The 52,360-nt window shown below is 33.5% G+C and overlaps 1 pseudogene across 1 annotated transcript; it reads left to right on the forward strand.

Annotated features, from left to right (window-relative positions):
- The first annotated feature begins 10,436 nt into the window (after nt 1-10,436).
- On the forward strand, nt 10,437-36,092 carry LOC143231883 (uncharacterized; annotated as a pseudogene). Its single transcript, XR_013017269.1, has 9 exons — nt 10,437-10,550; nt 11,024-11,077; nt 12,591-12,653; nt 18,139-18,280; nt 23,736-23,878; nt 24,201-24,466; nt 25,099-25,168; nt 31,631-31,738; nt 32,780-36,092. The product of XR_013017269.1 is annotated as an uncharacterized LOC143231883 (transcript).
- Nucleotides 36,093-52,360: the final 16,268 nt, after the last annotated feature.

Genomic DNA, 52,360 nt, shown 5'->3' on the forward strand with positions numbered 1-52,360 from the left:
AAAACTGACAAATAAAAAATATTCGAGAGAAAATATTAACTGAGGTCTAACAACGTAAAGCAATTTTATTTAGGTTTCAAATCTTAATTTATTAGTAGTAAAATATGCTACATTTATTCTGCCAAGAGGCTTTTCTTGAAACTTCCTGGCTACATATTTTACAAACATCTGTGTTTAAGTGCCGGCCATGTTAAAACTGGTAGGATTAAAGATTTCGCATAACGTCTCGAACCATAACAAGAATTAAATAACAGAAATTTGAGAAACTGGAAGAATGTGTGTTTTTCTCGTGCTAAAATTTGCTTTGTAAAATGTGCTAAAACAGAGCTAATACGTTTGTTTGTTTGTTTGTTTTGGAATATCGCACAAAGCTACTCGAGGGCTATCTGTGCTAGCCGTCCCTAATTTAGCAGTGTAAGACTGGAGGGAAGGCAGCTAGTCATCACCACCCAACCGCCAACTCTTGGGCTACTATTTTACCAACGAATAGTGGGATTGACCGACACATTATAACGACCCCATGGCTGAAAAGAGCGAGCATGTTTGGCGCGACCGGGATGTGAACCCGCGACCCTCAGATTAGAGATAATACGACTATTAAATAAAAAAATAGAGTTGTTATAATATAAATATTAGGGAATATACAACATTGTCATAATTCTCATCCAATGCTTGGGGTCTAAATACAATTAGATAAGTTGTTTCTGTGGAATAAGACATACGATTACCGAGCTATTTTATCAAAGGTTAAAACGTCTCCCTTCTTTACTTATAAATCTCCTGACGTAAAGATGCTAAGTATAGCTTTACTATTTCATCTGATTATTTCAATATAAACCTTTACTATAATGCTATTATGATACAATTTCTTTTATTACATGAAAAAGTACTTACATACACAAAACATGAATATTTTCAGGAAAAGGGTCTGAACTCTTAGTAAAACATTTGTATTTGTTACACTATGAGATTACTTACGCAGAGTTACCGAAAGCAAGAACCAAAATTAACTAGTAACAATATTGAGTTACTACTTGCTCAAAAGCAAGTTCATACGTAATGCTGTGTTATAGTCTACAGAGTGTATAATTATTCTATGATTCATTGCAACCCACGTTTTACCGACGTCACGACAATGCAAATTGTAACGTTCAGCATCACTTACGTGTCATTTTAGTGTTTACTGACTGACTGACAGACAAAACACTGCTGTATAATGGTGTGAGTCGTTAAAACAGGTGACCAATCCAAGCTGCCTTCAGCCTCCTTACAAACGCTAAAATCAGGGGTTCGATTCCCCTCGGTGGACTCAACAGATAACCCGATATCGCTTTGCTAAAAGGAAAACACATACACTTTGGCCTCCTATCGGGGAAAATATCAAAGACTAGCTTGTAATATATATATTATATGACATATTATTTCTCTTAGTTATGTATGTACTTCTCTGATAATGAGGTAAAGTTTTATCATCAACCATCTGTCGGTTTGAAACAGAAAGAGAAGCAGGTAGAAAAATATAAAGTGACTATCCTTCACTCTTCTCTCAAGATACACGAAAACCGCTTATCTTATTCTATGTTCTTTATAGTAATCTAATTCTAAGTCGTTTCGTGATCAGAAAAAATAAGGGTAGCCTAGTGTTAGAGCATTCTGTTTCAATTTCAGGACAGTTACACACAGGATAGCGTAGTAAATCCAGTTATAAAAATAATTAGATGATTAGATAAAACATCCAGACAACAAGAATTATCACTCAAGACAGGATAATTAGATTTTATGTCTTGGGAGACACTACACCAGAAAATGCTAAGACTTGTTCTGGTTTATAGCTGTAAAAGTAAGAACAAATCACATAACTTTGTGTGTTAAAATATACATAGTAAAACAGAATTAATCAAATGAATATATTGAGGATAAAACACACCTGAAGAAATATATTTTATTGATAACGTTAGCAAAGTGTCATACGTGAAGAAATACACTTTAATAATGACGTTAAGAGCGTGACATGACTGACGAAATACATTTCAATAACAACATTATGACGTGACTGACGAAATACATTTCAATAACAACATTAATAGCGTGACGTGATTGACGAAATGCATTTTAATAATAACGTTAACAGCGTGACGTGACTGACGAAATGCATTTTAATAATAACGTTAACAGCGTGACGTGACTGACGATAATACATTTTAATAATAACGTTAACAGCGTGACGTGACTGACGAAATGCATTTTAATAATAACGTTAACAGCGTGGCGTGACTGACGAAATACATTTTGATAATAACGTTAGCAGTGTGACGTGATTGACGAAATACATTTTGATAATAACGTTAACAGCGTGACGTGACTGACGAAATACATTTTAATAATAACGTTAACAGCGTACTTATTTATTATTTTGCAATCGTTATCATTTGTTTGTTTCAAAAATTTGCTCAGAGATACATAAAGGTCAAATGCCCACAGTGATCTAACTGATATACAAAGTAATTAACTATATCTACGGTCTCTTCTTGGCAGCTCGGCATGGCCAGGTGGTTGAGGCACTCGACTCCGAATCTGATGGTCGCGGGTCCGAATCCCCGTCACATTAAACATGCTCGCCCCTTCAGTAGTGGGGAATTAATAATGCGGGCAATCACGCTATTCGTTGGTTAAAAAAGTAGCCCAAGAGTTGTCTGTGAGTGGTGATGACTAACTGCCTTCTCTCTAGTCTTACACTTCTAAATTAGGGACGGCTGGCGCAGATAGCCCTCGTAGCTTTGCGCGAATTTCAACACAAACTCCTCTTGCCAAAATATTGTTTGATCCAATAAAGAGATTTGACCATCACGTGTCCTCAGTACGAAGCACGTAGTTTTGGAAATGGGTCACTAACCACAATTCCTCAAATTAACAGTCTGACTGTGCTAACATGTAGTCACGACAACCTTTCTTTTTTCAGTGGAAACCATTCTGTAAAGAATAAGGTATACATAAATTATATATTTTAAACTGGTTCATTTTCGTAATTAAACGTCTATTTTCTGTGACTTCTTTTTACATATTAAAAAACTAAATATTAACGTTCCGTTTACGTTATAAAAGAAACTGAGTATACAGTATGAACGTATGACATTTAAATGATAAATATATGTACAAAATATAAAGTTTATTTCAGCAGGTATTAGGATGTTTGGTTTTAACCTTTAGTGAAATCGTTGTGTTCTGGTCGATGAACACGAGCTGCCAAACTGAAAATAAGAAACGCATGCTAATAGTTTAGCACGATTTGTGACATTTTATATTGATTTATTAGGCTATAAAAAAGGTGTTGTTACTAGGAAACCAAAGTAAACGGATTTCACGAATTCAAATGAACGTTCTCAGAAACATTGCTATGTTCTCATCTTCTCTTGTTGTATGAATAGAGATTTTATTTTCTCACTGATACGTGTTTCAAGTGTTTCTGTCATTTTTGCTTTTACAAATGCAATTAAACTTATACTTGCTTTGATCCACCCATTTCATTCGGAAAAATTCAATTATATTTAATTCTTATATATAATATGGTGAGATCCCATCCTTAGTCATATATACATACGAATGGTTTGGTTTGTTCTGAATTTCGCGCAAAGCCACACAAGGGCTACCTGCGCTAGCCGTTCCTAATTCACTGTTGAAAAACTAGAAGAAAGTCAACTAGAAAACACCACCCACCGCCAACTCTTGGGCTACTCTATTACCAACGAATAATGAGATGGATCGTCACATTATAACGCCCCATGACATGTTCAGGGATAGGGCACTCAAGCACGCGCATCGCGAGTCGAGTGACGAAAACGTTTTACGAAATTATTTCTTATGAGAAAAGGATACAATTTTTTCTCAGAATAAACAGGTGAAACATTTATCATATCGTATCCGTTATGGTTCTAATACAACCCAGACGTTTTTAGAACATGTTGCAGACACATGTGTGATAAATGACAGCTGAAGAGAGAAGTGAAACTAGCTTGGTAGAAACTTATAGAAAATATTGTTCTATATAATGACACCAGACATATTTACTGTCTGGTCTCTCCTACTATTTATCTAACAGTTTTATTTCATGAAAGTGATTCGTTAAAACACAGTAGAAACTGGTTCATATTGTGTTATAAGAAGCAAGATCGAGTCTACAGTATTTCCTCTTTATGAGTTGGGCGTGACGTTGCGGATGTCATGCAGAGTCGCAAATTTGAAGATTAAAGGATCGAGATGCGATATGTCATTAATTAACAACTCCGCTATTCAGTGTCGAAGTTGTCAGTAGGCGGCAAGTGTTCTAACTAATCCTTCTTCTCATCACCAGTTTTAAATGAGGAATGGCCATGTTTGAGATTTAGGGTCACTGATTTGGTCTTTTATTTCGTGCTAAATAATGCCATTCAAGTTAAAAATATCAAATGTGCCTTTTTTTCTTTCTTTCAAGCCTGGCGCTAGACTTATACGTTGCGGGTTCGAATCCCTGTCACCGAATATGTTATAATGTAATTTTCAATCTCTATATTCATCAGTGAAAGAGTATCTCAAAAGTTGGCGGTGAGTAGTAATGATTAGCTGCCTTTTTCTAGTCTGTCACTGCTAAGTTGGGGACAACTAGCGCATACAGCCCTCGTAAAATTTTGCACGAAATTCAAGACAAAGCAAACAATTTCTCTCTCTCTTCGTCTTAACAAAATTCACACATTGTTAAACTCTCTAAAGTTTTAAAACGGGTCTCTAGCTTTGGTCAAGTATGTTTCGTAGCTAACATTACAGAACAAAGGTGAGCTCTTTCCTTTAAATATCTTTCTGCTAAATGCTGAAGTGTAAATGATTCACATATAAATAATAATCGCCTCCTAGTGGCACAGCAGTATGCATGCAAATTCGCACTGCTAGAAACAGGGTTTTGATACCCGTGATGGGCAGAGCACAGATAGCCCATTGTATAGCTTTGGACTTAATTTCAAACCATTAAATAAAACACTGATACGAAGCCTTTCATTGTTTCTTTTACCTCTACCTTTCGTGATTTCTATACTATTTAAAATATATGTATTTTAAGGGTACTGTTTCTCTTTTGACCGAGCGGTTGCCACAGCAATCGTATTTGTTGAAAGTTTTAAGATAGGAAAAACAAAATGGTCCTTCGTTTTCTATTATTGACTCTCAGGTATAATGTACCCTAATAATGAACTTACTTAGAGTTAGCAGTAGAACTACACTAAACAATAGAGAGTATAAGTTTCATTACATTATTTATCAGGGATTTCAAAACTGTTCCATCAAATTTAATATTTCTGAAAGGTAACACCTAAACACTAATCGACTAACTAGTTTAAAAAATAGGCTGCTAAGACTTTTTATCATCATAATAAACTTCCAGTTAAAGTGTTTGACCATCATTATCAGAATAGCACATTGCAGCTCCGTATTTGACTTCTAAAAGCTTCCAATCTGACGTCACACACACACGTGTGACGTATCATGCGTTGGCAGTTTGGTCAATTTCTTTTATACCGAGAGTATTTTTCGCAAATAAATTCAGATTAAAAGTGTTTTCATTAATTTATTGTCAGCATTTAAAACAACATTATCTCAGATTGTTAAGAAATTAATTGAAAAATGTTCTGGAAACCTACGTGCTTTTTAAAGCGAGTTGCTGATTGGTGAGTTGTATCTGGTAGAGCAAAAAAAAAAAAAGACCATTTGGAGTTTATTTATTGAGGTTTATTACTAGTTTAGATATATTACTTGGTCATTGAAAAATGACAAGGTTGTCATTATCTAACTTCTGACAGTTTTGGTTTGTTATGTCACATAATGCTTGGTTAGCGTTATCATGTTTGTATGCTCTCAAGGGCAATGCTACAAAGTCCGGTACACACGATTAATGAAACCCCAAATTTTTGCAATAAGACCCCTTAGACTAACCTTCATTAACAACTTTTGAGACTAAGACGGACATGATGTTTGATTTGCTTGTTGTTAAGCGCATAGCAACACAATGGGCTATCTGTGATCTGCCCACAAAGGATATCGAAACCCTATCTCACCCAGTAAGTCTGTAGACTTACCTCTGAGTCAGAGGAGGACAAGCACAAATTAAAACGATCGGGATTCAAAACTCATTGTGCTAACTAAACTACTCACTTTAACTTCCCGCCAGTAGCACAGCGGTATGTCTACGGACTTATACTGTTAGAAACCAGGTTTAGATACCCGTGGTGGGCAGAGAACAGATAGCTCCTTTTTGTAGTTCTGCGTCCAACAACAACTCAGTTTAAAAACGCTACGTTTTTGTTTTTGTAAATGAATCAAAGTAATTAACTATTCCATATTTGTGAATATGTCGTTAGGTTTTCTACGAATCAAGAACACGTGACCCAATAACGGAAAATTTACTAACAAATAACAACCAAAAGTAAAACTCTACTACGACATTTGCATAACCTGTTGTAGTTAGAAGGACGCAAGAGTTACTTGGTTGGGAATCAAGAAAAGTTAAAAAAGGAAAGAGTAAAGAAACTTTTTGAAGGGCACCGGCTTGGTCAGGTGGTTAAGACACTCGACTCGTAAACTGAGAGTCGCGAGTTCGAATCCTCGTCACACAAAACATGGTCGCCCTTTCAGCTGTGGGGGTGTTATAATGTGACGGTTAATACCACTATTCGTTGGTAAAAGAGTAGCCCAAAAGTTGGCGGTGGGTAGTGATGACTGGCTGCCTTCCCTTTAGTCTTACACTGCCGAATTAGAGACGGCTAGCGCAGATAGCCCTCGTGTAGATTTGCGCGAAATTCAAAACAAACCAAACCAAAACTTTTCGAAGCTAAAGTCATTTGTTCCAAATGCTATCAACAGTGGTATTAGTCCAGTAGTTAGCCACCAGTAACATAATATCTAACCACAGCAGTCTTCTCACGGTTAGTCACCAGTAACATAATATCTAACCACAGTAGTCTTCTCACGGTTAGCCACCAGTAACATAATATCTAACCACAGTAGTCTTCTCACGGTTAGCCACCAGTAACATAATATCTAACCACAGCAGTCTTCTCACGGTTAGCCACCAGTAACATAATATCTAACCACAGAAGTCTTCTCACGGTTAGCCACCAGTAACATAATATCTAACCACAGCAGTCTTCTCACGGTTAGCCACCAGTAACATAATATCTAACCACAGAAGTCTTCTCACGGTTAGCCACCAGTAACATAATATCTAACCACAGAAGTCTTCTCACGGGTAGCCACCAGTAACATAATATCTAACCACAGCAGTCTTCTCACGGTTAGCCACCAGTAACATAATATCTAACCACAGTAGTCTTCTCACGGTTAGCCACCAGTAACATAATATCTAACCACAGCAGTCTTCTCACGGTTAGCCACCAGTAACATAATATCTAACCACAGCAGTCTTCTCACGGTTAGCCACCAGTAACATAAAATCTAACCACAGAAGTCTTCTCACGGTTAGTCACCAGTAACATAATATCTAACCACAGTAGTCTTCTCACGGTTAGCCACCAGTTACATAATATCTAACCACAGAAGTCTTCTCACGGTTAGCCACCAGTAACATAATATCTAACCACAGAAGTCTTCTCACGGGTAGCCACCAGTAACATAATATCTAACCACAGCAGTCTTCTCACGGTTAGCCACCAGTAACATAATATCTAACCACAGCAGTCTTCTCACGGTTAGCCACCAGTAACATAATATCTAACCACAGCAGTCTTCTCACGGTTAGCCACCAGTAACATAATATCTAACCACAGCAGTCTTCTCACGGTTAGCCACCAGTAACATAAAATCTAACCACAGAAGTCTTCTCACGGTTAGTCACCAGTAACATAATATCTAACCACAGCAGTCTTCTCACGGTTAGCCACCAGTTACATAATATCTAACCACAGAAGTCTTCTCACGGTTAGCCACCAGTAACATAATATCTAACCACAGCAGTCTTCTCACGGGGGATCTTTTAGTAGAAGAGAATAAAGGTTTTGCCACTCCATCTCTAGATGGTACTCAACAAAAGAGAATTTTTAGCCTAATAGTGAAAATGATGTATAGGAGATTTTTGTCCAACGTTGTATTTACTTGTTTGTAAGACATAAAGTGAAAACTACATTGTATTAATACATATATATGGCTCATTGTTATTCAACATATTTGTTCTTATGTTCCTAAGTGTGCATTCTATAACAAAGTTAGAACATGTGCAACACTTACGGTGCACCTTACCTTTCTTTTGGTTCATATATATTGCTGATTAAAGAAATAATAATAATGCAACAACATCTACTATCTGTTCCAAAATGATGATGAAAACTGTCGCATTTGGAAACAACTACATGATGTTCGCTGTTGAACATAGAGAATTTTATGGATGCAATGAGTTTCCTTTACGAGGTGGGTGTTTGGAAATTCAGTTACAATCCTTAGTGGAAAAGGAGTCCAATCTTGTAAGCTTGTCACAAAAGTGTTTAGGTGACAGAAGCAACAAATGGTCACATGAACAGTGAGAAGATAAAGAACTTCGTGTTTACCAGATTTATTTTGTCACATTTATTTGGACTCATCGCAATTGCTCTCGATATGTCCTCATACAAAATGCAAAACCTAATTCTGCTGTTTAACAACTAATTGATGATAAATCGTAACTTAAATAAAACATTGTTGCTCTTTCCAGAAAAATACAGATCTTAACAAAATATTTAAACTGGTAGTGTCACTTTAGACCATCTATAGTTGTTTTAAGAGGATCTGCGGTTATCGAAACTAGGTGTATACCAACTGCCAGATGGTATTATTTACATAAGAACGTCTGTTTAAGGATGAATTGCATGACGTATGGTTTTGGGTGTTTTTTTTTTTTCGTATGTATCTTAGTTCCTTTACGTTTCGAGTAAGTTATATATTCTCACTTTGGATTTTACCTGACAATAAAAATGAGACACCTATTGTGATCTGTTATTATTCGAAACACGCATGCGGACTTATACTTTTAGTATAAGTATTAGGACGCTGTGCTCTAAATGATCCTATAAGACTCAACGGTATCTATGACAAATGATAACAGCACCAGTTTCTGTATCTGGAGATGTTTATAACGCCGTGTTCCGTATCTGATAATGTATCACATGAATTGAAAGTAGTGGACACTTAGTGTACACAATATATGAAACGTGGTATCGTTGTTGTGGTCAGTGACCGAAAGTTAAATGTGAATGCTTTGCATATACAATATGCAAAATATGACGCCTCTAATGTTGAATTTTGAATGAGTCTAAAAACGGTCTTCTGGTTACTATTGTAATTTTCCAGAACCTCTCAGATAAAGAGAACACAGAATATGTATATAAAGGAATTCGAATACTAGAAACAGTTCCAGTGTTATAGAAATGTAAATAATTACCTTTTTTTTAAAAAAATCTTTTTTTTACATTTTATCTCATGTTGATCTAAAATATGTATTTTACTTTTACCAATTAAAAGCTGTGCTCACTCCTATGTTCTTAATTAATTAATTCTTTCTCAACCACAAATGTGAAACTGAAATTTTCATAACACTAAATATATTTAACCGAAGCAAAAACACACACACCAAAAACTTAACAATTAAAAACAGGATAAATTTTGGTTTTATCTCTTAGGAGACCAAAGTTTTGTGGATTTCAAGTCATCAAGCACTTGTATTTTACCACAGAACTGTCTTTTGTCAGTCTGTTGTATGCAAACTTATTGAGGTTTAAGATTTTGTCCAACGTTGTGTTTACTTGTTTATAAAAAGTTTGCTTGTTTGTTTGTTTTTTGGAATTTCGCACAAAGCTACTCGAGAGCTATCTGTGCTAGCCGTCCCTAATTTAGCAGTGTAAGACCAGAGGGAAGGCAGCTAGTCATCACCACCCACCGCCAACTCTTGGGCTACTCTTTTACCAACGAATAGTGGGATTGATCTTCACATTATAACGCCCCCACGGCTGAAAGGGCGAGCATGTTTGGCGCGACCGGGATGCGAACCCGCGACCCTCAGATTACGAGTCGCACGCCTTAACACGCTTGGCCATGCCGGGCCCTTTATAAAAAGAAAACTGGAAATTATGTTTTATTAATATATATATATATGTATATGCTTGATCCTTGTTTAAGATATTTGTATGTATAAGTTGAACAAAGAAGAGAGGCAGACATCGTCATGTCCTTGTTAATGTGTTGTAGGAGTGATCTTGTAATAGATCAAACATGTGGTTACGGTCACATTAGTTTCAACGAAAACCTCGCAATGGCTACGACCAGTACCATTTTGAGACACTGCTCAGTTGACATGCTGTTAAATAAGTAAAGCCTACACCATTGTACTGCGTGTCCAAATTATTTTGTTTAGTTTAATTATATCAAAGTGTAAGAACCGAAACAGAAACCTATTTTTTCTCTTACAGGTGCGCACGCTGTTCGTTAGTGGTCTTCCCATGGACGCGAAACCACGAGAGTTGTATCTATTATTTAGAGCGTATAAGGTAAGACTTTGTATAATATGTAATAAGTATTTTTGGTCGTTGTTAAGAGCTAAGCCACGCAATGGGTTATTTGCGATGTCCTTATCCCGTGTATCGAACCAATATTTGTAGCGTTATAAGTCTCAAGCTTGTCCCTGAGTCGTGACATTGGCATAAAGTACTGACCACGATTTTTAATAGTAATAAATACAATTTGTTGGCTATTACAAGAAAAAAAATGCTTTAACATCTTGTTTAAACGTCTTAATCGTTTGCGTAAAACATTATTTTGCAAAATTAATTTAAACTTCCTTTTTTCTCTATTGGAGCTCAAATTATAGTGACTTATAGCAACGTAATCATTTTAAATAGATTAAATTTAAACATCTCTGGGTTCTAATTATTCAGCGTATAAGTAAATATATTTTTACGTTCTAAAGTAAATATATTTGATGAATGATGTGTGTTATTGTTATTGTATGTTTCTTCTTAAGGGCTACGAAGGTTCTCTCCTGAAGGTGACTAGTAAAAATGGAAAAACATCCTCGGTGAGTATATGTGGTTTTATATAGTTTACTACATAATAAGTGTTCTACATAATAAAAATAGAACAGATAACGCCTTCCAATCTTACTTCACTGCAAACCACGGATCTCTTACAATGGTAACCGTAACACAGTATTTGTTTGCAGTCAAACATAAAACTACACAATGGGCTCTCTGCGCTTTGCTTACCATGGCGTCGAAACCCAGTTTTTAGCGTTGCAAGTCTGCATACATTCCGCTGTGCCATTAGGGGGCAGCTAAGTATTTAGATAATACATACATAAAAACATGTTTTTAATCTAAACAATTTGCGTGATTAAGAGTTGAACCAGTACAGTAGATACAGATCGGACTGACATGTAACTAAGTACTTCTGAAGATATTACGTTTACTACAATAAATAACAAAGGTCTGTGACGGTTTAAATGTCTTAACATTTTTACACATTCTACCCTAATTCCTGTTCACTAAATCACGTACAGATTTCTCACAAAACGTCATACGTACCTTTACATAAGTGAATCATTTTCACTGAAATCGGGTTACATTTTGTTATGCTTAAAATGTTGCCAGCCAATGGATGTAGATTTCTCTAGACCAATCGCGACGTGCGTCTTTTCAATGTTTGTTCTAGAACTCGAGCATAATAAACATGGTAATAAAAAATGTTCATTGTGGTAAGTGAAATAATAACTTGATCTAAGTAAGCTTTTTGTCTTCCCGGTTTGTAAAAAATCCTTACGTGGCATAAATAAATAATTTTCTTCCGAAATCTGCGAAGCAAAAATAAGGAAAATCTGTTATTAACAAACCAAAATAGTTTTTTACGAAATTTAGCTTTGCAGACCCGTATTATAGATATCTGATGTAAAAAAACAGGAAGACATTACTGTATCACATCTTTTACTTATGACAATATACATAATAAAATTGACTTGCTGCCTCCCTAATAGTATTTATCTTTCTGTAAAGCTACATTTGACTGGTTAGTTTGCATACTCGTTATGATATGATTGGTTAGTTTGCATACTCGTTATGATATGATTGGTTAGTTTGCATACTCGTTATGATAAGATAGTGGATTTAAAACTACCGTTATATAGATTATATATATTTATATATAAACACATAAACTAAAGATTTCTTCTTTCTTCATCAAAGGTGAATTTGAAAGTAGAATTTGTGACGTGTAAGCCTAACGCATTCTTTGATTGGACGTACCCTCTGCTGTTGATTGCAACTTTGCTTATTCAGGGTTCATCATCACAGCTTCGGGCACTAAATCAAAGAAACACCATTAGGCTTGTTATATTGATGACGTGTATATAATATTTAGGGAGCTGTCAGTCAGTTTTATTTCGCCATATAATAGGCTGAACGTAGAATAATATATGGAGATGCAAAACAAACATCGTAAGATGTCATATAAGTTGATAAACGTCTTTACAAATATTCATATTTTATTCTGAACAACATATTTTGTTTGGGTTTTAAAAATAGGTGTTTTGTTTTCAGCCTGTTGGATTTGTAACGTTTAATTCCCGCGCAGGCGCAGAAGCGGCAAAGCAAGATTTACAGGTAAGAAATTTCAATCCTGAACACGTCACAGTACCATAAAATTTAGACGAAAACAAGATAAAGCCATGTTTAAAGCCAAATATATGATTAACACTTACACTGACTTCACTTAGGCATAAAACTATAAACTATATCATACAGTTCCTACATTTTCTATATAATTAAGTTAGTTATCGAACAATGAACTATATCATACAGTTCCAACATTTTCTGTATAATTCAGTTAGTCATAGAACAATGAACCATATCATACAGTTCCAACATTTTCTGTATAATTCAGTTAGTTATCGACAATGAACTATATCATACAGTTCCAACATTTTCTGTATAATTCAGTTAGTTATAGAACAATGAACTATATCATACAGTTCCAACATTTTCTGTATAATTCACTTAGTCATTGAAAATGAACTATATCATACAGTTCCTACATTTTTTGTATAATTCAGTTAGTCATTGAAAATGAACTATATCATACAGTTCAAACAATTTCTGAATAATTCAGTTAGTCATAAAACAATAAACTATATCATACAGTTCCAACATTTTCTATATAATTAAGTTAGTCATAAAACAATGAACTATATCATACAGTTCCAACATTTTCTGTATAATTCAGTTAGTCATAAAACAATGAACTACATCATACAGTTCCAACATTTTCTGTATAATTCACTTAGTTATCGAACAATGAACTATATCATACAGTTCCAACATTTTCTGTATAATTCACTTAGTCATTGAAAATGAACTATATCATACAGTTCCTACATTTTTTGTATAATTCAGTTAGTCATTGAAAATGAACTATATCATACAGTTCAAACAATTTCTGAATAATTCAGTTAGTCATAAAACAATAAACTATATCATACAGTTCCAACATTTTCTATATAATTAAGTTAGTCATAAAACAATGAACTATATCATACAGTTCCAACATTTTCTGTATAATTCAGTTAGTCATAAAACAATGAACTACATCATACAGTTCCAACATTTTCTGTATAATTCACTTAGTTATCGAACAATGAACTATATCGTACAGTTCCAACATTTTCTGTATAATTCAGTTAGTCATAGAACAATGAACTATATCGTACAGTTCCAACATTTTCTGTATAATTCAGTTAGTTATAGAACAATGAACTATATCATACAGTTCCAACATTTTCTGTATAATTCACTTAGTCATTGAAAATGAACTATATCATACAGTTCCTACATTTTTTGTATAATTCAGTTAGTCATTGAAAATGAACTATATCATACAGTTCAAACAATTTCTGAATAATTCAGTTAGTCATAGAATGATGAATTATATCATACAGTACCAAAATTTTCTGTATAATTCACTTAGTTATCGAACAATGAACTATATCATACAGTTCCAACATTTTCTGTATAATTCAGTCAGTTATAGAATAATGAACTGTATCATACAGTTCCTACATTTCTGTATAATTCAGTTAGCCATTGAACAATGAACTATATCGTACAGTTCCAACATTTTTTGTATAATTCAGTTAGCCATTGAACAATGAACTATATCGTACAGTTCCAACATTTTTTGTATAATTCAGTTAGTTATAGAACAATGAACTATATCGTACAGTTCCAACATTTTTTGTATAATTCAGTTAGTTATAGAACAATGAACTATATCATACAGTTCCAACATTTTCTGTATAATTCTGCTAGTCATTGAACAATGAACTATATCGTACAGTTCCAACATTTTCTGTATAATTCAGTTAGTTATAGAACAATGAACTATATCGTACAGTTCCAACATTTTCTGTATAATTCAGTTAGTCATAGAACAATGAACTATATCGTACAGTTCCAACATTTTCTGTATAATTCAGTTAGTTATAGAACAATGAACTATATCGTACAGTTCCAACATTTTCTGTATAATTCAGTTAGTCATAGAACAATGAACTATATCGTACAGTTCCAACATTTTCTGTATAATTCAGTTAGTTATCGACAATGAACTATATCATACAGTTCCAACATTTTCTGTATAATTCAGTTAGTCATAGAACAATGAACCATATCATACAGTTCCAACATTTTCTGTATAATTCAGTTAGTTATCGACAATGAACTATATCATACAGTTCCAACATTTTCTGTATAATTCAGTTAGTTATAGAACAATGAACTATATCATACAGTTCAAACATTTTCTGTATAATTCAGTTAGTCATTGAAAATGAACTATATCATACAGTTCAAACAATTTCTGAATAATTCAGTTAGTCATAAAACAATAAACTATATCATACAGTTCCAACATTTTCTATATAATTAAGTTAGTCATAAAACAATGAACTATATCTTACAGTTCCAACATTTTCTGTATAATTCAGTTAGTCATAAAACAATGAACTACATCATACAGTTCCAACATTTTCTGTATAATTCACTTAGTTATCGAACAATGAACTATATCGTACAGTTCCAACATTTTCTGTATAATTCAGTTAGTCATAGAACAATGAACTATATCGTACAGTTCCAACATTTTCTGTATAATTCAGTTAGTTATAGAACAATGAACTATATCATACAGTTCCAACATTTTCTGTATAATTCACTTAGTCATTGAAAATGAACTATATCATACAGTTCCTACATTTTTTGTATAATTCAGTTAGTCATTGAAAATGAACTATATCATACAGTTCAAACAATTTCTGAATAATTCAGTTAGTCATAGAATGATGAATTATATCATACAGTACCAAAATTTTCTGTATAATTCACTTAGTTATCGAACAATGAACTATATCATACAGTTCCAACATTTTCTGTATAATTCAGTCAGTTATAGAATAATGAACTGTATCATACAGTTCCTACATTTCTGTATAATTCAGTTAGTCATAGAACAATGAACAATATCATACAGTTCCTACATTTTTTTGTATAATTCAGTTAGCCATTGAACAATGAACTATATCGTACAGTTCCAACATTTTTTGTATAATTCAGTTAGTTATAGAACAATGAACTATATCGTACAGTTCCAACATTTTTTGTATAATTCAGTTAGTTATAGAACAATGAACTATATCATACAGTTCCAACATTTTCTGTATAATTCTGCTAGTCATTGAACAATGAACTATATCGTACAGTTCCAACATTTTCTGTATAATTCAGTTAGTTATAGAACAATGAACTATATCGTACAGTTCCAACATTTTCTGTATAATTCAGTTAGTCATAGAACAATGAACTATATCGTACAGTTCCAACATTTTCTGTATAATTCAGTTAGTTATAGAACAATGAACTATATCGTACAGTTCCAACATTTTCTGTATAATTCAGTTAGTCATAGAACAATGAACTATATCGTACAGTTCCAACATTTTCTGTATAATTCAGTTAGTTATCGACAATGAACTATATCATACAGTTCCAACATTTTCTGTATAATTCAGTTAGTTATAGAACAATGAACTATATCATACAGTTCCAACATTTTCTGTATAATTCACTTAGTCATTGAAAATGAACTATATCATACAGTTCCTACATTTTTTGTATAATTCAGTTAGTCATTGAAAATGAACTATATCATACAGTTCAAACAATTTCTGAATAATTCAGTTAGTCATAAAACAATAAACTATATCATACAGTTCCAACATTTTCTATATAATTAAGTTAGTCATAAAACAATGAACTATATCATACAGTTCCAACATTTTCTGTATAATTCAGTTAGTCATAAAACAATGAACTACATCATACAGTTCCAACATTTTCTGTATAATTCACTTAGTTATCGAACAATGAACTATATCATACAGTTCCAACATTTTCTGTATAATTCACTTAGTCATTGAAAATGAACTATATCATACAGTTCCTACATTTTTTGTATAATTCAGTTAGTCATTGAAAATGAACTATATCATACAGTTCAAACAATTTCTGAATAATTCAGTTAGTCATAAAACAATAAACTATATCATACAGTTCCAACATTTTCTATATAATTAAGTTAGTCATAAAACAATGAACTATATCATACAGTTCCAACATTTTCTGTATAATTCAGTTAGTCATAAAACAATGAACTACATCATACAGTTCCAACATTTTCTGTATAATTCACTTAGTTATCGAACAATGAACTATATCGTACAGTTCCAACATTTTCTGTATAATTCAGTTAGTTATAGAACAATGAACTATATCATACAGTTCCAACATTTTCTGTATAATTCACTTAGTCATTGAAAATGAACTATATCATACAGTTCCTACATTTTTTGTATAATTCAGTTAGTCATTGAAAATGAACTATATCATACAGTTCAAACAATTTCTGAATAATTCAGTTAGTCATAGAATGATGAATTATATCATACAGTACCAAAATTTTCTGTATAATTCACTTAGTTATCGAACAATGAACTATATCATACAGTTCCAACATTTTCTGTATAATTCAGTCAGTTATAGAATAATGAACTGTATCATACAGTTCCTACATTTCTGTATAATTCAGTTAGTCATAGAACAATGAACAATATCATACAGTTCCTACATTTTTTTGTATAATTCAGTTAGCCATTGAACAATGAACTATATCGTACAGTTCCAACATTTTTTGTATAATTCAGTTAGTTATAGAACAATGAACTATATCGTACAGTTCCAACATTTTTTGTATAATTCAGTTAGTTATAGAACAATGAACTATATCATACAGTTCCAACATTTTCTGTATAATTCTGCTAGTCATTGAACAATGAACTATATCGTACAGTTCCAACATTTTCTGTATAATTCAGTTAGTTATAGAACAATGAACTATATCGTACAGTTCCAACATTTTCTGTATAATTCAGTTAGTCATAGAACAATGAACTATATCGTACAGTTCCAACATTTTCTGTATAATTCAGTTAGTTATAGAACAATGAACTATATCATACAGTTCCTACATTTTCTGTATAATTCAGTTAGTTTAACGAGTTTTTTTAAAAGAAGATGGGTGTTTAGAAATCTGTAACGACCAAACGATATTTTATTTTGGATATAAAATCAATTAAAAATATCCATGTTTATAGATTGAATAACCAGGTGTAGCATTAGTGCATTAGAAACACTGTAAAATACACATGTTTATTGAACTGTGTGTCTGTATTTATATGCAAAAACGGCTCGTTTGGGCTGAGAAAACACTTTTACATAGAAGAGCGAACAGCGTTTCGACCTTCTTCGGTCATCATCAAAAGTGTTTTCTCAGCCCAAACGAGCTGTTTTTGCATATAAATTTTCTCAACAAGTGGGTTTCTCGTCATCACTGATTGTGTGTCTGTATATATTAATTATTATTCAACATTTCAGTAGTAAATTTAGAAATAAAAGTAGTTCAATCTTTATTTATTGTTTTCATGTCTGTTTCTCTGGGATCACATCTGACGTTGATTTTGTCACTTGAACTTTTTTACAGCAAGGAATTCGATTTGATCCCGACCTTCCTCAGACGATTCGACTAGAATTTGCAAAAAGCAATACGAAGGTTAGCAAACCGAAACAGCAGTCGCCGCCTGCAGCTGCTACCTACCCAACCTTACTACACCCCGTAACAGGACGTAAGTGCACTTAGAAAATAGAAACATAATAGTTTGTTTCTTTTTTAATTTCTCGCAAAGCTACACGAGGGATGTATGCACTAAATGTCCCTAATTTAGTAGCGTAAGACTAGAGGGAAGGCAGCTAGTCGTCACCACCCACCGCCAACTTTTGGAATACTCTATTAGCAACGAAAAGTGGGACTGATCGTCACATTACAACGCCCTCACAGCTAAAAGGGCGAGCATGTTTGGTGCAATGGGGATTCGAACCCGGGACCTCAGACTACGAATTCAGCGCCCTAAACACCTTGACCATGTCGGGCTGAGAAAGAGAAATCCTGACATGCTCAGACAACTTCATATCAAACCATCACAAAATCTCTTTGAAATCTTTAATACATAAAACGAATCCCCAGATCGGATAGCATTAGGTCTTCAGACTTGCAATGCTAAAATCCGAGATTCGGTTTCCCAAAAGCAGATCGCTCAATGCGGTCTTGTTCCGAAACGAACATAAAATAATAAGAAAATAAAATTATCAAAGAGCGTTTGATACAGTTTAATGGATATAAATATATCGACATGTGAAAAGTGTGCATGCTATTATTTTGTTGAAAAGTCATATTGGACTATCTGCTGCGTTTACTGAAAGGAATCGAACCTATAATTGTAGCTTTTAAATTCGTAGATTTACTGCTGTCCCACCGGGGGACTGTCTGCAAAGAAGTATTATCCATTCTAACTTCTAATAATGTTAAGAACACAATTTTAATATATTATTACCAGTAATTACAGTTCTGGCGGATGTGTTGCATAACGTTGTGATTTACAACATAACATATTAACAGTCACGACCACTGAAAAAACAAGTTTTGAGTTTTCCATCTAATTATCTTTTAATTTTAAAGATCCTTCATTAAACATATTAATTATAGCGGCATCTGTTGACAGCATAGGAAAGTGTTTCGTTTGCTCTTTCAGATTACAAACTCAGTACGCGGTCGTTATTTCAAATATCATAATAGAATATAGTTTCAACTGAATGTGTGTTTTTCCTTATAGCAAAGCCACATCAGGCTATCTGCTGAGCCCACCGATGGGGATCGAACACCTGATTTTAGCGTCGTAAATCCGTAGACTTACCGCTGTACTAGCGGGAAGCAGTTGCAATTGAAAGACGTCGTTAATATAATTGTTAGTCTAACAGTAACTACATAGTGTTGTTATGTTCTTATATCAACTAGTTTATTCTTAGTTTGATGGTTAAAATTAATTAACCACTTCGTTGATATGATGGTTACTCTGAATTTGCGCAGAGTGAACTAAAATGAAGCACACCGTGTCATCCACCCACATTTAGAAAGATTTTCTACCTGAACTCCAACTTATAGAAACAATAGTTTTATCTACAACACTACCTTATAACGACATGTCATCACATATATCTTCTATCTATATCTCTAGCACCACGAAACTAACAGTCAATCTGACTTACATAAGTCTACTATCTACAACACTACCTTATAACGACATGTCATCACATATATCTTCTATCTATATCTCTAGCACCACGAAACTAACAGTCAATCTGACTTACATAAGTCTACTATCTACAACACTACCTTATAACGACATGTCATCACATATATCTTCTATCTATACCTCTAGCACCACGAAACTAACAGTCAATCTGACTTACATAAGTCTACTATCTGCAACACTACCTTATAACGACATGTCATCACATATATCTTCTATCTATATCTCTAGCACCACGAAACTAACAGTCAATCTGACTTACATAAGTCTACTATCTACAACACTACCTTATAACGACATGTCATCACATATATCTTCTATCTATATCTCTAGCACCTTTGAACTAACAATTGTTATATATCATAAATTCTTCAACCTATGTCTCTAATGGACTAAACTTTGTTCCCACTATTCAGATTTATCTGTTAGTCTTTGCTTTGAAAAGTATGTCCACCTGTACCGATCGTTTGAGTATTCCCATTTGTAAAGCTTCTCTAAACAACGGAAGTTGTGAAGCAGAAGAAGGGTCACCATGGTGATAGTGATACTTGTCTTCCTGTATCTCCAATCTACAATATTTATGTTATTTACAATACATACACTAGAATACAATACATTCTCACCTGTATTTATATTGTTAGATAGATAAACAATGATACAGTAGAATGCAATACATTCTTACCTGTATTTATATTGTTAGATAGATAAACAATGATACAGTAGAATGCAATACATTCTCACCTGTATTTATATTGTTAGATAGATAAACAATGATACAGTAGAATGCAATACATTCTCACCTGTATTTATATTGTTAGATAGATAAACAATGATACAGTAGAATACAATACATTCTTACCTGTATTTATATTGTTAGATAGATAAAAAATGATACAGTAGAATGCAATACATTCTTACCTGTATTTATATTGTTAGATAGATAAACAATGATACAGTAGAATACAATACATTCTTACCTGTATTTATATTGTTAGATAGATAAACAATTAGTTTATTTCTTACATGACATTTGTCAAAACTTAAATACGTTTTCTATTAGTTTATTAACATTATCGTGAGTACATCCCATATTTAACAATCTGTCAAGAAACTAAAGTTAAATGAAACACAGCCTTCCATATCCATGTGTCCACCCACTGTATTTAAGCTAAAATTTCAATTGTGCATAACCACATTCAGCAAATCTTTAATTCTGAATATAAAGTAGCTATGGGAGAAAAGACTTCTTGCTCTAGTCTATCAGTTTCATCAGTCCTGAAATTCAAGTCTGTGTTTCCAGTCTTTCTCCTACGACGTTTATCGAGACAATCCACATTAAACAAATAGCTCAGATTTCTTAAGGCATGGCCAAGCGTGATAAAGCGTTCGACTCATAATCCAAAGGTCGCGGGTTCGAATCCCGGTCGCAACAAACATGCTTGCCCTTTCAGCCGTGGGGACGTTATAATGTGACGGTCAATCCCACTATTCGTGGGTAAAAGAGTAGCCCAAGAGTTGGCGGTGGGTGGTGATGAATAGCTGCCTTCCCTCTAGTCTTACATATCTAAATTAGAGACGGCTAGCGCAGATAGCCATCGAGTAACTTTGAGCGAAATTTAAAAAACAAAGCTCTTAAGGCATATGCCATTATAATAGCTTGCTTCTGTGAAAACTCCAGCAAAATGCGAAGTAAGTCAACTACCTTAATTAAAGGTTGACGTAATTTAGTTATCTTTATTATGTTAAAGAAATCCATCAATGGATCCAAAACTCTTAACTGAGTTCCTTCAAGGCTTTACGGCAAGTAATTTTTATTCCAACAGTTTCTGTCGAGATATTAATCAAGTGTTTCTTAAAGAGCTCTTTTCCTGAGAAGATATTTGACACCCTGAGTGAACAACAGCTCCTCTCCACTTCAGGAAATTATTTAGCCTAACGCAAAGTAGTCATAGCTATTTAATCTCTGAAAAAGTAAATTTTATTTTAATAAAGTTGTTTTCCTCTGGCATTATAAATGTTTTTTTCATTGTCCTTATTTCCAGCGTTAATAATGGTTTCATCATCAGGTACATGAAAAATTCCTGAATGGTTCCTATTTAATAAATCGCTAAATTGTTATGTCTAATTTCACACAACTTTTGTACATTGTGAACATCATTCGTTGTGTAATTACATATAATACTCACAGAACTGCAGGTTATTTGGACTTACAGACGTCTATCATCTTACGAACGATCTATTGACCTGATTTATGAGAGCGTTGTACACTGTCCTTCCAGTAATAACTTAATACGTAGTCCAAAAGAGGCGGGGCTCTACTAATAAAGTTTTAAAATATTTTGTAGCACCACTCTTAGCTTGTTAAACACTGCAATTCTGCTTGCTTGTCACGCCTTAAACTAAGTTTAGACGAGTTTCTGGCACATGTTATCTGCATTGTTGTTTCAATCACCTGATCAGCTGATGATGAATAGTAAGTACAGTTTACTTTGCAGTAAATGAATTCCTCCAAAGCGTTTATCAAGTGTCAATATTCACGATTTAGGTTCCGAATCGTTTATGATGTTGCTTTGGTAATTAACAACACTTTCCCAGCTCATAGAAACATGTCACGACTTCTGGGAAGTTTTATTTGGGTTATTTTGCTAACAAAGGCTATTTAAACATGCAGCCACTTCACATAGAAGTCCCTCGCTTATCAGAATGTAGCCTTACTACTTTGTTCCCGTCTTTCATGATTGGTACAGTTTTCAGCTGTGGATTCCCAGAAAAGATATGAATTGGTTAACTTAGCTCCTTTATGTATGTGAACGACCGTTAAAGAATTTACAACAAATAAAACGTGTGTAATGGAGATATTCTAGACCCCTATTTCCAGTGGGACAACAGTACGTCCGCGAACTTACAACGCTAGAAACCGGCTTTCGATACCCGTGATGGGCAGATAGTTCTTTGTGTAGCCCAAACACGGGCCTGTATTACAGATGACACACGTTCGCAGGTAGCCATACTGAATGCTGGAAATACCCTGCAACAACGACTTCTGGTTTTCTTTAAAGCCAATAGATGAATATTTTCTCTAACTTAACGTTTCTTAGATACCATGCTATAAAATATTCTTTAGTACTCACTGATCTAACGTTGGACATATCACGTACAATCGAGCTTTGAAACTATTTCATCTAATCAGTTTTCTCTGTTTCCGTGGACTATAATATTTTTTTTGTTTGTTTGTTTGGAAATTTCGCACAAAGCTACTCGAGGGCTATCTGTGCTAGCCGTCCCTAATTTAGTAGTGTTAGACTAGAGGGAAGGCAGCTAGTCATCACCACCCACCGCCAACTCTTGGGCTACTCTTTTACCAACGAATAGTGGGATTGACCGTAACATTATACACCCCCCACGGCTGGGAGCGCGACGCGGGCGCGAACCCGCGACCCTCGGATTACGAGTCGCACGCCTTACGCGCTAGGCCATGCCGGGCCAGGACTATAATAAGGCCTCTTTGAAAGTTGTTCAAGTTACAAACTTTTATCTTGCAAACACTTTACTGCCGCTAATCTATCCAAATGGCCTGCCTCTAGTTTCAGTCCCTGAACTTCCTATTGTATAGATATATAAAAGAATTATACTTAAGACTCTAGTTTATTACCATATTTCTTCTCTGTATCTCTGTTTTCACTGAACTAACGTTTATTACGTGTTCCAAAATCTCCTAACTTACCATTAACTCTTTGAGAGACGTAAAGTGTATTAAAGTTTAACGAATCAGCCAAGAATAGTAACTCGAGAAACAAAATATCAGTCTAAGTTTTCTTAATCAGTAACATTTCTTTGTTAGTTAAGCAGACAGATATTAAATAACTCTAAAGTTAAGCCTAGTTTGATTAGGTCATCTCATGACTCTAAGTACACCAAGTTCACTATGTTTCAGAAGAAATTGGAGCTACTCTTCTACCAGGAGTCCACGATGGCTGGTCTCCACATCCACTTTCTTACGCTGAAGTGCCAGTGACGTCTGGTCTTCATTCTCCTGCTTTATTACATCCGGCACTGCATGCTCAACTTCCGGTAATTATGTACTACGTAAGAATTATTATGGTCATGTTTTTACATTAGGTGTCAGGTTTTCTTTAAACAAAATATCAGTTGCACTGCTTTCTGCACATCGCATGCTTTCTTTAAATTGTTTTGGTCACCAAACCACTCTGACGTCACTCTTTAGTTTTCTTAATACAGCTGAAGCTATGTTACTTCTAAGAAATATTATTTGTAAAGCATCCCACTTAATGTATTATTGTAAAAGGAAAAGAAATGTACTTTAAATTAATCGGAGAATAAATTATCGAGTCAATTACTAGTTTAGTATTATTTTAGAATTTTCTTAGGGGTTAATGACCTTTAACTCTTCTCTTTTATTTTTATTATTTCTTTTGATTACAGCCCCCCTTTGACAGTACACCCAGCTCTTTCGCACGCTGCTCTTGCGGGAACTGGAGCTATTCACGCCACGATACCACCCTCCCATCTGGTGGCGAGTCCGGCGTTAGCCAGTCCTGTAGGCTCTGCCTCGTCTGTATCTAACACACCTCCCTGTTCAACTCTCTTTGTTGCAAATCTAGGCCAATTTGTTTCAGAACAAGAACTCAAAGATCTCTTTGGCTGGTACAAATATTTTGTTCTCGAAGTATCAAAGCTAATGAATTAACAGTAAAAATTAAAACACCCGTTTTGTTGTGTCCACGTCTACTAACTACCATATTTTTTTATGACAGACTACAATTTTTTACGTTAATTAATTGTACTAACTTAGGATTTCTTGGATATAACGAGTAAACCGATATTCGTCAGTCTTTTTTTTTCTCCATAAGATTGTCTAAGAAACAAATTAGAAAATTGTTTATAGGAAATTAAAGAAATAAATCCTTCATACAGAAAAACAATCGTAAAAAATGCTGACAAATTACAAAATTAAAATGCCTGAACATTTCTCATTTTAGGATTTTAATGGTGATTTAATTATTTAATTGATATTAATTTAGCTGTAAAATGAATAAATTTGGCTAATTAGTAATAAATAAATGTTTAAAATATTCTTTCCTTCAGTCTGTATTTACTAACTGTCACTAGATGGCGGGACGATCATTAAGTGCTGATTTCGTGTCTTTGATTAGACAAAATAAAATTTTAAGAACAGTGAGACATTTCCCGACTGATTTTAGTCTGATAATTTTAGTCTGATAGACTGATAATATTTCTACAAATATAAATTTAAAGATAAATCTTTTCTTTTTTAGTTTTCCTGGTTTCTGCCGTCTGAGAATGCACAACAAAGGAGGAGCACCGGTGGCTTTTGTTGAATATCAGGTAAGACAACACCTTATCACAATCTTTAAAGTTACTCACATACAATAATAAAACTTTAAGAAATAGCAAACGTGCCCGAATGAGTTGATGCCTTATTATTTTGGAATATATATGTTAAGAATATTTTAATAATAAGTTTTGTCTTTGGTCTTTTTTGTGTGCGTCTCGTGATCCATTTCTCATACATACACGTTAGACAGGTTAGCGGTTCCTATACCTGTAATATGAAATAATATCAGTATCTAATTCTAACTTTCCAAAATGTTCCATGTTTGTCATAGTTATGACAGTTATTGTTAACAACAAATTCCTTTATGTATTAATAAGATTAAATAATATATTTTCGTCTCAATTACGATTGTTTAGTAACCATTTACATTGAATTACTAACGACAACCCATTAGATGAAATAGATCCATTCAATTAATAAATAATTTTCAGTGTCATTCTCTGATTTGACGTTACATTCTGTTGGTAATTTTAAAGTTCTTCAAACATAACTTAATAAAAACCTATTAAAACTGTTGATAATTTTATCTTTGTTCAAACATAACTCAATAAAGAAGCTATTAAAACTGTTGATAATTTTATCTTTCTTCAAACATAACTTAATAAAGAAGCTATTAAATCTGTTGATAATTTTTTCTTTGTCCAAACATAACTTAATAAAGAAGCTATTAAAACTGTTGATAATTTTATCTTTGTTCAAACATAACTTAATAAAGAAGCTATTAAATCTGTTGATAATTTTATCTTTGTTCAAACATAAGTTAATAAAGAAGCTATTAAAACTGTTGATAATTTTATCTTTGTTCAAACATAACTTAATGAAGAAGCTATTAAAACTGTTGATAATTTTATCTTTGTTCAAACATAACTTAATGAAGAAGCTATTAAAACTGTTGATAATTTTATCTTTGTTCAAACATAACTTAATAAAGAAGCTATTAAATCTGTTGATAATGTTATCTTTGTTCAAACATAACTTAATAAAGAAGCTATTAAAACTGTTGATAATTTTATCTTTGTTCAAACATAACTTAATAAAGAAGCTATTAAAACTGTTGATAATTTTATCTTTGTTCAAACATAACTTAATGAAGAAGCTATTAAAACTGTTGATAATTTTATCTTTGTTCAAACATAACTTAATAAAGAAGCTATTAAATCTGTTGATAATTTTATCTTTGTTCAAACATAACTTAATAAAGAAGCTATTAAAACTGTTGATAATTCTATCTTTGTTCAAACATAACTTAATAAAGAAGCTATTAAAACTGTTGATAATTTTATTTTTGTTCAAACATAACTTAATAAAGAAGCTATTAAAACTGTTGATAATTTTATCTTTGTTCAAACATAACTTAATGAAGAAGCTATTAAAACTGTTGATAATTTTATCTTTGTTCAAACATAACTTAATGAAGAAGCTATTAAAACTGTTGATAATTTTATCTTTGTTCAAACATAACTTAATAAAGAAGCTATTAAATCTGTTGATAATTTTATCTTTGTTCAAACATAACTTAATAAAGAAGCTATTAAAACTCTTGATAATTCTATCTTTGTTCAAACATAACTTAATAAAGAAGCTATTAAAACTGTTGATAATTTTATCTTTGCTCAAACATAACTTAATAAAGAAGCTATTAAAACTGTTGAATAATTTTATCTTTGTTCAAACATAACTTAATAAAGAAGCTGTCAAAACTGTTGATAATTTTATCTTTCATCAAACATAACTTAATAAAGAAGCTGTCAAAACTGTTGATAATTTTATCTTTGTTCAAACATAACTTAATAAAGAAGCTATTAAAACTGTTGATAATTTTATCTTTCTTCAAACATAACTTAATAAAGAAGCTGTCAAAACTGTTGATAATTTTATCTTTCTTCAAACATAACTTAATAAAGAAGCTGTCAAAACTGTTGATAATTTTATCTTTGTTCAAACATAACTTAATGAAGAAGCTATTAAATCTGTTGATAATTTTATTTTTGCTCAAACATAACTTAATAAAGAAGCTATTAAAACTGTTGAATAATTTTATCTTTGTTCAAACATAACTTAATAAAGAAGCTATTAAAACTGTTGATAATTTTATCTTTCTTCAAACATAACTTAATAAAGAAGCTGTCAAAACTGTTGATAATTTTATCTTTCTTCAAACATAACTTAATAAAGAAGCTATTAAAACTGTTGATAATTTTATCTTTGTTCAAACATAACTTAATGAAGAAGCTATTAAAACTGTTGATAATTTTATCTTTGTTCAAACATAACTTAATAAAGTATGTTTCGCTGTAAAATATAATAGAGTTTAAGGTTTAAGACCTTTTTTTATCAACTGAAGTAAAAAAAGGTTTTTACTTTCATTTTCTAGTCTTGCAACTTTAAAACGATGTCAAATGGGTTTATTACATTACGAAACAACAGCACGATATTGTATGTATTTTATTATAACTAGTTCAACATTTTTAATAGCAGTAAAGAATAAGTTTTTATGTATTATCTAAATGGCAAATTTTTGTTTTTCACAAAAATAGCACTTTTTGAGTTCGCTAATACAATTTCAGTTTCTTATATTAAACTCATAATTAACTTTCTTTAAAGTCAAAATATATTTTCATGTGGACTGTGTATTATTTACAGAAATAATGAGGGGTGTCATTAAAAGCCTAGGTTGATCCACCACATCATAAAACAATAAAATGTGTTTGGATATGGTCTCGGTGGATTTCAGTAAACATGAACATGTTATCTGTTTGTGGCAAGTTTAAGTTTAAATTCCATTTCCAAAAAGAACTTGGTCTGTTATAACTTAAGAGTTCCAAAACTTACGTTAGTTATAGTCAACTACTGACTTCATACCACACAAGAGACTTGGTCTGTCATAACTTAGAGTTCCAAAACGTACGTTAGTTATAGTCAACTATTGACTCCATACCACACAAGGGACTTGGTCTGTCATAACTTAGAGTTCCAAAACGTACGTTAGTTATAGTCAACTATTGACTCCATACCACACAAGGGACTTGGTCTGTCATAACTTAGAGTTCCAAAACTTACGTTAGTTATAGTCAATTACTGACTCCATACCACACAAGAGACTTGGTCTGTCATAACTTAGAGTTCCAAAACGTACGTTAGTTATAGTCAACTATTGACTCCATACCACACAAGAGGACTTGGTCTGTCATAACTTAGAGTTCCAAAACGTACGTTAGTTATAGTCAACTATTGACTCCATACCACACAAGGGACTTGGTCTGTCATAACTTAGAGTTCCAAAACTTACGTTAGTTATAGTCAATTACTGACTCCATACCACACAAGAGACTTGGTCTGTCATAACTTAGAGTTCCAAAACGTACGTTAGTTATAGTCAACTATTGACTCCATACCACACAATGGACTTGGTCTCCCAAAATTTTGATCTTATAAAACGTGCGTGGAAAAAAATCCACGCTTGGTCGAAGTTACGCTACGCTAAGTGATCCACATTTAGAAGGATGGTCAGGGACATCTCTCGGATGTCAGCGGTGTTATCTCGTTTCAACACACGAACAACATAAAGTCGCTACAAATAAAAGTCCAGTCATGACATGTAACATTAAAGATCTGGACATCTCAACACGCAGCAACAGTTGTATTGATATTACAAACGTTACTCTGGCGGAATGCTGTACTCGCATCGCGTGTTTTTCATGGTCCCTAAATATTCATCGTGACCAGGACACATGTCTGTTTTTTGAGTTTATGGCATATAGATGTTTGAAATCAATACTGTAAGTTGATATGAGTGATGGAAAGATGATATCAAGCTAAAATGTGCTTCGACTCGGCATCCTGGAATATGAAGGTGTTATACACTGATATTTACACAGTCTGTCGTTAAAGCTGCCATTATGAACAACGAGAGCGTAAGTGTCGTAATTTTATCAAAACACATACAAGCGTGCACGTGTTAACTGTCTATATCTTGGAAGTCCAGCGTGACAAGGATTTAATGTTTCATGAGAAGTCTATTTCGTTGGCGCTACATTCGTAAATATTCTAATCCACTTATAATGTATACCATTTTAAGCCGTTACTGGCACCAATACGTTACAGTTTTATGAAACAATAATAAACAGTTGCCTCGAAATTCAACAAAACTGTGGTGTTAAAATCACATTATAGAAGGGTCTTAATATAGTCATTTGTAATGAAACTAAATCATTAGTAGTGTTTTAATTACTTGTAAAAATCAAAATTTAACAAAATACCTTTTTCTGAAGTACAAGTAAATACACAAAGTGTACGAGTAAATAAATAAAATTATACGGAAATTTTATTATCAGTAAATAAGTAAAAAAAAAGTAAATACGTAAATCTCGTCTTGTTACTTGCGTATTTATCAAGTGATGTTTTAATCATCAAATGTTTAATCACTATAATAATTAATTAATCTTACGTAAGAGTTTAATGTAAAAGCATGGAAAATACGTACTGGTTTTGTTGCTGAGAAATATATTTAGTACTATAGGGTGTTCTGTCTTTTTTTTTCTGCCATTTATATCTGAGAATTTATCTACATTGCTATAAAAATATTTATATTAATTTCCCGAAAGAACGCTAGTTGGCTTGGTTGTTATTTTAACAAATTACTTATGTCATAGATAAATGGATAAACTCTCTTCTCGCTGGAAAAAAAATTGATCCCATCAATTCCGTTTTCATCTTTAAAAGTTAAGCCTAAAACTCCAATCATTTAATTATAAATTTTTCTTTTAAAAGTATAAGACAGATACGTTTCAACATATCCCTGTTCCACTGATACGTTCATTAGAAAGACAGGCTGTAAACTAGCTTCTGTATATTAGGCAGCAAACTATTTGATAGAAAAATTAAAGAGGGCGTTGAGTAATTTATTAATAGTTGAAAAGAGCTAGAAGTTCTACACCCCATGTGCAACCCGTACCAATTACTTGTTTTTGTTTGTCTGTTTTGAATTTCGCGCAAAGCTACTCGAGGGCTATCTTCGCTAGCCGTCCCTAATTTAGCAGTGTAAGACTAGAGGGAAGGCAGCTAGTCATCACCATCCACCGCCAACTCTTGAGCTACTCTTTTATCAAAGAAAAATTGAATTGACCGTCACATTATAACTCCTCCACGCTTGGGAGGGCGAGCATATTTGGTGTGACCGGGATTCGAACCCGCGAACCTCGAATTACGAGTCGAACGCCTTAACACGCTTGGCTATGCCGGGCCACCAATTACTTAAATGCGTGTTAATTTCATCTTGGGGTTTATTTGTATAGTACTTTTACTAACATTTTAGGCTAGTTTAAGTGCTTTTACGCTTAAGAAAGATGAATCTGTATCTCAGAGGTTTATAATGCTAAAATTCGGAATTCGATCCCCACTGGTGACAAAATTTCAATAGCTCATTGCATATCTTTGCGTCAAAATGAGTGAGTTAATGAATGAATTATGGAACTTCTCAGGATCGCACGAACAAGTCTTGTATCGTTTTTCTTTTGAACAGACATTTTCGTGGTAAAAGTACAATTTAGAAACCTCGGTTGAATTTTATGACAACTGATCCTTTAGACAGAGAAATGAGAGATGAAGTTCTGAACTTTCATTGCTTATTTTTGAATTTTAAATAGTTAAAACCCACATAAAAGAAATATGTGATTAATATTCCGATGGAAGCTAAAAGTTAAACCCAAAACGTCTCTTCCTGGAAGTCGTATTTGAAAGTTAAACCCACAGTATCTCTTCCTGTAAGTCGTATTTGAAAGTTAAACACACAGTATCTCTTCCTAGAAGTCGTATTTGAAAGTTAAACCCACAATATCTCTTCCTCGAAGTCGTATTTGAAAGTTAAACCCACAGTATCTCTTCCTGGAAGTCGTATTTGAAAGTTAAATCCACAATATCTCTTCCTGGAAGTCGTATTTGAAAGTTAAACACACAGTATTTCTTCCTGAAGTTTTAATTCAGAAACTTTCTGTTTCTCAGGGCATTTTTGTAACTGTTTTTATCCAATCATATTTTCTAATAGTCACCGTTTAAAGAAATCCAAAATTAAGTCCGTTGGAGTAGAATTATTTTTAGTAAAAGCTATAGAATAATTCCAAAAATATTTTAAAAAACACACGCATAAAAGTAATTTTGAATAGCACATACTAATATTATTTAGAGTTTAAACATTTCATATTTATATACATTTATATATTTTTCCTCAACTGCCGAGTTAAAAGAGGTGAAATTTCAATATATCGTTCTCAAAATTGCAAACAATTAAGGCTCGCATTTGCCAAAGCCTAAAGTCAAGATTTAAAGACGTAACAAAATATTAAATATATAATTCACGTTGCTTTCCTTCTCATGGGCTCTATCATGGGAAAGTTTTACCAGATTAATTTTCTCAGATTAATGTAGCTCCTGCTAATTTTTGTTCCTTCCTCCAGGACGTACGTCTAGCATCGCATGCCATGAATGCTTTCCAAGGCTACGTTTTGTTTTCTTCAGATCGCGGAGGAATCCGAATTGAATATGCTAAGAACAAGATGGGAGAGGTAGGCCTAACGTGTCTCCATCTGATGATTACCTATAATCAGTGCAAAAGATTTTTTATTCTTCAGCTGCTTCTCGTATTAACGGTCATTAATTTAGATGTTGAATTATTATCTTTCGGTAAGTAAGTAGTAAACTAAAATTATTTCACGCAGTCATTTAAGTACAAGATGGGAGAGGTAAGGCCTAACGTGTCTCCCTCTGGTTTATGAATTACATCTAACAATATATCATTTTTATAACAAAATCAATAAAATAAGCTAAGGCAGTGAGCTATTTTCAAATAAATAAACATTCAATAAAATATTTTTTTAATCAAAAGCGAGAATAAAATTGTAAATACGTATTAATATGAAAGAGATAATTAATTTTGATAAGGTAACTTTTGTCGAAAGCATCTTCCGTATATTGTAGCTAGTTTTCACCACATACTGTAAAATTCAGGGCTGTAAGGAAGCCACATGCATGCACAGTTAGCTTACAGATTTATAACTGAACATAGCGAAACAAACTCATCTGAAGTTTTTGAGAGAGAAAAAGAGAGAATTATTGTCGAGTTCTAGGCCTAAAACCCTTTAATAGTGTTAAAAATAAAACAAAGCCAACAAGCGAATTTCGGGAAATTTAAAACAAATTATTTGAAAATAGCCAACAATGGTTGCAATGTATCATTTCTGAATAATCGGGAGTTTCTCAAATAACAAAACGGATTGAATATAATTTACATTAAAAACTACTTGAGGTTGGGATGTTTTCTGATTTATTATCAGTTATAAGCAAACAACATTTTCCTATTTTTTTTGTGTTCAGCATTCCCTGTGAGCACTAAATATACTCGTAGATGCCTTCGTAATATGCTTAAAGGTTTCGTTGGAGTTTACAGATATAGGTAAAACAGAAAGTATAGAAGAAATTATACAAAGCAACTTAGTTAAAAGTAAACTATCCTTTAGTTTCAGAACAGTTATAGGAGGCATGTACAAAAAAAATATTATTAGAGGATATGATGAAATAACGTATTTTTATTTTTATTCTTAAATTAGGTCTCTCGTGATTAAAAGAAGATATTATCCAGTGGACTGGCAGTTTGGTGTTTGATAATTAAATTAATGACTTATGTTTAAGTTGTTAAAAATCGTTTTAATATGGTGTAGTATAGTTTAAAACATATGAAAATGTTTAAATGGAAACCGAGTTACACAAAAGTTTGGCGTTTTATTTTAAGAAGAGTGTTTTGACTAGTTTAAAACTTTGATTTCAGAGGTCTACGATAACGATTAATATTTTGTATAATAATTTAATATTATGTTTTGTATATTTAGGGCGTTTTGAATATGTTTCTTGAGAAAAACATTGTGCAACTTAATGTATTAGGAAAACTGTATCCATTGCAACTGAAAACAAACTATAATTTTTCTTACCAACCTGAGGTTTCAGTTTTGTTAAGCACAATATGACCTTCAGCACGAGAGATATCCGTATTTATGTTTAATGAATAATGTTATCTGAGTTTTCCTCTGTAACAAAATTATAGGATCCATATTCCATTTATTATTTTAGTATCACCAAATTTGGATTGTTCAATAAAATAAGTATTGTCTTAAAAGTCAATGGACTTTTACAATAGTGATAATAAATATAATTATGGAAGAATTTAAGAAGGTTATTTCCAGTATTAACATAAAATTCCAATCGGGGGAAAATCGTGTATTAAAAATGTTTCTAACTTTTAAAACCTTTAGGAAACTAACTTTGTAGCTGACTCTCATTCAACTTTAGTTAGTATGAAATGTTTTGATGTAACAGGGTTTAGTTATGAAACTGTCCAAATGTTTCTATTGGCTTTAAGATTAGAAAGTCTTAATGACCGTGTGACATGAAAACCTATATAACATATCTATAGATTCGTTAATTCATTAGTGAGCTCAATAGATTTGTTATATTTTACATTCAGTTTCTGATAGGAACAAGTTTTGAAATAGGAGTTGTATCTTTTCAGACGTAAACTACATGGTTTTGACAAATTTTGAAATAGGAATTGTATGTTTTCAGACGTAAACTACGTGGTTTTGACAAATTTTGAAATAGGAGTTGTACCTTTTCAGACGTAAACTACATGGTTTTGTAAGAAGTGTATTTTTGATTCTCCAGTCTATATACTTGAAACAAATGTGCTATAAACCATCTCTTTCCGGTCATGTGTTTACTAAACGAAATCACGGGAGTATATACGGTAAGAAAAATATATTTATATTTGTAGTATTTGATTCAAAGTTGTGTGGGTACATTTCTAGTTGCATAAGTCAGAATGTGTTGTTATATGAAACGTTTTCTATATTGTGGATGAAATACTGAACAGAATACGAACAAAAATGCTTCATAAAAGTTAAATATCTGGTCAATAGATGGTTTCCTTTTTTTGTGATGTTGATAATTATAAAACGCCCGTAATATGTTTGTCTTTCATGAAAACTAAACACAATTTTTGGTAAAATATGCTTTATTTATTTCGAATCATTGTTAAAAGAAAGTGTTACACGAAGGACAGTTTCGGATTTTTTTTTTAATGTGAGTGTAGCAGTACTGAAGAATTCTTTAAGTTTTAAGTTTGAAGCTGAATCGTATTGTTGGGAGCTGTAAAGAATTTGAAAAAAAGTATAGAGTGTAATTTATGTTCAAGTGTGTGAAAAATTTGGTTTATATTTTACTTTCAAAGTACTAGCTATTGGTGAAACACATTAGAATAGGTGGCCATTATTTTTCCTAATGTTATGGCATTCTTTCAATGTGTAAGAAACTGGTTATAGTGAGTTTTGTTTATCTTTTTATTGAATAATCCATAGGAACAAGACATCCTTCTAACTAAGCAGAAAAACAAATAATCGTATATTTTGTGATAAGAACAAATTATCTGAGTGAGAATTTAACTTCTGAAAGTTTCACACATATCAGAGATGTTTTGATAAGACATTCTCATTGGACTGAGATCGTTCCAAATGTTTCCACTGGTTCATGTTCATTTCATTATTCCTCGTTACATTTCTCTATATTTTCATATTTAGGCTATTGCTGCAGATGACAGCTAATAATTGTTTGTGCAAAAATCATGACAAGACAAATAAAGCCACTATGCAAGTAATCCCTATTGCATTCTTATAGTAGAAACAAGCCAACTGTGATTACCTCGCATGGTTGCGATGGTTTATGAAGATTCTTGGAAATTATTGTCATTGTGGCTAGGATTTCCTTTTGGTTTTCTCATATTATATCAGTGTTTAGAATAAAGTATTAGAAGTGAAATTAACCATAATTATAATTAAGATGTTATACAGTGTGACTTTGAATACATTTCTATTAGGATATGTCACGAGTCTGTTTTATTTTCTAGTCGCGACACCTAAGTCGGGTTTCAAAGATGGGTCCAACAAATACCCTACCTTCTAAGGATAGATAATCCATTGAGGATTTCCATATATACAAACAGTTGGTATAGAAACGAGGATTTCCAGATATTAGGTTTCGCTGTCATTCTAGAATGAGATATCTATCCTATCTTTAGTTGAAGAGTGTTATATTGACGATATATATGTCCTGCTAATTTGTTGTATTTTTACCCTCGCTGATACAAATACGTTTTTTGCTAACTTTCATCATCTATACGTGTTTAGTCTACTTCTATAATTCTTCCTCTTACAAAGCTGTGCTCTATCTTTCTAAAACGTATTTAGACTTTCTTAAGCCTCTTTCCTATTCGATTTTAACGATATTTATATCAAATTGTCTGCTCTTAACAAACAAATGTTCTTTACTTGTGTAAGTATATTAGTGTAGTCTTCCTGGACGAAGACTTTTCTTTTGCTCTTATTCAGCTGTCCTTGGAAGTTTTATACATTGCCTGGCCTATAATCTTCTGATAGTGTGTTCGAATTCAATCTCTGGGTTGTTGATATGCAAGGTTCAGTTTTCATTACGTCATATTATTCCAGATCTGATAGATGTTCAGTTTTATTAACTCGAGCGGTTTCCTTATTTATTGACCCCATGATTACCTTTCTACAACATTTGTTTTTATTTCTTCTATCATCCTCGAGAATTAGGAGAATTAGGTTAAGTTTAAGAAATTCATATTAGGCCTAATGAACAGATCTGCTCCTACTGGCCATTGTAGAAACAGACGTGCTAGCACATCCTGAGAATAGAGTTATTCAAACAGTTCAGTCCTAGCACGACAATGAAACCAGTCTGAAGAAAACTGTGACTTTTAACATAAAGTTACTCAGTACAAACTTCTACTGTAAAATAGATAAAAATACGCTTTTAAAACATAAATATTACGTGAATCAATGTATATCAACAGCTGGTTAAAAAAACAGTATTGCTCATTTCTCTTGGTAAAAGATCAAATAAACTTTATTTGGATCTATGGCATTGAAGTCAGGACCAAATGACTTGTTTGTACATTGTCATAACAAACTATACATTGATGATGAACCTCTTACACCTCTTAGCGAAAAGAAAAGTTCAGTTTTATGAAGCAGTTTTAAAATCCGTCACATTTCGTATACTTAAACTTCGCTTTCGGATTGGTCGTTTATTCTTTGGAACTGTTGAGCACGAGGTTAGTTAGCAAAATATTTTAACAGAAACGTTTTTGAGCCATCGCTTCTTCTTGCACACACAAAGGGTCATTCTAAATCTGACCGTTCGTGCGGATCTGACCTTTGTTTGGCATCGATCCTATAGTATGTATATTAGATTTTAGTGGCCCATCTTTAACAATGTCGTCTCAGTTTATGTTTTGAAATATATGCGGGTGACTGCAATTTTCCCAGATTCGTGTGGCTTGTGAATCAGAAAAAGACCACTTTTAAAATAAAACATGCTATTAAAATTTATTAATATTGTATCCGAAACGTTCAAATCTATGTAATTTATTTTTGAAAGTGGAATTTGTATGCCATTCTAAAAATAGTTTTGCATCTATCTAAATTTTTTATTCGCACCGGCGTTTAAGAATTTAGAAACGTCCGAGGTTATCCCATAACTGATTGAAGAATAAAATCAATACGTTCACATTAAAAACAAACAAACAACATATTCACGGTAAACATTTATGTATACATTGCTTGTGTACCTTCTAATCACGAACAGGGACCATTGCGACATATTTTAGTTTTCTTTTGAATTCGCCCAGTTTACGTAACAAATACAGTTACTGTAAATACACGTTTCAGAGGCATTCGAAAAATATTAGGTAAGTATACAAATGAAACATAGAGGTGCAGGTAAACTACACTTTGCTATTTTAGTTATTATAAATGAGCCGGAGTGAGTGCTCAGTGACATAGACTTATATTTTGTATTAAAAACATGACATCTTTTCACCGAAATTGAAGAGTCTGCTTGCGTTCACACAAAATGTCCTGTATAGCAAAAAAAACACTAAGAAATTTGCGTTTTTTGTAGCGTTTCTGCACGTTTGGAACAGGGTGGTTTAAGGGTTAAAAGACGGGTTACTAAAGATAAGTAACAATTCACATCGTATGTCATTGTCTGTATGAGACAATACAAAATAGAATTACTCAATCTCAGGATGCCTTGTAGGAAATGCACTTGTTAATTTATCACTTACTGATTGATAAACTTTATGGAAATATTTTGGTGGAAACGAGTTACTTGTCAGACCTTTAAAGGTTTCTGGAAATGTTTGACTTGCTGTTCTCAAGGTGAAAGACAAGACATATTCGTGGTACCTGTGTAGATTGCTTTATGACTGAAGTGTAACTTGGTATTCTTTAGAATCAGATTAGTGAAGTAATAAACCCAAATTGAACCATATTTAAGATATAAATATCTGTCAGAGAAGAGGACGAACTCCTGGAGTTTTTGGTTTGTATGACTGAATTTTTAGCAATCGTCTCTCAGAATAAGAACTCATTAGTGGTAGGTCAACCGTGTAAATCTTTTATGCATGGTTCAACAATGGAACTTTTTTTAAATAACCAGTCATTTAGATTGAGCTTTTCCACAGTAATCTGATGATAATGTTACATTTGAATAATGTGTTTTAATAAATTCATAGCAAACTCTTGTGGCGATCATGGTGTTGATCAACAGAATGAAATATTAGTAAAGAACAGATAGACAGATTAACAATACGCCTTATGTCTGAGAAATGTAATTTAAGAAGTTGCAAAAATGAATTCCGTCCATGTTATTGCCTCTACTTGCTATTATTGTAGTACTTTTGAAACTGTTTTGCGAATAATGCATCATTTCATATTTGTAATGGTAGTCAAAGATAAAGTTATTACAATATATAGATGTTCTGTAGTGCTGACACTTGTAGTTTCGTATCTTGCCCATAGTTCCTTTAAGATATCTGTCGAAGCTATGTTAGATATTTAATGAAATAGAATCATAATTAGTACATTCCAGTCCCGCGTGTGGTTTGTTATTTAACGTTTCAATTTAACTTGTGGCTTGTGGTGACTTTAACAACTTAGATCGAAATAATGTTTGAGTCAAATGATAGATTAGAATACAAATAACATAACTTGCTGGTATTACTACAATTATGTGAGCAATTTTGAAGTTGAATCAGTTAAATAGGTCTGTGTATGCTATTATCAGATGCAATGTAGTAGAAAAAACTTTAAGTAATAAAATCGAGACGTAAACTTCGTATGCTTCTGTATAGTCCAATAGACGCTTGAAAATAAAGATCCTTGTGTGAAGAAGATGTTACCATGTGTTGTTCGTTTACACTAAATAGTTCACACTTTCTGAATATTGGAAGGCATGGTTCACAACTTCCTGATTATAGGAAGGCATGGTTCACAACTTCATGGATATAGGAAGACATAGTTCACACCTTTCTGAATATAGGAAGGCATAGTTCACAACTTCCTGAATAGAGGAAGACATAGTTCACAACTTCTTGAATAGAGGAAGACATAGTTCACAACTTCCTGAATATAGGAAGGCATGGTTCACAACTTCCTGAATAGGGGAAGACATAGCTCACAACTTCTTGAATAGAGGAAGACATAGTTCACAACTTCCTAAATATAAGAAGACTTAGTTCACACTTTCCTGAATATTGGAAGACATAGTTCACACCTTTCTGAATATAGGAAGGCATGGTTCACAACTTCCTGATTATAGCAAGGCATGGTTCACAACTTCCTGGATATAGGAAGACATAGTTCACACCTTTCTGAATATAGGAAGGCATGGTTCACAACTTCCTGATTATAGCAAGGCATGGTTCACAACTTCCTGATTATAGGAAGGCATGGTTCACAACTTCCTGGATATAGGGAAGACATAGTTCACACCTTCTGAATATAGGATGGCATGGATCACAACTTCCTGAATATAGGAAGACATGGTTCACAACTTCCTGGATATAGGAAAACATAGTTCACACCTTTCTGAATATAGGAAGGCATGGTTCACAACTTCCTGAATAGAAGAAGACATAGTTCACAACTTCTTGAATAGAGGAAGACATAGTTCACAACTTCCTGAATATAGGAAGGCATGGTTCACAACTTCCTGAATAGGGGAAGACATAGTTCACAACTTCCTGAATAGAGGAAGACATAGTTCACAACTTCTTGAATATAGGAAGGCACGGTTCACAACTTCCTAAATATAAGAAGACTTAGTTCACAACTTCCTAAATATAGGAAGGCATGGTTCAAAACTTCCTAATTATAGGAAGACTTAGTTCACAACTTCTTGAATATAGGAAGACATGGTTGACAACTTCCTGAATATAGGACGATCTAGTTCACAACTTCCTGAATACAGGAAGAAATCGTTCACAGCTTCTTGAATACACTTAGACATTTTTCCATGAAGGTTGAAGCTCTCTTTAGCTATGAAACTCAAAATTTGTAAACAAACATTTGCAAGTTGCTTTGGTGGTTAATTAATTAATTAATAAACAATAGAGTAAAACGTTATTTCTTGAATAAACTCATGAAATATTTCAAAGTATATAAAATATACCACTCTATAATATACACTATACACAATATATAATATAAAATATACCACTCTATTATTACAGACTATATATATTATTTATGTGCGCAGACGTACCGCTGTGCTGTTAGGTGGATAGAAGGATCTACTACTGACTCCATGAACAATAGAATAGAAGGATCTACTACTGACTCCATGAACAATAGAATAGAAGGATCTACTACTGACTTCATGAACAATATAATAGAAGGATCTACTACTGACTCCATGAACAATAGAATAGAAGGATCTACTACTGACTCCATGAACAATAGAATAGAAGGATCTACTACTGACTCCATGAACAATAGAATAGAAGGATCTACTACTGACGCCATGAACAATAGAATAGAAGGATCTACTACTGACCCATGAACAATAAAATAGAAGGATCTACTACTGACGCCATGAAAAATAGAATACAAGGATCTACTACCGACGCCATGAACAATATAATAGAAGGATTTACTATTCACATCTTGAACAATAGAATATAAGAATATACTATTGAAACTATAATAAAATAGAAGGATATACTATCGACACAATGAACAATAGAATAGAAGGAGCGACTATCGACAACATGAACAACAGAATAGGAGAAGCTACTATTGACACTATGAACAACAGAATAGAAGCATCTACTAGTGACATCATGAAAATTAGAAAAAATCAGCTACTTTTGTCATCATGAGAAACAAAATAGAAATATCTATTTTTGACACCATAATAAATGTAATAGAAAGACGTAACACTAATTCTACAAAATAGAAATATCTATTTTGACAACATAATAAATGTAATAGAAAGACGTAACAATAATTCTACAAAATAGAAATATCTATTTTTGACACTATAATAAATGTAATAGAAAGACGTAACAATAATTCTACAAAATAGAAATATCTATTTTGACAACATAATAAATGTAATAGAAAGACGTAATGACAATAAACTACAAAATAGAAATATCTATTTTGACAACATAATAAATGTAATAGAAAGACGTAACAATAATTCTACAAAATAGAAATATCTATTTTTGACACCATAATAAATGTAATAGAAAGACGTAACAATAATTCTGAAACATCTGCAATAAAACTGAGTTTTAAATACTGAGAAATAGAAGTATAATAAAACTTACAGTAAAAAGAAAACTTGTAATGAAAGTTTTACTTCTGGAAACTATGAACAACATGGGGTGGGGTAAAATGCACGAAGTGATTTTGATAAATGTTTACACGATTCCAAAAGAGAAAAACAAGTTTAAAGTACTAGTTCTAGAGAACCACGTTATTATTAGTCAGGAAAATAAGTGTTAACAATGTCCAGAGATTATTCTAAATCTGTCAAATAAGAGATAGAACACAAATGCTGAAATATCCAAGATAACTAAACTTATTTCTGAAGCTAGAGGCCCGGCATAGCCAGGTGGATAAGACACTCGACTCGTAATTTAAGGGTAGCGGGTTCGAATCCCGTCACACCAAACATGCTCGCCCTATCAACCGTGAGGACGTTATAATTGACGGATAATTCCACTATTCCTTGGTAAAAGAGTAGACCAAGAGATGGCGGTGAGTAGTGATGACTAGCCGCCTTTCCTCCAGTTTTATACTGCAAAATTATGAATGGCTAGTGCAGATAGTGCTTGTGTAGCTTTGCGCGAACTTCAAAACAAAACAAAAACTGAAACCAGAAAGAAAACCATCAGTGTTTTTTTTTTCCATATGGCAAAGTCACATCGGGCTATCTGTTGTGTCTACCGAGGAGAATCGAATACCTCCACAGTGTAAAGACGTGATGCTATGAATCATCTGCTTTTAAGAATGCTTGTTTGTTAGTTTTGAATTTTGTTCAAACCTACACGAGGGCTATCTGCGCTAACCGTTCATAATTTAACAGTGTAAGACTCAAAGGAAGGCAGTTAGTCATCACCACCCACCGCCAACTCTTGAGCTACTCTTTTACCATCGAATAGTAGGATTGACCGTAACATTATAACACCCTCACGACTGAAAGGGCGAACACATTTGGTGTGACGGGATTCGAACTTGCGACCCTAAGACTGGGAGTCGAGTACCCTAATCATTCGGCCATCCCGGACCCTTCAAGAATGAACAATATTTATAGTACCGAGTGTGTGTGTTTTCTTACAGCAAAGCCACATCGGGCTATCTGCTGAGCTCACCGAGGAGAATCGAACCCCTGATTTTAGCGTTGTAAATTCGTAGACGAGCCGCTGTCAGCGGGGGCCTTATAGTACCGAAGAATTAAAAGAATAAAAGGAAAACACATCATTTGAATAGCCTCTAGTAACGGGTACTAAAATACTTTATATAGAAGAAAATAATTAACATAAGTCCTGGAAAAAAGACAACAGTAATGCAACCATATTTCCTACGTTAGAAGTTATCTCTGAAAAGTAAAAAATAAATAAATAAATACGTAATCAAAATAAAATCATAACCCTAATCAGGAGCCACAACACCTTACAATCTGTATTACAAACAACAAACCACCTAAACACATAGTGTGAAAGATAAACGCCTTTTACGGTGTTCCCCGCAAATGTGAATTCTCTCACATTGGAGAAACAGTAGTTATGAATTAGGGGCATAACCGACGTGCTAATAATACCGACCTATTTGCAATAGTCCACCAGATTCGGACAAGTAGAACATACAATAAACTCAAAGATAAGAAAAACGTTTTACACCCGTTTAACTAATAAGATAAGTTGTTTAACTGATACAACTCTCGTCTAGCCTGTAATAAATCTAAGAACAATTAACATACCCGAAACGTTAACTGACTACTGACACTTCAACCAGAATGGATAAAGCACTACATCTCTCTCGCGAAATACAGAAGATAGTTCTTCCTGGAACATTGCTGATCGAGATAGTGGATTAGCTTGTTTGTTTTGTTTTGAATTTCGCGCAAAGCCACTCGAGGGCTATCTGCGTTAGGTGTCCCTAATTTAGCAGTGTAAGACTAGAGGGAAGGCAGCTAGTCATCACTACCCACCGCCAATACTTTGGCTACTCTTTTACCAACGAATAGTGGGATTGACCGTCACATTATAACGCCCCCACGGCTGAAAGGGGGAACATGTTTGGTGCGACCGGGATTCGAACCCGCGACCCTCGGATTACGAGTCGAAGACCTTAACACACTTGGCCATGCCGGGCCTAGTGGATTAGCAGGATAATAAGTAGGATAAAAACTAGTTAATTATTAGCATCTGATCATAAAAATTAGTTAACATTATACAGATGTTCTATGGTGCTGACACTTGTAGTTTCGTATCTTGCCCATAGTTCCTTTAAGATATCTGTCGAAGCTATGTTAGATATTTAATGAAATAGAATCATAATTAGTACATTCCAGTCCCGCGTGTGGTTTGTTATTTAACGTTTCAATTTAACTTGTGGCTTGTGGTGACTTGAACAAGTTAGATCGAAAATAATGTTTGAGTCAAACGATAGATTAGAATACAAATAACATAACTTGCTGGTATTACTACAATTATGTGGGCAATTTTTGAAGCTGAATCAGTTAAAGAAGTCTGGACATTCTGTCATTATAACCTTATCCAAGCGTCTGAAAAATCGAAATTCAATATTCACAGCAAAGAAAATTCAGTGTGTAGCCAAGTGCTCTAATAATAAACGTGTGTGTGTTTTCTTATGGTAAAGCCACATTGGACTATCTGCTGAGTTCAAATAATAAATACAAGTGCTTAATACAGCGGGCTCCTTTGAAAATCATAAATTAATTATAGTGGTGACCCGAAATCATTAGTGTTAACTTAATTACTAATTATAACTACGGTTCGAATTTAAGATCTGTAATTTTCGCAGCTCGGACGGAAAACGAACAACTTAGCATTCTTGTAAATCAAAAATATGTAAATTATCTTTTGCCTTTGTTATGATATTAAGGTGAATAATAAAATATTTGATTAGAAGAATGTTGTGGAACCTAGTATTTCATAAAGTCAATAAATAAAAAAAACCAAACACGATTCTGCACAAACATAATATCTTGTTTTGATAAGAAATAGTGTAATTAAAAGAACTAGCTATTATGAGGCTGGAAACCACAAGCTGATGTGTGTGAGTTCGCGATCGTTTTACAATCTACAATGAAAAATTATGGAACAATCTAGAAACGTCTCTAATTATTTATTCCAGTTTCGAATTTGAGTTTAAATTTGAAGAGAAAATATTTGAAGTAAAAAAAAATATATATTCACAAACTCGTTTCTTAGAATACTTAGTGAGCCGAATTAAAAAACAAACAAACAACTATTTAATAATTAGTTAAAGACGTTTCTATTCCTCGATTTCTGTTTTAATCTATTGAGTAAGCCTGGCATGGCCAGGTGGGTTAAGGTATTCGACTCGTAATCCGAGGGTTCGAATCCCCGTCACACCAAACATGCTCGATCTTTCAGCCGTGGGGGCGTTATAATGTTACGGTCAATCCCACTATTCGTTGGTAAAAGAGTAGCCCAAAAGTGCCGCTGTGCCACTGGAGACACAAGGACGGAAGAGGTTTTGAATTTACTAAAAAACTTTATATAATTCAACCCACGTGTAGAGAAACTCTATATTTTATCCTAATTATTGAACATTAGGAAACTAATACAGTAAAACGTCATTTCCTACCCTGCAAAACACCAAGTTTAATTCAAACATCTGTGATTGTGGTGAAAATATAATGGTTAAAATAAACTCCAAAACGTCTAAGACAATCCACACTCCAAATCAATAGTCCAATAAGACTTTTATTTTTATTATTATTAGTTATTTGTTATTAGACTCTTCAAAATACGTTTTTAAATTTTTTTACCCAAACTATTCTGTCACATTGTACCACAGGCTGCGTAACAAGACCGTTAAAGTGTTAAACAGAAACACGAAGTAAAATATCATAAACGTCAGTAAAATTTGTACGCCGTTTGCGCTGTTTTTATCCGTAACAAAATATTTTCCTTCACATTTTGCCATTAGGTAAAAATAAACACACAACTGAATTTCATCACTGGTTCAGATTCAATTTCAAAACCTTTGACATGACCAACATAAATACAGAATCAGAGAGCATGACTTCAGTGAATATTTTATTTTGATTACGCTTTTAATGCGTAGTCTTTTCGTTCGTACTATTGTATCAAATCTGAGGGTCGCGGGTTCTAATCCCCGTCACACCAAACATGCTCGCCCTTTTAGCCGTGGGGGCGTTATAATGTAACAGTCAATCCCACTATTCGTTGGTAAAAGAGTAGCCCAAGAGTTGGCGGTGGGTGATGATGACTAGCTGCCTTCCCTCTAGTTTTTACACTGCTAAATTAGGAATGGATAGCGCAGATAGCCCTCGTGTAGCTTTGCGCAAAATTCAAAAAACAGACAAATACAAACAACAAATAAACATCCATCAAACATTAAACTTCTATGACTGTCATTAGTATCGAATAAAAGGAAACTTTGTTTGTCGTATTATGAAGCATTCGAATATACGGAATAATTTTGTGCTGGATTATGATAAAAACCAACCAACAAACGGAATGGTAAGTATAAACCATTGAATCACAGAACATCCATCAACGTTAAATACAAGTGAAACTTTTCTCATTGTAATCCTTTCTTACAAAACCTTGCTTTTCATCAGTTCATCAAATTTCTGTTCACACAAAAATTATTATTTTTTATTAATATCCATAAGAATAGTACAGTACTTAGCCATCTTTTGTTATAAGTTAAATTTCCTATAAACTTTGCAATCGAAACGATTTCGATTCAGTTTTTACAAACGAAAATGAAACAAGTAGAAATGAATAGGTTTCCACAAGAGAAAATGTTAAGTTAATTACTGGGTACGACCAAGTATTTGTTTATTCGATGAAACAGAGAAAATCTAATTACACTATTCCGTTGTGTTGTAGCGTGGTACGAAGTCACTGACTGTTTGTTACCATTTGAAGCTGTAAGTAAAACTGTTGAGTAGAAACAAGAGCCTTCCCTGTTTACGATTGCCTCCAGATAGAAAGGTCTTTTGGTACAGAGTGTGAGAAAATCCTTCGAGATCTTTTTGGATATACATCTGCCCGGGGCAAGGCTCCTTGTAAACAGACTGATCATTTCGTTCACTGGACTTCGGATTAATTCTCCTGGTACAGCTAAGATGTCATTCAATTAAGTTCACCACCTTCATTTTGAATGTTTGTTAAACTACTTACCAAATAAAAGATTTATCTTTTCAAAGGAACTTTATTTCAATGTCATATATGTAAAAAAAGTGTTACAAAGGTGAATCAAGTCAAAACTTTTCAAACTAGATACGTTTAGTAACAGTTTCAAATTATTATCTACCACTGGAATTAATTTTATGAAATCACTTATTTTTTATGTATTAGATCGTTTTGTTTGGGTGATTAATTAATTTTTTTTTTCTGAAATAAGTTGTGCTGTTAAAGTCTAATGTAAGGCATTTTCTATATTAATTACACCCTAGCTAAGTATGAAATAGTAAACATTACGAATCTATGGTATGTTTGTTGTAACAGACGTCAGTAATTTGGTTTACTGAATTCGTTATCGATCTAAAAACCATAACCATTCCTCTGTGTTCCACGGAAATTCCTTTTTAATATAAGTTTAACCGACTTTTAAACTGGTAGATTCAGCTAATTTCAAAGAAACAAGAATGTATATTCATATAATGCTTGTTTTGTCTATTTCAATGTTGTGTTTCAGGCATTGGTTTAAAAACGTCTGAGGAGAAAGAGGTCACAAAACAGATTCTATCGTAACCCACGAATCTTCTATATCACGTGCACTGGGAAGGAATATTTATTCACACACAGAACTACTGTATATTACATTGTAAAAAATACTACAATCCTATAGTACTATAAATAACATTTAGAATGTTTGTTGCTTAGTTTTATTGTTAAACATAAAGCTGTACAATATTAAACAAAGATATGTTTGCCTTGCAAACTACGAATCAAATGCAAGTTGTGTCTATTGTAGTTAAGCACAAATCTACGCAATGAGCTTTCTGTGCTCTAGCCAACATAGGTATCGAAATCCGGTTTTTAACGTGGTAAGCCTTCAGGCTTATCGCTAATATACTGGAAATCCAATGTGGCTGTATACCAATTTTTTTATCTTATTTGAGCCTCTTTTATATCCATCGAATCCTTGTAATCTTTGGCTAAAATGGAGACTTTGGCTAATTGAAGTTACATGGTAAATCCTTTAGAACTAAAAAGGATAGTATAGATCTGAAGAGACTTCTGTCTTTGTACATAATTAAAACACGGGTGTTGTTATACTTTCATTTGCTATTTTCATACTGAGTATTTCATGTGGTAGTCAAGATGGAAAATTTTTAAAATCTCACGAGACCTTCTATTCTTAGTAAGAACAGCAACATGGATATTACGTTATATTTAAACAAATTAAGTTACTTATTCCAGTCCACATACACTCTCCCAATTTTTATTTTATTTTATTTTTTTGCAATCCGTTTTGTTTTCAGTTTTCTACAAAAGTGGATATTTGTGTCTATTTTGAAAGCATCTACTGATTGGCCTTTTCTTCACCTCGTGAAGATCACGTGACGGTCTTCGTAGTAATTCGACGAACGGTTAAAGTAGGTGGAACGTTTATTGTATTTAAAGCGCACGCGCCAGTTTTTCATGAAACATTTACTCAAGAAAGTTGAAGCTAACTGAACAAAGTAAACTTTATTCGTTTTGAACGGTAAGTCTGATTTTTCATTAACGTTTGTACTTTATCGAAGGCCGTCACCGATCTCTTAATTCAAAAACGTAATATCGAAAAGATGAAATAATTAATCGTCAGCTGTGAGCAGGTTTAATGTCTGACAAATGTTTGTTGTTCATAGAGTGTATACAAGAATTATTTTTAAGAGTTTTTATTAGCTTTATAAAAGAGGGCTAATATTTTTTAAATTAATTAAGCACAAAGCTACACAATGGGCTATCTGTGCTCTGCCCAACACGGGTATCGAAACCCGGATTTTAGCGTTGTAAGTCCGCAGATATACCGTTGAGCCACTGGGGAGCGAGGGCTAAGATGAAACCATCAATTATTACAATTCTTTTTAATAAGTGACTAGAAATGCTCTTTATATTGAGCAGTTCCATCAGGGTAATGATTTATTTTAAAATCTAACTTACACGAAACATCAAATATTTGCTGTAATTGTGATTTTAAAGAAATGTGGAAATGCTTACAATTTACTCTTTATTGTTGAAAATACTTAAATCTATAAACTTGATGAAAGTTGTTTAAAATAAGTTTCCAAAGAGGAGAAAAAGTCTATAGAGCTGAACGAGAACATAGAGAGTGCTAATATGTGATCACGAGTTTCTACCACACATGAAATTGTAGAATATGAGCGAATGTGTCTTATAATTCACCATCCACGATAAACTGAATGACGCTTCCTTTCTATTCTTCATATACAGTGGAGCGCCGTTAAGTCGCGGTATTTGGGGGGTGAACCTGCTTAACCGCGGCTTAAACCTTTGTGACTGAAAAGCCGAAGTCGCCAACAGCTCCGCCGAGGAGCCTCATCCGGGCCATTGCGTGATCATTATAATATTAATGTATAGACTATTCAGATACAATTGACAAGTGCCGTTTTAACACAAACGACCAATGCATTGCGATGGTTCGCTTTTCCCTGTAAAATTTCGTCTTCCCGTGTTACATGCGGGCCGCCTTGTCAATATGATATGCTCACTATTAATTCAGAAACTAAAGTGATTTCTATTGGGTTTGTGGCCAATATTTATACAATTTCATAAAAATATCGGATTATCGAATTAAAAATAATACTTTAATTATTGATCACTTTTTTCACAGATTTACCGCGGATTAACTTTAATGTATGGAGAGATGTGATTCGGTAACAATGGCGGCCTCCATAAAGCTGACATAGAGAGCGGATAAGGTAGATTAACGGTCGATTTCTATTGTAATGTATTTTATTTATTTCCCAAATTAAAGCAAATCCTTTTTAAATATCCCCTTAAAGTTATAAAGACAAGGAGAGTGTGAGAAACTTTAAAAAGCCAGGTAGTAGATTTAATACATCAAAAATTTTGGGACAAGACTTGGTACAGCGGCTTAAGCGATTTCGCGGTTTACTGGTCCGCGGCCTAATGGCGCTCCACTGTATTTTGGACAGATGGGCTAGAGGGAAAGGTGGCTACTCAATAGAGCCCACAGGCTACTTGCATTGAATAGCAGTCTTTTAATCTGTTACTTTATAATGCTGTTAGGGCTTCAAAGTGTGAAGCGAAGATATATATCAACGAGACGAGAACAATGAACTCTATGATACTCAGTGTAGCATGCCAACTACTAGGGCACTCTCTAGCCCTAGCGTTATGTGCATCAACAATTCTTGTTTTTTTTTTTATAACGTCCTTTCGAACGGGGCCCGGCATGGCCTGGTGGGTTAAGGTGTGCGACTCGTAATCTAAGGGTAGCGGTTTTGCATCCCCGTCGCACCAAACATGCTCGCTTTTTCAGCCGTGGGGGCGTTATAATGTGACGGTTAATCCCACTATTCGTTGGTAAAAGAGTAGTCCAAGAGTTGACGGTGGGTGGTGATAACTATGCTGCCTTCCCTCTAGTCTTACACTGCTCAATTAGGGACGGCTAGCGCAGATAGCCCTCGAGTAGCTTTGCGCGAAAGTAAAACAAACAAACAAAGCCTTTCGAACGATATAGTTTAAAAATAACTCTCATTTACAAATAATACGGTTACATTGTTCTTACAACCTAAACTCAGAGTATTGTTTTATATCATTGGTGCGATTTTAAAACGGTCGTTTAACAATTTTCCTCTAGCAGTCAACGTTACTTACTTACGTTATTTACTATGTTTTAACATTAGTAGGTTTTATGCCATAAAAGGCAAATTAGAGCATGGTAAAAAAAATAGTTTTAGTCATAAATGCCTGTTTATTTCGTTTTAGCGCTGGCGAATTGGTAGCCTGTCTGAATTATATTGATTTTAGAGATCGAACCACGAATTCCATCGTAACTACTGAGCCACCGAAAGACCAGACATGATAAATACAAGAACGTAATTAACTGAAACTATCTATTTCCTAAAAGGTAATCGATAAATCCCAAGTTTCTTAGTTGGTAAAATGGTATATCTGTGGACTTAAACGCTAAAATCCATGTTTCGCTACCTGTGGTAGGAAGAGAACAGATAGTTCGTTCTGTAGCTTTGTGCTTAATTCAGAAACAACAACAATAATTCGTAAGCTGTGAATAGCCCCTGTCTATCTGAGAAACTCCGACAATTAAATGGTATTTTAACATAAGCCGAACCCTTAGGAGAGACAACGATAACATTACGGACTTATACTGTTAAAGTTCGTGGATTGGCTTCCGGCGGTGAACATAGTAGATGGCCCCATATGGCTTTGTTCTAAAATGAATAAACAAACAAATAAAATAAAATAATCCACCTTATAACGACCGACAGACCACATGGGTTATTTTGATCACTAATTATAATTTATTTTGTTATTGTAAGAAACGCGAGCTGGCCGAGCGATATGTCTGTGGATTACAATGCTAGAAACCGTGTTTCGATACTAAGTAGCGGACAAACATAAATCGTTGTGCAGCTTTGTGCTTAATTTAAACAAACATGGTGCCAGGTCTCAGAGTTAACGAAGGAATGTTCCAAAAGTAAAATCTCGCCGTTAACGAGCACGCGCTTTACTTGTAGAGTTCGCACGCTTTGTAAGGACGATATGTTTGTTCGTTTAGAATTAAGCACAAACGTACACAATGGGCTGTCGGTGCTCAGCCTTCTACGGGTATCGAAGCACGGTTTCTAGCGGTGTGCGTCCGCAGACATGCCGCTGTGCCACTGGAGACATTGGACGGAAGAGGTTTTGAATTTACTAAAACACTTTATATAATTCAACCCACGTGTAGAGAAACTCTATATTTTATCCTAATTATTGAACATTAGGAAACTAATACGTAAAACGTCATTTCCTACCCTGAGAAACACCAAGTTTAATTCAAACATCTGTGATTGTGGTGAAAATATAATGGTTAAAATAAACCCCAAAACGTAAAAGACAATCCACACTCCAAATCAATAGTCCAATAAGACTTTTATTTTATTATTATAAGTTATTTGTTATTAGACTCTTCAAAATACGTTTTTAAAATTTACCCAAACTATTCTGTCACATTGTACCACAGGCTGCGTAACAAGACCGTTAAAGTAAAGCAAAATAGAAACACGAAGTAAAATATCACAAACGTCATCAGTAAAATTTGTACGCCGTTTGCGCTGTTTTTATCCGTAACAAAATATTTTCCTTCACATTTTGCCATTAAAAAAATAAACACACAACTGAATTTCATTTAACTGAATTTCATTACTGGTTCAGATTCAATTTCAAAACCTTTGACATGACCAACATTAATACAGAATCAGAGAGCATGACTTCAGTGAATATTTTATTTTGATTACGCTTTTAATGCGTAGTCTTTCGTTCGTACTATTGTATCAAATCTCAGGGTCGCGGGTTTAACCCCGTCACCAAACATGCTCGCCCCTTTAGCCGTGGGGCGTTATAATGTAACAGTCAATCCCACTATTCGTTGGTAAAGAGTAGCCCAAGAGTTGGCGTTTGGTGGTGATGACTAGCTGCCTCTAGTCTTACACTGCTAAATTAGGCTGCTAGCACAGATAGCCCTCGAGTAGCTTTGCGCGAAATTCAAAAACAAAACAATAACGGCTAGTCTTATACTACAAAATTAGTGATGGTTTGCGCAGTATCCCTCGTGTAACTTTTGCGCGAAATTCAAACAAACAAAGAAACTATTGTATCTATAGGATGATTCTCTCTTCTATATGTTTGTTTATCTCCTCTTGCCTGTATATTTATTTTCTTTATATAGAAAATATTAACTGTGTTTTTCTGTTATTTTCCTGGCGTTGAAAATCTTCGCTAAGACACTTTTATGTATATTTTCTAGGTGTACATTGTTTATTGTTTTCTATTGTAAAATTTGAAAGAGTTTCTTATATTACCACATTAATCAGATAAATATACACCGTAAGATTATTTCACATATTTACTACAAAATGTTAATGTTTCATGCACATGGAAAAATTGAAATTGAAATAACAAATTCCACAAATAGCATGTGAATATTATTTGTTTTCTGCCTTGGTGTTCATACATTTATAATGGTAGCTTGTAAATCCAGAATTTGAAGTTAGCCTATTCAGTTTGACACAAAAAAACCATTTTGTGGCTCTGCGCTTAACAAACGTTTTACTTGCAAAAATAAATGTTTTACTGTACTTGTTCGTTTTTAACTTCGCGCAAAGTTACACAAGGACTATCTGCGCTAGCTCACCCTAATTTAGTAGTATAAGATTAGAGGGAAGGCAACTAGTCATCACCACCCTCCGTCAACTCTTTGGCTATTCTTTATCAAATAAGTGCGATTGACCGTCACTTTATAAACGCCGGAAAGGGAATGCAT

Source organism: Tachypleus tridentatus, chromosome 11 (assembly GCF_004210375.1).
Source record: "Tachypleus tridentatus isolate NWPU-2018 chromosome 11, ASM421037v1, whole genome shotgun sequence".
NCBI classification, from domain to species: Eukaryota; Metazoa; Arthropoda; class Merostomata; order Xiphosura; family Limulidae; genus Tachypleus; species Tachypleus tridentatus.